The sequence below is a fragment of the Schistocerca cancellata genome, chromosome 5 (genome assembly GCF_023864275.1).
Source record: "Schistocerca cancellata isolate TAMUIC-IGC-003103 chromosome 5, iqSchCanc2.1, whole genome shotgun sequence".
Classification (NCBI taxonomy): domain Eukaryota; kingdom Metazoa; phylum Arthropoda; class Insecta; order Orthoptera; family Acrididae; genus Schistocerca; species Schistocerca cancellata.
The window spans coordinates 1180911-1235216 of record NC_064630.1 but is presented as its reverse complement, the minus strand read 5'-3'; the positions used below and the strand labels follow the sequence as shown (position 1 = coordinate 1235216).

At 43.7% G+C, this 54306-nt stretch overlaps 1 protein-coding gene across 1 annotated transcript; it reads left to right on the top strand.

The window, feature by feature from the left end:
* Nucleotides 1-9319: 9319 nt before the first annotated feature.
* LOC126188109 (cytochrome P450 9e2-like) lies at nt 9320-49073 on the top strand. The gene is made up of 8 exons (XM_049929575.1): nt 9320-9411; nt 17487-17880; nt 20555-20692; nt 22285-22493; nt 22591-22783; nt 29480-29701; nt 45225-45488; nt 46905-49073. Exons 2-8 carry the CDS (start codon nt 17496-17498, stop codon nt 47069-47071), a joined length of 1578 nt encoding a protein of 525 aa, XP_049785532.1. The 5' UTR covers nt 9320-9411; nt 17487-17495; the 3' UTR covers nt 47072-49073.
* Nucleotides 49074-54306: the final 5233 nt, after the last annotated feature.

Below are 54306 nucleotides of genomic sequence, written 5' to 3'. Positions count from 1 at the left end.
GGGAAGCTGTGGTACACAAAATGGAAACCACACATCGTCCGTGCAGTTCCGACATCAGCTAACAGTGTGTGTGTATGTGTGTGTGTGTGTGTGTGTGTGTGTGATGAAAGAATTTTTGTATAGTGTGTGCAGTGATTGGGAGTGAGAACAGTGTGGTAATAGCCTTTTACATTATTATTGGGTAACGTCTTTGTAAGAGAGTATTGAACACTACCGTGAAACTGAATGAGGTTGCACTGTTATAAACAGACTGGCCTTATATTCGGGAGGGTGGGGACTTTAGACTTCATTCAACCATTTAGTTTACATTTATGTACGTGGTGTCGCTAAATTAGTTCAGGAAAATGGCGGGATAGTTCCTGCTATAAGGCGACTGCCGACTGCCTGTCCCATTCTTGTCACACTAGACCTTCAAGTATATAAATGCCTATATGTACGAATAAGTTACTTTTGTTGGTTTTACAGACATGTCCAATACCCTTACAAAAGCGATCTACAGATGGACAAAACTACTACTAATATTAATACTACAACTACTGCACAGCCAGCAGTTCCAACTAAGCTCCTCTCGATTAGGAATCCAGTAACTTAATGTCTCGTTCCGTGTTACTTTCTACACATTTAAACTATTGTAATTACAACACAAGCATACAAGATAAAACTGTGTATGTTTAACTCCGAGAGCCTCATCGCAAATTTAATTTATTTAACGCGACTGAGTATTAAAGTACAAAGCAAGAATAACTACAGGCCAAACTGTTCAGCAAAAATGTTTTTAGCAGTATTAGAGACATTTTAAGGAGGTAACATGACGAATGGATAGAGAGGAAAATAGTATATATACGCCTGTAGCTTACAAGTGCCACCGCCTATAACGTACGTATTGTGGTGGCGCAGTGGTAACACAGTGGAATCGTATTTAGTTCAGTGATTCAGTTTTAGGTTTTCCGTGGGTTTTCTATTGCTACTTAACGCGAATGCCGGTATGATTCCTTTGAAAGGGTTGTGGCCGACTTCCTTCCCCAATCTGAGCATGTGGTCCTTCTATAATGACTTTGTTGGTGGCGGGCGTCAAAGCATAATCCTTCTTATGGTTGACTCTTAGACGGAATATTGCAGCAACCATCCACTTTCTACAGTGCTATTTATTTATTTAAACAGCGTCGTTACCGGTTTTGAACCGATAGGTTCGTCTTCAGACGGCTACTTCGCGGTTTACATTTCGTGTTTTGTGTCCCCACGTGACGAAGCTTCCTTTGGGGTGGTGATGCCCTACAACCAAAACAAGTCGTGAGACAACGTTTTTTTAATTGTAATTGTGCCTCACAACGATTTTAAGTGATGTAAACAAATTATTATTATTAACTGGAAGATGTTTCGGTTACTTACAATGAAGAATCCGCACAATTGGAACGTAATGGCGAGGATTCTTCAATGTAAGTAACCGATACATCTTCCAGTTAATAATATTAATTTGTTTACATCGCTTAAAATCGTCGTGAGGCACAATTACGAGTAAAAAGACGTTGTCTCACATCTCGTTTTGGTTGTAGGGCATCACCACCCAAAGGAAGTTTCGTCAAGCGGGGAAACAAAACACGAAATGTAACGTAAAACGTGAAGTAGCCGTTAAAGATAATATTTTTAACTGCTACGTTAGAAACTAAGTTACCCTCTTTTGGCTACTTGAGCGACTGAATTTTGAAGAAAACATAGAAGCAGGATTTTAGAGGTTATCCTTAGTTTTAGAACCTACTTTTCATTTATTTGCTGAAATATTGCCTCAACTAATTGCACTTCAGACTCATGTTAAATTATATAATTTCTTTTTGTGTTCGTGATCGATTGTGAATGTGTAACCAAATGCAGCTTTAGTGTCTATTTTGAAAGATATATTTCTGCATCTTCGTATTCTGCCATTGTGCTTAATTTATATTTTTTTATGTAGAAATGATAATAATTTATGGTTATTAGTAATTGTGGAGATGAAATGTGTTCAGATCTTCAGGGTCAAAGTCATTTTGGGAGATATTTTCAGTGTTTACTGTTGGGTTTTCAGAATTATCTCTCTCAGTCGTGTATCATAGCGTTAACTGAAATGTGAAATATAGGCGTAATGATTTGTGCAGTTTTACTGACTCAGGTCAGATGTTTGTATTTAACATAGTTCAGGCTGACAGTAAGCCGAGTTGAGATGCACTTTCGTTTGCAGTGGTCTTTTAGGATATGTAAACATATGAGTCATAGTCATGAAGTTGAAACTTCCTAGCAGATTAAAACTATATGTCAGACCAGGGCTCGCAGCTGGGAATTTTGCTCCGGTAATTCAGTGGGTAGAGTACTTGCTCGCAAAAGGCAAAGTTCAGCGGCTCGCGGTTCGGCCCGGCACACAGTTTAAATCTGATAGGAAGTTTCAAACCAGAGTGGAAATTCATTCTGGGAAAGTCCCCTAGCCTGTGGCTAACCATGTATCCGAAACATACTTTCTTCCAGGAATGCTAGTCCTGCAAGGTGTCCAGATTATCTTCTGTGCAGTGTGGAAGGTAGGAGATGAGGTGCTGATAGGAGTAAAGCTTTGACATCGGGCCGTGAGTCTTACTTTGGATAGCTCCATTGGTAGACCACGTGCTCGCATGACGGCGAAGGTCCCAGGTTCGGGTCCCGGTCAGGAGTACAGTTTCAATCACCCACTAAGTTCCAAATGAGCTCACACTGCGCTGCAGACTGAAAATTCATATTGGAGTCACAAATTACCAATTCTCACTTCGAAATAAAAGGACTGCAGGCATTTCCCTGAGTACAAAGGCAAAAGTAATTAACTAACTTTAGGTTTTCGAGATGATAACTGAAACTGTATGACTACTCCCTCGAAGCACACGATGTAACTGGTCTGACAGACCGTTGTGGGCTACCTATTTGACTTTTACTGTGGCCATATTTAACTAAATGTGCCTGCCTAAGTGTAGATGGTTACTGTTGTAAATTTTGCAACAGTCAGCGTGCAAAGATCTCTTGGATGTGTCTCCACTACAAAATTTAACGCACATGCAAAAAAAAAAAAAAAAAAAAAAAAAAAAAAAAAAAAAAAAAAAAATCATAAACAGTTTCTTGGAATTTATGGAGCCTCTACCGCCTAAAAAAAAAGAAATGACTTGTTAATCTGGTTCCATTGTATCAGAATCTTCGTACAAGAATAACTAGCGTCGACATTTGCCATGAATTTATGCCTCTTAATTGATAGATTTAGGCTACCATCCAAAACGTACGTCAGATGTCGGCCATGATCAAGCTGTGGTTGCAATTTTGACGTTGTTATAGTCTGCATTGTCTGGCACTGCAGGTAGAAATACAGAGTTGTCTGATGACGCCTTTTGAAAAGTTCAAACGTAAGCACCATTTTGCGTCACTATATGACATGCACACTCTTTTGTTCTATATCCAAAGCGATTCCCTGTCCTAACCCAGGCGCATATTGACCGGGAGAATAATGGCTGCCTGTATTTCTATGTAGAAGCCCTGTTGTTGTAGTTGTGGTCTTCAGACCAGAGACTGGTTTGATGCAGCTCTCCATGCTACTCTATCCTGTGCAAGCTGCTTCATCTCCCAGTATGTACTGCAGCCTACATCCTTCTGAATCTGATTAGTGTATTCATCTCTTGGTCTCCCTCTACGATTTTTACCCTCCATGCTGCCCTCCAATACTAAATTGGTGATCCCTTAATGCCTCAGAACATGTCCTGCCAACCGATTCCTTCTTCTAGTCAAGTTGTGCCACAAACTCCTCTTCTCCCCAATTATATTCAATACCTCCTCATTAGTTATCTGATCTACCCATCTAATCTTCAACATTCTCATGTAGCATCACATTTCGAAAACTTCTATTCTCTTCTTGTCCAAACTATTTATCATCCATGTTTCACTTCCATTCATGGCTACACTCCATAAAAATACTTTCAGAAACGACTTCCTGACGCTTAAACCTATACTCGATGTTAACAAAATTTCTCTAATTCAGAAAAGCTTTCCTTGTCATTGCCAGTCTACATTTTATATCCTCTCTACTTCGACCTGCCGGCTCGTGTGGCCGAGCGGTTGTAGGCGCTTCAGTCTGGAATTGCGCGACCGCTACGGTCGCAGATCCGAATCCTGCCTCGGGCATGGATGTGTGTGATGTCCTTAGGTTCAAGTAGGTCTAAGTTCTAGGGGACTGATGACCTCAGATGTTAAGTCCCATAGTGCTCATAGCGATTTGAATTTTACTTCGACCATTGTCAGTTATTTTGCTCCCCAAACAGCAAAACTCATTTACTACTTTAAGCGTCTCATTTTCTAATCTAATCACCCGACTTAATTCGACTACATTCCATTATCCTCGTCTTACTTTTCTTGATGTTCATCTTATATCCTCCTTTCAAGACACTATCCATTCCGTTCAACTGCTCTTCCAAGTCCTTTGCTTCCTCTGACAGAATTGCAATCTCACCTGCGAACCTCACAGTTTATATTTCTTCTTCATGGATTTTAATACCTACTCCGAATTTTTCTTTTATTTCCTTTACTGCTTGCTCAATATACAGATTGAATAACATCAGGGGTAGGCTACGACCCTGTATCACTCCCTTCCCAACCACTGCTTCCCTTTCATGCCCCTCGACTCTTATAACTGCCATCTGGTTTCTGTACAAATTGTAAATAGCCTTTCGCTCCCTGTATTTTACACCTGCCACCTTCAGAATTTGAAAGAGAGTATTCCAGTCAACATTGTCAAAAGCTTTCTCTAAGTCTACAAATGCTAGAAACGTAGGTTTGCCTTTTCTTAATCTAGCTTCTAAGATAAGTCGTTGGATCAGTATTGCCTCACGTGTTCCAGCATTTCCAGGGAATCAAAACTGATCTTCCCCGAGGTCGGCTTCTTCCAGTTTTTCCATTCGTATGTTAAGAATTCGCGTTAGTATTTTGCAGCCGTGACTTATTAAACTGATAGTTCGGTAATTGTCACATCTGTCAACACCTGCTTTCTTTGGGACTGGAATTATTATATTCTTCTTGAAGTCTGAGACGCCCTAATCACTCATTATTCCCATGACCCATACACGAAATATACGATGGTGGCAGCAGAGTGGTCGCACAGTCCTCTATAAACACAGCATCTCTATTTAGGATTTCGCGAGAACTGTCGTCTTCCTTCCAAGGATTTCCACCGCACTCGCATTACAAAGATCGACGGTTCAAATACGTGTCAGGCCACCGATATTTAGATTTTCCATGATTTCCCTAAAACTCTCAAGGCGAAGGCCAGGAAGGGTTCCTTTAAAAGGGCACCGCCAATTTCTTCCTCATTCTTGAAACATTCCGTGGGTGTATGTGATGTGCTAGTGTCTGTGTTTTTCGGAAGTGCGATGCAATGTTCGTTCAGACATGCATGCAGGGCACTATAGCGATTACAGCCGTTATGAAATTCAGAAAATGCATTCGCATTTGCGAATATGGAGAGCCATCAACTGTATAACAGAATGACGACAGTGAAAATTTCCACCCGACCGGGTCTCCATATATCATCAAGCATGTGTCTACAACCTGCACTTGTACATTCAAAATTTATGTATCTTTCCCTACAGGGAAGACATGTGTGCATGTCCGAGCGAACTTTGCACCGTACCTCTGCACAACATAGGCTCTGCAGTACCCTACTTGTTCACCGACACCGGGCTAGCGACTTTCAGTTACAATGTGTCCCCTGTACGGGAATATGCTCAGTTAACGTACGGCTACAGGTGCAAGACACGTGTTTCACGAAATATGGAAGTTTTGGACTGGTCGTAAGTCGTCCTCGGGTAGCCTTACGGCGCCCACTCGCGATAAGCCAGAATTCCGGGTTCGAGTTCCGGAACTGCACAAATTTTCATTCTTATCATCCCACTATACAGCTGATGGTTGTCTATAATCACCAATTCGAATACATGTCATGCATTCCGATCGTGTGCTCCCCCTCTAACGACTGCGATGACGATGGAACGTTGGACTCTTAACTTTCCTTCTTTCCAAGAAGTCCCATTTAAGTTCGATAACCATTTCTGTTACACTTTCAAACAGGCTGCTGCGGTGCGTATCTCAAGTCGTCCGATGTATGTTGTCGCACCTATCCGATAAGCTGGGACGATTCTCCACAGATGATCTTTATTTCCCAGAAACTCGTCTTAATAAATCTAAATACAGAGTTATCACATTCACTTAGTACCTAAACGATGTTCTGTGTTGAACACGTCTATTACTAGTTCGATACTATTGCTTTCTTCCTCTTTGGTACTGCACTCTCACGCAGTAATCACCCAACAGTTCGTAGAAACAATTTACAACCAACATCACTCATATATCAGTAATGTTATGAAGATTCAAACGAATAAGAGGGAATAAAACTCTAGAAATTCGTCGTGGAACTGATGTACGATGTTAACTTATGTAGTCTATGCAGAGTGTTTTATTTGCAATTTGTCTGCTTAATTAGGGTTGCCATATGGGACCTCGTCGGGACACTCTGAGATGGGTGTGCATAAAAGATGTAAAAGGTTTACGTAATATAATTACTTTCTGTTAGAACACAATTACACGGAACTTGTTGCAGCTGGAGCAGTTGGTACACCATATTTTTCGGCAGATTTCACCTTTTACAGCAAGTCGGTTTTCCCTTTTAAGTGTTTATAAAACTCCATGCAAGTCAGCTTGTAGTTATACTCGCGTTGTGCGATTCATTTCACAGTCCCTAGCAGCATTCGATTTATTTCATCAGTCCACTGGGCCGACATCAGCGAAAATACTCTTTCCACGTTGGCGACGAGTGCGGAAATAGGAAATGAATACTTGCACAATTTCAGCAGTCGGCATTTGAGTTCAGGATTTTGGTTTTGCTTAAGAAAGTAAATCGTCTTTCTTTTACGCAGTGTTTAGACTTCTGTTCTTCCGAGCCGCGATTAGTGTCCAAAAGGCTCTTCAGATACTTATATTCTGAAAACAATTTTCACCTAAAATCTTCACACCATTTTCAGTAAGGTTCATGATAGTGTTTTCAGTCATCACCCACTCTGCAGTTTCAGACAGCGCCATTCAATCAAATGCTTGATATGTTTTAAAAGAAATACAGTAATCAATCCTATGGTGTAAAAGCCATTGACTCTTCCTCAAATTTCGAAATCAAATAAATTATTTATTGGTTAAGGTTCTCATTCTTTAATTTGTTCAGATTCATTTTTGTTTGCATGCCAATAAAATCGGCAATTTTCCTTTCATTCAGACATCTCTGAGTGTCGACTAATATGTTTCGTATTTCAGTTATCGAAATTTCATTCTTCTCCACGCTTTTCATATATTTTTTCAAACATAGTTAAGTTTGACTGCAGGAACTTGAAGTTAATTTCACTGATCGCACCGCTGTACAAAATCTGAAATTATTTTACGTGACCTGCTTCGGGGTCAAAAATTGTTTTAATGGAATCCAAAGCTTAAGGTTTCTCTCAAGTGCGGGCATTTACGACAGTCATATTGTTTTTGAGTGAGATAGAAGAGTCTGTATTACCTCCACGTGTCTTGAAAATAGACCACTCTTTTGTGAAATCATCCGAAAAGTGACACTTTCTCTGTACATCCTCGAAAGCGACGATAAGTTTGTTAGACGGTAAACAGTCGTCAATAACAATTTAGTCATCGAAGTACACGTCACTATTCAGTTCCCGCCATATACACCCGCAGTAAACACTTCAGACATTACTCACTTGCACTCGTTGTTCGTATTACGTTTGGATATAATCGTGTTATCAGATCGCTATTGAAATGAGAACTGCCCGATCCTTCCTCGTGGCGCTGCTTAAATAGTCCCAAATGGAGAAGTATTTTCTAGAATCACGGCTCTGGATTTGGAAGGTGCTGGCATTGTCGATACGGCATACGCAGCATGTAAAGCCATCTGTGGGCGACCGTGTCAACATAAACTTGCTGACATAAATAAAAGTAACTGAGGCTGCATTCACATTTTACGCTAACAGGTGGTATTACTCCAGGACCTGAGCTAAGCTCGTAGCCGTATTTTGCAAAATCGGGACAAAATTGAGTTTGAAATTACAATGAAATCCAGACCAATTGCTGCTTACAGGCGTCGATAAATATCAACGGGGACAGCTGAAAATGGCTGCCCCGACCGGGACTCGAATCAGGGATATTCCGCTTACATGGCAGACGCTCTATCCGCCTTTTTTGTTATCTCATTTTGTTCTTTATAGCTCGTTGCATTTGTTCGGGGTGGACGTCCCATGACACCTACTCAGGTTCATCGTTCATCCGTTCACTCAGGTTTTTTTTTTTATTTTTTTTTTTTACACATAGCAGCTAAACCTTTGACCGAACGCCCTGAGCTACCGTGACGGCTACACTGAGCCATCGAGGACACAGAGGGTATTGAGACTGCAGGGGATTATCTCTGGCATGTCCGAAAGAACATATACCAAATGGTTCAAATGGCTCTGAGCACTATGCGACTTAACTGCTGAGGTCACCAGTCCCCTAGAACTTGGAACTACTTAAACCTAACTAACCTAAGGACATTACACACATCCATGCCTGAGGCAGGATTCGAACCTGCGACCGTAGCGGTCACTCGGCTCTAGACTGTAGCGCCTAGAACCGCGCGGCCACTCCGGCCGGCGAACACATTCCATTCGTGATGTTGCAGCACTCGAAGAATTAAATTACAATCAAATCCAGACCATTAGCTGCTTACAGGCGTTGATAAATATCAACGGGGGAAGTTGAAAATGTATGCCCCGACAGGGAATCGAACCCGGGATGTCCTCGACGGCTCAGTTGGATAGAGCATTTGCCATATAAGCAGGAGATCCCGGGATCGAGTCCCGGTCGGGGCACACATCTTAAACTGTCCCCGTTGATATTTATCGACGCTTGTAAGCAGCTAATGGTCTGGATTTGATTGTAATTTAATTCTTCGAGAGCTACAGGATCACCAATGGTATCTGTTCTTTCGGACATGTCCGAAAGAAGAGATGTATTCATTTCAATTGGGTCTTGTCGGGACAAGAAGATCCATAAACGGTGACCGTCCCGACGTGTCATGACGGATGGCAACCCTAAGCTAGGTGCGATAACAGGTCGGGACTTATGTATGGACGCCCACGCTGTTCCTTTGACACTTCACATCAACGTACAGCCCGCTGCACGCTGTGTGTTCCATGCTGCAAGTATGCGCTGCGCGCCGCTCTACGCGCGATTATAGCCGTCCTGTGACGTCACGCCCTCCCCTCTCCGAGGCCCCCACCCCACCCCACCAGGCGGCCGGCCGTAGGCGAGGCTCGATATATCAACAGACGCTGGAAACCGCACGTTGACTCTCGTGCAGTGATCGTGAAGGTGAGTGTTCATTTATATTCGATACTGCGCTGTTAGTATTCGCTATTATTTGTGTTGTAGTAACTCGTAGTTTAAAGTGTGAATTCTATGCTGTGAGTGTACTTCGTTGTCAAGGACGTAGAACTGTAAACACTTGACACTCTCTGCATTCTCTTGTAACATAGTTGGCTATTAGAAATAAGAACACAACAATTGAAACCAAGGATAGGAACAGTCCAAGATACGTTTACATCTTTATCTTGGCTTCAGCGTGTAACAGCATATTTTAAGATTTAACAACTAATCGCTAAACTCCAATGTCTATTTGCGGCATAAATTTTAATTTCTAAATCTCAAAGATACACTGCTGCGAAGCATTAGTTTAAAATGAATTTGCTTTAATAGCGCTACATACTGATTTCTTGTGGTACCTTTTCTGCCAGATGTTCATGTCTGACATCCTTCACCCTTGAGAGCAAGTACCACACACTTGTTAAAGGAGTATAATTCAGTCTTTCAAGCAGACTAGCACGTGAGATTACATTAATTTTTTTTCGAACATTACGGCTGTATCTCGTGCCATCAGTCGTTATCCCTACCTTCCTTTGATTTTGATCTTGCTATTTCTTTCCTAAACTGTTTACGCATTTTCGAACTTTTTTTCTCAGCTGCAGGACCGTGCTAGTTGAACCGTTATAAAGTTATCAGATTTACAGTCGCATAAAAATGTCTAAAAAGCATAACTTTTTAACGAATTTGCCTTCTTTTTCCAATGGTTTCAGAGAAACATAATGACAATTACAAGTTCGCGAGGTCATCACGTGCAGCAAGCCCAGTAATATTCGTTCTGTAAATAAAAACCGCCTTTTCTTGCTGCATTGTATTTTATTTCTCCCAGATGCGTTTCGCCTTTTACTTTAAGGCTCTTCCGTGTGACAGTTCTTCGCGTTTTTGGTTGCTATCTGCTTTTCCTCTCGTCTGGTCACACGCTGCAGGTCACATTGTAACTTCACTTATGAAACGTAATAACATTTTTATGTTCCTTATTTTTCCTTCACAATTTTCACATTGTTTGGCCTTATGGCTGCCAGTTCACTATACGAATGTGTCTCATCCTGAGCCCCGCCTCATCCAGAGACATTTACTGATCTCACAGTGGTTATATCTTTAAATCAAAGTTTTCCATCAAATGTGTGCAACTATTGACAGAAGACTAATAGGGACAAACAATAGGAAAATTGTGAAGAAAAAAATTCGGAAGTGCGACCTCCAGCATGTGACGAGATGAGAGGAAACGCAGATGTCAACCAAAAACGCGAAGAACCATCCCATTAAAGACGCCTTGAAGTAAAAGCCGAAACGCACCCGGGAGAAATACATTGCAAGAAAAGGCGGTTTTGATTTACAAGACAAATATAATGAGAAATATCCGGCTGTAATTGAAAGAACTCCATATTAATCGGATATTACATTTTACTGAGAGTGTAATTTAATGAACACATTTTTAAGCAGTTACTACTGCATTGACATACTGTACATTTGCTTTAGAAAATCGAATTTTTCAGAATTCGAACATCAAATAACACAAACGAATTATTGATAGGCATTTCTGATCTTACGTTTGTTGATGTTGTGTCTGTGTTCTCGCTGTCGAGCTCTGATCTCTGACATATTGTATCCTTTTTGTTGATAATAATTATAAAGACTTAACTGCGCCATCTTCAGCCCATTAAATTCCTAGTCTCTTCAATAGGAAGATTATTCAGTGTGGCTGTAGAAACTGTTACGTCGCCTCCAACTGCCCAACACTACAATAGCGAATATTCCAACAATGCAAACCGGCCACAGACTTCAACCCTAGAAACACCAACCACGGGCAAAAATGGCCCGTACATTTCCATTTTTTTAAAATGTCGTGGCAAATATCCTTCTATGTTTTTGGGTCTTTTTCTATTTGTCGGTTACCTTATAATACACTATGCTTTACGTTTCTATGGTTAAATTTTTATAATTGTTACAAAATAGGAATTTTACGCCCAAGGGCACATTTTGCCCGTCGTTGGTATTGCACGCGACTATAATTCTTATTATCTTCCCTACAACCACCAAGCATGGGCAAAATTTGCTCGTACGTTTTTCTTTCTTTTATTCAGTTAGCAACCTCGAACATGAGTTTTACAGTGGTTTGTTGAGCGTCTAATTGTTGAGTTTTACTTTCCTTGTTGATTTTACACTTGCCATTATTACTATTAGCAGTTTGTCACAGTAGAGCGACACCTTTATTGTAAAGTAGATTTTATAAGTTGAGTTATAGAGGCTTGAACGGCGCAGAAGTTCTTGCAGAAATGTTACTCGACGATGATTTATCAGATTTAAGTGATTCTGAGTCAGTTCATGCAGAAGTAGAATAGGATTCCAGTGAAGAAGAGGAGGACAATGAAGAATAAATAAACCATGCTGGTAACGCTCCAAATACATGTTACAAGTTCTGACAGAGTGTATCTTGCAGAAGCTCCAAGACATAGTAAAAGGGATTTTGGTAACATAGTCCGTGAACGTCAAGGATTAACCAGTGCTGGGAAAGTAACAAGCATATGTGAATCATTTAAAAAAATTTTCACTCCTGAATTAGTACGGTAAATACTTGACCATACAAATGAAGAAGCTGAAGGAGAAAACGTGTCTCCCGTTAGCGATTCTGAAATATATGCATTGATGGGAATGTTAATTCTAATGGGAGTTTTCCAGGACACCAACATTTCTTTATCTGATTTATGGTCAAATTTATTGGGAGAGCGATTTATAGAGGAGCTATGGGTAAGACAAGAGCATATCAGCTATTGAAAATTCTTCGCTTTGATGATAAAGGCACGAGGTGAGAAAGTCGTGTAGGGAGAAATTTGCGCCGCTGCGTGAAGTATTTGAAGTATTGAATGGAATATTCGCACAGTATTTCAGAAGTGGACCTGACTATACAATTGATGAAATGTTGCGTCTTTTCAGAGGTCGTTGTCCTTTCAAAGTTTTCCTCAAAGACAAACCTGGAAAATATGGAATATTATTCAGAATGCTTTGTAGTGCAACTGAACGATACAGAATAAAAATGGAAGTGTATGCTGGAAAAGACAATAGACCTGTCAGTGAACGAGGTCCTCTTGAGGTTGTGAAGAGACTGGTGGAACCAATAAAGAATACAGGCTACATTGTCACTACTGACCGCTTCTACACTTCTGTGGAGTTGGCGGACATTCTCTATCAAGACTACAAACTTACATAGGTTGGGACACTCAAATCAAACAGAAAACATGTACCGCAGGAACTTAAGGCGACAGCAGGCAGAGAACTGTATTCCTCCAAATTCGCATTCACAGACCCATCTTCTAAGAAGCCGCCAGTAACAACTGTCTCTTACATCACAAAGGAACAACCAAAGAAAAATCTGTTGATGTTGTCTACACAACATCGTAATGCAGGAGTAGAAGTTGGTACAGCAGAAACGAAAACACACATAAACCTGTACTATAATTCCACTAAGGGAGGAGTGGACGCCGTAGAGCAAATGGTTAGGACATAGTCTATAAAAAGGGGTACGAGAAGGTAGCCACTGTCAATGTTCTACAGCCTACTTGATATAGCTGCAGTTAACTCATACACACTGTTCAAGATGAATGCGCCTAAATGGAATGAAGGGAAACCAAATGCCAGAAAACTGTATCTCCATGAATTAGGCGACGAACTTTTGAAACCATACATACAAGAGCAAGCCATGGATTTGAAAGGACTCCAGTTGCCTATTACTTGCGTGATGGGAGAGATCCTAGGAAAGAAACTAGAGGTAAACAAAACTGCTGCAAATGAAGAACCAACTAGGAAAGCAAGGTGCTACTTATGCTTGAAGTATGCAAGTAACCAGAGAGCAAGAGACAACATCATAAAAACCAAGTTAACATGTGGACGCTATGGGCGCCATCTGTGTAAGACTCATTCATAATCAACCATTTTGTGTGCAGGAGGTAAATGTCATCTGTAAGTGAAAATATTCTCTCCAAGTGAAAAGTGTTTTCCGAGGGTTTTCAATGTACAATAACATGTATTTTAGCAAGTGTTTTCATTTCCGTTTTTGAAACTTTCTCTCGGTGACAAAGCTGTATTATTCAGTTAATAGATCAAAGAGTGCATAGAAACTTTAAACAGCCTTTGTATTCAATTACAGACCTTCTTATCTTGTTTACACAAACTTTCATTGACCAAGATTTGACCATTCTTGGTTGTTATATTCACCCTATGAGTGTTAAAAAATTAAGCTTTCAATTATGTTGTCGCTATTTCCTGTTAAACTAATATCTCAATGGAAACAGAATTACATAAAATAAATACATCTTACAACAAATTACAAGATTTACTACTTATTGTAACACAGTCAAAATTTGCCCTTGGTTGGTGCTTCGTGTAATCTAAAATACCTTGGTGTTTCTAGGGTTAGGAAGATTATTCAGTGTGGTCGTAAAATCTGTTATGTCGCCTCCAACTGCCCAACACTACAATAGCGAATATTCCAACAATGCAAACCAGCCACAGACTTCATACAGCACAGTCAGTGATTTTCATACAGAGCGTTACGTGGTGTTACCAACATAAAAACGTAAACAGCCCACTTACAACGTACATTCTTGGTTTCAAGTAGCCCCACTCAAATAATTCACAGATAGATAGATCTGACGAGCGGGGGGCTTCCTTCATTGGTTGGTCCCATCAGGACGAGGGGGAAGGAAATCGGCTGTGCACTTTCAAAGGAACCATCACGGCGTTTTCCTGAAGCGATTTAGGGAAATCACGGAAAATCTAAATGAGGACGGCCAGATGCGAATTTGAAACGTTGTCCTCCAGAATGCGAGTCAGATGAGACTAGGGGCAAAGGAACATCACCTTATCGTGAAATGGCATTTCCTGGGAACATTTGTCGAACCACTTCCATGGATGATCTCGTCATGAGAGCTGTTCCAGCATCTTGTTCGAACAACATTTCTATTATGTTCACTAGACCTCTTTCAAATTCTGGTCGAAGGAAGTTGCTTAACATTTCGACGTAACGCGCTTATGTCACGGTAACTGCGGTTCCTTCCTCCCGAAAAAAGTAGGGTCCAACAATCCCTCTGTTGGAGGTAACGCACAACTGTTGCTTTTGAGCTGTGGACAAGGTTTTGGTATAGTTCCTGTGAGCTCTCGGACACCCAGTACCGACAGTTCTGTACATTGACATACAACCATCCAGATGCAAATGAGCTTCATCAAACAAGAATACTGGGAAATCTACAATTCCTTAGAGTAGCTTCCATGCGTCCATTACGCCACAAAATCCTTTGCACTGTTCAAAATCCGTTTCACTTAACTGCTGGACAGTCGCTATTTTGTACATGACATCTGAGATCACCATTAAAGTTGTAATATTCAGCGATAGGGCCTATCGCCTAGCAGATCGTTTCGGACTAGCTAGAAATGCCGTTCTCAGTCTGTCTACGTTTTCCGGAATTTGAACTGAACAGGGAAGACCATGTGGTTTCTTTTTCATCGCAGAACCAGTACTTCTAAAGGCTGCAATCCATCAGAGTATAGTGAAACTGCATCTCGACATCCGACATAAAGCTTTCGACAGAAAAGACCTTGAACCGTGACCACATTGTTTCTAAATAATTGCTCGACCGCGATCTCACGATGCTCTACTCTCCAACGCTCCGTAGGGATTGAAGCTCCATTGTCTCAACTGTCTCTCAGCGGTCGATCAAGTTCAGTACCCCGCGGAGAACCCGCGGTTTAAGAAACGAGCGTTTCCTCTGCCCCACCCTGCAGAAGCTTTTGAGACGCCGTGCTACAGTAGAATGCAGAACGTTGTGTGAGCATTTCGAATAATTAAATGGTACTGAATCGAACTGGGACGAAAAGAAATTTCTACGACAACTTGAGCAATGGAAGGGTTCAGCTGGCAGGACACATCCTGAGGCATCACTGAATTCTTCGGTAATGAGTTAGTAAAAACTGTAGTGGACCACCAAGGTCTGACTACTGTAACCAGTTTCAAATCGATGCAGGCTGCAGTGGTTCTGCACAGATGGAAGATGGAAAAGAGTCCCTAGGGTGGAGATCATCGTCAAACCAGTCTCTGGACTGAAGACCACAGGACAAAAGTTTTTACGAAGAAATATGTACCAATACTGCAAAAATTAGGATTACAAGGCAAAAATAAAATTGATACTTTATTTTTGCATTTTTGTTGACTGTTGCGTTGTGATATTTAGCTTATCTTCAGGCGCCATAACGTGATACTGAGCTAGAAGCAGTTGTAAAACATGCATACAGTGAAGGTTCCACTTGTGATTGTGCAGTGGGGCAGGTAGTCTATTCGGCACGTGACGTGAGCGTCCGAGTATCTCTGCGCTGATGTTTTGCATTGCTGAGCACTGGCTCGTGGGTTGCAGCGTCGATCCCCGCTGACCTCGTCAAATTATCCTGTGGAAAAGAGGTTTAGATGGGGTGTGAATAGCACTGCCTGACAAAATGGAAGGTTGTTAGATGAAATAAGCAGCGGAACGTCTACCCAAGCCTTAACAGTTGGGAAAGGGGGGCGGGGAAAACAAATCTTACAGCAGCTGGGGGTCACTCTGCAAGTCCAAGTATTAGTTGCAGTCGCCATTTCGTCCTAGAATATACTTTTCTCAGCTCTTAGCGTCGTTTTCCTGTTTCAGAGTATTGTTCATTGGAAAAATATTCACATCCTTTGGCCCACACAATTAGTTTGATCTACTATCTGTCATGATGCCATTCCACACAGCCGGCCGGGATGGCCGAGCGGTTCTAGGCACTACAGTCTGGAACCGCGCGACCGCTACGGTCGCAGGTTCGAATCCTGCCTCGGGCATGGATGTGTGGGATGTCCTTAGGTTAGTTAGGTTTCAGTAGTTCTAAGCTCTAGGGGACTGATGACCTAAGATGTTAAGTCCCATAGTACTCAGAGCCATTTGAACCATTCCACACACACACACACACACACACACACACACACACACACACATTACACGGTTGATGGTTCCAATGGCTCTGAGCACTATGGGACTTAACATCTGTGGTCATCAGTCCCCTAGAACTTAGAACTACTTAAACCTAACTGACCTAAGGACATCACACACATCCATGCCCGAGGCAGGATTCGAACCTGCGACCGTAGCGGTCGCGCGGTTGCAGACTGTAGACTGTAGCGCCTAGAACCGCTCGGCCACTCCGGCCGGCTTACACGGTTGAGTCACATTAATGTGACCACCTGTCAAAAGCCTGAGTAACCACCTTTTGCAATGCGCACCTGTAGGAAGAGTTTTAGTGAGGTTCTGGGAGGTGCCAGACAAGGGAGTCATGCCGTAGACAGCTGCCCTGAGTGTCTCGGGTCGCTCAGTTTCCGCATTGCGACTGCACTGGTTTCCGCGTCCCCCTGACATGCTTTATATACCCTCCACTGCTACTTGTACAACTTCCCGCCTATGAGTGGTTATTGCACATTGACGTCGAACATAGGCGATGACGACATTAATGTGACTGGACTGGGTAAATATAAACAGTAAAGTGCAGAAGAATGTAGCATGTAAAACATATATATATTTCATTTCTGGGACTATAACGTAAATGTTTTAGTTGCATTCTGCATCTTACTTTCAGTCAGATTTTAGGGCGTCTTTAGCTCACTGGACTCACAGTTAGGGGGAGTGGCGTTCAAATCCCACCCCTGTCCATCCTGGATTAGGTTAGTCATTAAAGACAAATGCCAGAATGATTAGCTTGACGTGCCCAATTTCCTTCGCTGTTCAAGTCTTGCCAGATCTTCTACTGTTTCGTCTATAACCTGGTCGCCGACGCGGCAGCAAACCGCAGTATTTCTACTTTTTTCCTGAGGGCAGTCTCCTGTGGTATCTAACTTCCCAAAAATTCCAAAATAGCAGTGCCTTCGTCGTACTTCCAAGCAGTAGTATCTGACTGAAAAGAAGCGGCCTCTAAATGTACACAATCCTACAACAGTGCTCCTCGCTACGTTAAACGAAACACTACTTTCGCAGAGGGAAAGAATGGCTGTTGACTGGCGGACGCTGCTGTCGGGCCTAGTGGTGGGTGCGCTGTTGGTGCTGGCCGTGTGGTGGCGCCGCTACTCCACCAAGTTCGCCCGTCAAGGGGTGCCCTACGTGGCCCCGCTCCCCCTGGTGGGCAACATGCTGGACGTGGTGCTGGCCAGGAGGTCAATGCACGATGTCATCATCGAGCTCTACAACAAGTTCGAGCCTCACGCCTACGGTGGGGGCTACTCGTTCGCAGTGTCCATGGTCATGATCAGGGATCCGGAAATCATCCGCGCCGTTACAGTCAAGGATTTCGACCACTTTACTGATCATGCTGACTTTATAAACAGCGAGAAAGTCAACCCCATCCAACAGCGGATGCTCATCATATTGAAAGGTGAGATGATTCATCAGTTTATCTAACAACTACTCAGTTGTGTCTGTGTTGTAATTTGTCAGTAGTAGGTACGCTGAAGCAAAATTTGTGGGAATCATTTAATGGGACTGTTGCTGAAGCCTCTCCATCAACGTCGCAAAAATACAATGCGTGTTTATTTCTGATTGAAGAGGCAATAGATGTGTAATTGTATTATAACTTTTGTTTTCGTCAGTCCCATCTGGAAGAAAACAACTAAGATCAGAGCCGGCCGGAGTGGCCGAGAGGTTCTAGGTGCTACAGTCTGGAACCGCGCGACCGCTACGGTCGCAGGTTCGAATCCTGCCTCGGGCATGGATGCGTGTGATGTCCTTAGGTTAGTTAAGTTTAAGTAGTTCTAAGTTGTAGGGGACTGATGACCTCAGAAGTTAAGTCCCATAGTGCTCAGAGCCATTTGACCCATTTGAACTAATATCAGATAATTAAGATCCCAAAACGTCATCCCTGTGCTTTACATAACAACTTCTACTGTCACGTAATCGAAATTTTTGATGTAGAATGAATGAATGACCAGAAAATACCGCTTTTGTAGCTCATATGCTTGAAGAGTGAAACAGAGCTCAGACCTTTCACGAATGATGTTACATCACCTCGTGACGACCGATACCGAAGCGCGGTATATATCGGCTTCGTTGTAATGTAATCCCCAAAGTTGCGCACTCCAGTGAATTTCAGCCGATCAAACACTTTGCGAAGGTCCTTGGCTCATGATTGATGTTGGGAGTAAAGTATTTACTAAACCATTACATATAATGGAAAATGACCAGTTTGCTGTACTTTGTGGAGAATAATGCATTTTTGAAGGAAAAAACCTCAAAGCAAGTATCACTAACCTCTAGCACATGGCAAGATCGTAAGACATTTGCCAGTCAGAACGACATTTACCATGAAAATATGGTATCAATTAATACACCAATTAGTCATTATTTAGTCTGTGATAGTCAAGACAGTAAAGTGACGGGACCTACAAGTCACTAACGACTATTAAATTGTATTGCTTTCAGAACTGCTGGCAAAAAATGTTTACATAAGTAGATACTCATCATTAGTATGTTAAGAACAGGTTGTATGACGTTCTGTAGTTAACATCTCTCGACACGTTAGTCACTTGGAATTGAAGAAGCAGTATTATTCTTAAGAAACAACAAACAAGGAGCAAAAACATTACACGAAATTCTCAGTACTGTTGATTACTTCTGGCGTTTTTGGGCCTTCAGCCTCGGCAGCTCAACTTCACCTTCACCACGCATTAAGAGACAGTGTTGAAACACCTGACAGTCGCTGCTTACCTCCCATGCACTCTGCTGGGCGTCCACAAATACTCAGAAACATCACCTAAAGATGACGATCAATTCTTTCGTTGTAACGTTGCATAGTTTCAGCGACTCCTTTAGATGCAGCAGTCGAAAGCACAGCAACATTCATTTCGTCGGGAGAACTTTAAACAGTGAAACGAACGCACTGAATTACTATAATTAAATTAAGATTGGTTTTTATATTCAGTAAAGTATTGGAAATACTGCTGATTTGTTGGTACTTGACTTCCTCAGCTACTGTAGTCAAAAGCATTTACACTGTGTGCTTTCATAATATTCTTGTACTGTAAGCTTCAAACCCACCACTTTCATGTTGTATCATGCTAAATGCAAGAAATCCCTGTGCACAGGTCATTGCTCCCAATCAGTGTTATGGCCTGACTACTGCTTGGTAATGATATGAAAAGATTCGTCACATTTAAAAAATAGGATACCAAATTATAAGTGAATCTGGGAAGACAGACCAATACCTTTTTCATCATTAGTGATAGTATTATCGTATTTTCTTATCCCTTTCAACAATAAACGGCTATTCTATAGTAATAATGTGATAATTTTTTATGTTTTGCACTTATTGAATAACACTGAGATTTCTTACCCTCACTCTGCTCTGTTACATAGGCCAACTGCACTATGTATAAAATGGCAGGAAAGAAAAAATTGGAGGGAAATTGAAAATAATAGGGAAATTCCAAGCAATCAGGAGTTTCCGCACTCCTATGATGTATGAAATTAAAAAATCCAAGATGGACACTTATAATATTTGATGAAAATCTAAGATGGTGGACCAGGGAATGTTGGCACAGCTCTGTGAAGTCAGTATTCGAGATAGTTGATCTACAGTTACTGGAGCAGTCATGTAACGTCAGAATACAAGATGGCAGAACTTGGTACACTGGCGCAGCCTTTATGGTGGTTGTGGTCAGATTCTCAGCTAACTGGCGCAGCCAATATTGAGTTTTCTAATTTACCACTACTTTACACTTAGGACAAGTATCCTGCTTCTTTAGTGACATCATAGGAGTGGGGAAAAACAGTGACTAATTTGAATGTCCTAACAACTTTTCAATTTCCGGCCATTTTACCCATAGGATAAATGACGTGTGTCAGAGATGTCTGTAGGGGGGAAAATCTTGTTACTATGCTTGATGTCATTGATGGCATCATATGGAGAATGGGGATGTGGAGGGAAAGGGAGGAAATCTGGCAACAATGCAGACTTCACCAGCACTTTTACAGCTACACTACTTAGGAATTGTATGTATCTGCATTATGAATAAGAATAATAGTAAAAGAATTTTATTTACACCTCTCCTTAGGAAAAGAGTGGCATGATGTACGGACCACACTGAGCCCAGCATTCACTTCAATGAAGATGAAAAACATGTTCGTGTTGATGACTGAAATCGGACAGCAGATGGTCGACTATCTATGGAAAGAAACAGCTGTATACAAAGGTGAGCAATGGGCACTTCTATTTTGAAAACACTACCTTCATTTTCTGAACTTCGGTACATTTCGGCAACATTCTTTCGTTATCATACGTATTTTAGTCGAATATTGACAGTCTGAGGCTGATTACTCCATTTAGATTAAAATTAAGTATCAGATTGCCACCACTGCTGAATACAATTTTTGAACATTGCTTTCTACTTCTTTTCTATACAGTATTGCTAACGTGGTCGTAAATGGATCAGGATGTAAAGATAAAGCTTTCGAGAAGTTGTATCGAAAAGAAACAGCGGTTTCGTAACATGTTATATTCGAAGCGAGGTATTAAAAGGTGCGATGCGCTTTTTATGTTTATTCCAAAATTCCAAGAGAAAGTGTAGCGCCTATCTAAAACTTGTTACTTTTCTTTTAGGATTACCCCTTTTTCCGATAGTTGAAGCTGCCCTTCATTTACTTCCGCTATGAAGCATTCCTTCATCTCTATCTACCATTCTTTGTAAGTTTCTGGCATATTTCGTTTTGTTGTTCTCTAAAACCGTTCTCATGAATTGTCAGCTGCATTATCAGTAAGAAGTTCTTAAAAACTTCCCTTGGTCATGGCCCTGGCAATATTTCACCCTTCGCCCATCATTAAACATCGCAAGTTTTCAGTTACAGGAATGGAGAATACCTGTTGCAAAAGCCTAAATATTCTTCTTGATCCTTATTTCCATACATGTTTCACCATCCCAGTGCAAGCATCAGTGAATCTTAATTTCAGATCCGAAGTTTTGAAATTAGTTAAAACTGCAATATAAATAGTAATAACAGTAAGATTTAGTTTTCAGATAAAAGCATTACTGTTATTATTCAAATATGTATTCAGATACGAAGTAAAGATGCACTTGAACGTATCGAAACATGTTTAGGTAAAAGACCCAGAATAATTTTAGGGCAAAAACAGTCAGATATTGTTTCTAACACTGTTTTTGCAAGGACGTTTTGTAGAAATCTCCCGAAACAAAAGAATAATTACTGAATTTTTTACTTCTGTAGCACATGGAGGGGCACCTACTAACATTTGCAATTAAAATTATTGTAAAAAAGGCACGTAAACGTATTAACGGTCTTCATTGTCTGGCAGGAGAGGGTAGTTTATTTCCACTGTCATTTCTCAACAAGATTCAAATAGATCCAGAGGATAGTTGGCAGTGTCGACTTTGCCCAGGGCCCACACACATCGACAGATTAAGGCACATTACAGAGAAAGAGAAATTAGCCTCTTACAGAATATTCTTCTTCATTCATTTTAACATACCTGTCGACTACCTTAGAGAAACGTTCCGGGGAAATTTTGACTGGTTGTTGAATCATTTATTTAGCGTTAAGTAAGTATATAAATCGTATCTCCTGCTATATATTGGTATATATTACGTATCTCAAATGTCCCATTACAGTCACTCGTAAGTCTGAAGCAACATGCGTTACGTAAACTAGAAACAGATGCTACTGTTGGACACTGGAGAGATTCCGTTGCTGTACTCTCCCAGTCAAACCAAAACCTGAAATTTGAAGAGAACTGAGGACAAACATTTTCTTTTACATCGTTTTCTTCCAGCTTCTTCCAGTGAGGATGACGTTCTGACAGTGGAGGCGAAGGACTTTTTCACTCGCATTACCAACGACGTGATAGCGACGTCGGCATTTGGTGTCAAAGTGGACTCGCTGTCGGACCCAGAGAACCTGTTCTACTGCATGGGCCGGGAGCTGACCAACATCCGCGTGACCGCTGCTATTGGCTACATGCTGTTCCCGTGGCTCATGGTGGTGAGTACAGCACACGAAATTGAAGAGTTTTTCTAATTTCTCTGAATAATCGTAACCTCCGTTTTAACGATTGTTTTACTTTTCCTGTTCGCGACAGTTGCTGGGCATACCGTTCGTCAGTACGAAGGCGATAGAGTACTTTAAATCTGTCGTGTGGGAGACGATTGAGACGAGAGAGAAGCAGGGAATAGTTCGACCCGACATGCTCCACCTGCTGATGCAGGCACGACGCGGCGAACTGGCGGCGGACGAAGGAGAGAAGGACGGGACGGCTGGACACAAGGGCAGGCGTAAGACTGTTCACTGGTGACTTTTCATTTTTCGCATTAGTTACAAACGCAGTATTCTAAGGCATTGGCTGCAGTTCTTTACGATCATAATTAGCTTTGTCGTAAGAAGGTGAACTGGTTTAGGCAAAGTTTCCTATCAGAATCGAAATTACAGCAACAGATACAGTGTACCGCGGTAGGAACACCACCACTAACTGCACACTCACGTCTTTGAGGTACTATTCCCACATCCCCACGCGAGACGTTGCATCTTCTAAGTTCATGTTTCTTCTGACGACAGAGAGAGTTAAAATGAGTTTTTTTCTGAGTCGTCGTTCTTTCGACTGGTCTGATGCGGCCGGCAACGGATTCCTCACCTGCGCCAACCTATTCATCTCAGAGTAGCTGCTGCAATCCACGCCCCCAATTATTTGCTGCATGCAGTACACTCTCTTGCTTCCTCTACAGCTTTTACCCTCTACAGCTCCCCCTAGTACTATGGAAGCTACTTCCTGATGTCTCGGATGTCCTGTCGTTCTCTCCCTGCCGCTCTTCAGTGTTTTCCATGTAGTGCTCACCGATTCTGCGGAGAGGCTCCTCATTTCTTACCGTATCAATCCATCTAATTTTCAACTTTCGTCTGTAGGAGACGTCGCAATGAATAAATTTTCACTCTGCAGTGGAGTCTGCCCTGATATGAAAATTCCTGGCCGATTAAAACTGTGTGCCGGACCGAGACTCGAACTCGGGACCTTTGCCTTTCGCGGGCAACTGCTCCGCCGTCTGAGCTACCCAAGCCCGACTCACGACCCGACCTCACACGAAGGTACGAGAGGAGGTACTTGCGGAACTGAAGCTGTGAGCTCCGCCGCAGAGTGAAAATCTCATTACGTAATATTTAGCTGCTTGCTAACATTCTTGGCGTCGCAGTTGTGATGACTAGCAATGTGTCTCCACGCCACATACTTTGTCATTATTATTAGGGTCGCGGTTTTATCAGTTACCAGAATCGGTAAAAACGGAACCTTATAGGATTACTTTGTTGTCCCTCTGTAAGACTATTAAAACACGTTTTTCTCCGGAATGGTTAGACGTATCAAGTTGAAATCTGTGTTACGTATTAAAAACAGGACTCCCTCGACGATGTAAGAAATTTGGGCTCCTACTTCAATGAAATAGGAAGATACGGCCATATATGTCACATATTTTGATACCAACTCACTTCCCGCTGACCTAGAATCATGAAATTTGCCAAGAAGTATGGTTCCACAGTAAAAGTAAAGGGAAAAAAATCCAAAAATTATTAATTTGTAATTCAGTTATATGACACGAAATAAATATTGTCGTTTGTTATCCGTCTGCGTAACTGTCCGTTTGTTAAAACCCCTTTGTCTCCTAAAGGGTTGACATACCAAGTCGATATCTATGTCACCTACTACATTATATTAGATTAGTACTTGTTCCATAGATCATGAATACGACACTTCGTAATGATGTGGAACGTGTCAGGTTAATAAAAGGTGCCTTACAAGATAATACATTAGACAAAATATTACATGACACTCAATAATTTTTCTTTTTTTTTTTGGATGTTAGGAAATTACCCACTTACTATATCCAAAAATTCATCTAATGAATTGAAGAAGTTGCCATTAAGAAATTCTTTTATTTTCCTTTTAAATGCTATATGGCTATCTGTCAGACTTTTTATACTATTAGGTAAGTGGCCAAAGACTTTTGTGGCAGCATAAGTTACTCCCTTCTGAGCCAAAGTTAGATTTAACCTTGAGTAGTGAAGATCATCCTTTCTCCTAGTGTTGTAGCCATGTACATTGCTATTACTTTTGAATTCGTTCGGATTGTTAGTAACAAATGTCATAAGTGAATATATATATTGTGAGGCTACAGTGAAGATCTCTGTTTAAATAAGTGTCTGCAGGATGATCTCGGACGAGCTCCAGCAATTATTCTGATTACACGCTTTTGTGCAATGAACACTCTTTTACTCAATGATGAGTTACCCCAGAATATGATGCCATACCAAAGCAGAGAATGAAAATAGGCGTGGTAAGCTAATTTACTCAGATGTATATCGCCAAAATTTGCAATCACCCTAATAGTGTAAGTAGCTGAACTCAAACGTTTCAGTAGATCTTCAGTGTGTTTTTTCCAGGTCAACCCCTCATCAATGCACACACCTAGAAATTTTGAATATTCTACCTTAGCTACCGATTTCTGATCAAAGTCTATATTTATTAATGGTGTCATTCCATTTACTGTGTGGAACTGTATATACTGTGTTTTGTCAAAGATTAATGAGAGCCCACTTGCAGAAAACCACTTAATGATTTTCTGAAAAACATAGTTTACAATTTCATCAGTTAATTCTTGTCTGTCGGGTGTGATAGCTATACTTGTTTCATCGGCAAAAAGTACCAGCTTTGCGTCTTCGTGTATATAGAATGGCAAGTCATTAATATATATTAATAACAGCAGAGGACCCAAGACCGAACCTTACGGCACCCCATTCTTGATTGTTCCCCAGTTTGAGAAATCACCAGTTTTTTTGCATATTATGTGAACTACCTATTTCAACTTTCTGCTCTCTTCCAGTTACGTATGATTTAAACCATTTGAGCGCTGTCCCATTCATAGCACAGTACTTGAGCTTATCTAGAAGTATTCCATGATTTACAAAATCAAAAGCCTTTGAGAGATCACAGAAAATCGCAACGGGTGACTTCCGGTTACTCAGCGCATTTAATATTTCATTAGTGAAAGCGTATATAGCATTTTCCGTTGAAAAACCCTTCTGGAAACCAAACTGACATTTTGTTAAAACTTTATTTTTACAAAGGTGTGAAGCTACTCTACAATACATTACTTTTTCAAGAATTTTGGATAAGGCAGTCAGAAGAGAGATTGGGCGGCAGTTGTTGACATCAGACGTAACCCCTTTTTTATGCAGTGGTATAACAATGGCATACTTCAGTCTACATGGGAAAAAACCCTGCTTCAGAGAGCTATTACATATGTGGCTAAGAATCCCACTTATTTCTTGGGAACAAGCTTCTATTATCCTGCTGGAAATGCCATCAATCCCATGTGAGCTTTTATTTTTGGGAGAGTTTTTTGTCTTCCTAATTTCAGATGGAGAGGTGGGTGGAATTTCAGTTGTATCAAATGGTGTGGGTAAGGCCTCTTCCATCAACTGCCTTGCCGGCCGCGGTTGTCTAGCGGTTCTGGCGCTGCAGTCCGGAACCGCGGGACTGCTACGGTCGCAGGTTCGAATCCTGCCTCGGGCATGGGTGTGTGTGATGTCCTTAGGTTAGTTAGGTTTAAGTAGTTCTAAGTTCTAGGGGACTTATGACCTAAGGTGTTGAGTCCCATAGTGCTCAGAGCCATTTGAACCATTTGAACCATCAACTGCCTTGCTTCTTCTAATGAACATTTAGATCCTATTTTCTCTACAACATTTAAAAAATAATTATTCAAAATGTTTTCAACTTCCGGCTTGTTGTTTGTCAAGTTTCCATTCGCTTTGATGGTAATGCCGTCATCCTGTACTCTTGGTTGCCCTGTCTCCCTTGTAATAATATTCTAAATTGCTTTGATTTTGTTATCAGAAGTTTTAATCTCAGACATGATGCACATGCTTCTGGACTTTTTAATAACCTTTCTTAATGTAGCACAGTAGTTGTTATAATATTTGGCTGTTTCTGGGTCATTACTCTTTCTTGTTGTTAGATACAGTTCCCTTTTGTGGTTACAAGATATTTTTATTCCTTTAGTAAGCCAAGGTTTTTTGCATCGTTTCTTATAATTAGATTTAACTGCTTTCTTGGGGAAACAGTTTTCAAATTCTCTTATAAGTGTATCATGAAATAAGTTATATTTTAAATTAGTATCGGGTCCTTGTACACCTCATCCCAGTCTAACTGCTGAAGATTTTCTCTGAAATTTCTAATTTTTGAGTCATTGATTCAACACACAACTTTGGACTAAGGTCAATGGTCTCTTTGCGGAGTAAAACATTGAAGCTTCTAAGTGAATACAATCAAAATACACTGCTATTTGTGTGACAGATTTTGATATCGCGCTAGCGTCGATGTCGATAAAAGGAAAAAATCGTCGAAATTCTCGATTTCCGGGACGGATGAACTATATATACACAGGGTGGTCCATTGATCGTGACCGGGCCAAATATCTCACGAAATAAGCGTCAAACGAAAAAACTACAAAGAACGAAACTTGTCTAGCTTGAAGGGGGAAACCAGATGGCGCTATGGTTGGCCCGCTAGATGGCGCTGCCATAGGTCAAACGGATATAAACTGCGTTTTTTTTAAATAGGAACCCCCATTTTTTATTACATATTCGTGTAGTACGTAAAGAAATTTGGATGTTTTAGTTGGGCCACTCATTTCGCTTTGTGATAGATGCCGCTGTAATAGTCAAAAACATACGGCTCACAATTTTAGACGAACAGTCGGTAACGTAGGTTTTTTAAATTAAAATACAGAACGTAGGTACGTTTGAAAATTTTATTTCGGTTGTTCCAATGCGATACATGTACCTTTGTGAACTTATCATTTCTGAGAACGCATGCTGTTACAGCGTGATTACCTGTAAATACCACATTAATGCAACAAATGCTCAAAATGATGTCCGTCAACCTCAATGCATTTAGCAATACGTGTAACGACATTCCTCTCAACAGCAAGTAGTTCGCCTTCCGTAATGTTTGCAGATGCACAGGCGTTGTCGGTGGATCACGATAGCAAATATCCTTCAACTTTCCCCACAGAAAGAAATCAGGGACGTCAGATCCGGTGAACGTGCGGGCCATGGTATGGTGTTTCGACGACTAATCCACCTGTCATGAAATATGCTGTTCAGTACCGCTTCAACCGCACGTGAGCTATGTGCCGGACATCCATCATGTTGGACGTACATCGCCATTCTGTCATGCAGTGAAACATCTTGTAGTAACATCGGTAGAACATTACGTAGGAAATCAGCATACATTGCACCATTTAGACAGCCATCGATAAAATGGGGGCCAATTATCCTTCCTCTCATAATGCCGCACCATACATTAACCCGCCAAGGTCGTTGATGTTCCACTTGTCGCAGCCATCGTGGATTTTCCGTTGCCCAATAGTGCATATTATGCCGGTTTACGTTACCGCTGTTGGTAAATGACGCTTCGTCGCTAAATAGAATGCGTGCAAAAAATCTGTCATCGTCCCGTAGTTTCTCTTGTGCCCCGTGGTAGAATTGTACACGACGTTCAAAGCCGTCGCCATGCAATTCCTGGTGCATAGAAATATGGTACGGGTGCAATCGATTTTGCTGTAGCATTTTCAACACCGACGTATTTGAGATTCCCGATTCTCTACATCTACATGATTACTCTGCAATTCACATTTAAGTGCTTGGCAGAGGGTTCATCGAACCACAATCATACTATCTCTTTACCATTCCACTCCCGAACAGCGCGCGGGAAAAACGAACACCTAAACCTTTCTGTTCGAGCTCTGATTTCTCTTATTTTATTTTGATGATCATTCCTACCTATGTAGGTTGGGCTCAGCAAAATATTTTCGGATTCGGAAAAGAAAGTTGGTGACTGAAATTTCGTAAATAGATCTCGCCGCGACGAAAAACTTATTTGATTTAATGATTTCCATCCCAACTCGCGTATCATATCTGCCACACTCTCTCCCCTAAAACGTGATAATACAAAAGGAGCTGCCCTTTTTTGCACGCTTTCGATGTCCTTCGTGAATCCCACCTGGTAAGGATCCCACACCGCGCAGCTATATTCTAACAGAGGACGAACGAGTGTAGTGTAAGCTGTCTCTTTAGTGGACTTGTTGTATCTTCTAAGTGTCCTGCCAATGAAATGCAGTTTGTCTGCAACTGATGTGCGGATTAGCGGCGACAGCAGCTATAACACCTACTTGGGCATCATCATTTGTTGCAGGTCGTGGCTGACGTTTCACATGTGGCTGAACACTTCCTGTTTCCATAAATAACGTAACTATCCGGCGAACGGTCCGGACACTTGGATGATGTCGTCCAGGATGCCGAGCAGCATACATAGCACACCCCTGTTGGGTATTTTGATCACAGTAGGCATAAATCAACATGATATCGACCTTTTCCGCAATTGGTAAACGGTCTATTTCAACACGAGTAATGTAACGTGATACCGCGCACTTATACGTTTGCGACTGTTACAGCGCCATCTGTCACAAAGCGAAAAAAGTGGTCCAACTAAAACTTTCATATTTATTTAGGTACTACACGGATATGTAATAAAAATGGGGGTTCCTATTGAAGAAGACGGAGTTGATATCCGTCTGACCTATGGCAGCGCCATCTAGCGGGCCAACCATAGCGCCATCTGGTTTCCCCCTTCAAGCTAGAAGAGTTTCGTTCTTTGTATTTTTTTCGTTTGATGCTTATTTCGTGAGATACTTGGCCCGGTCAGTATCAGTGGACCACCCTGTATACATACAGTAGCTGTGTACGGGACGCTCGGTGCGCGAATTCTACTCGCACTTACCGGTTTTCTCCCCCTTTTACATTAGCGTTTTGCTGCCACACTCGGTACAACTAGGTAATCCAGATACCGGCAGAGCAGAAATTTCTGTTTTTTCACAATTTATGTGTTCTTTGGAATAGTGCTCACCTTCTCTGCATGATGGCAGGCCTCACCGATGAAGATGTGGCAGCCCAGGCGATGATATTCTTCTTCGCCGGCTTCGACACCGTGTCCACGGTGTTGACCTTCTGCAGCTACCTGCTGGCGGCTCACGAGGACGTCCAGAGGCGGCTGCAGCGCGAGGTGGACCAGCTGATGCAGAAGAGCGGGGGGCAGCCCAGCTACGAGCAGGTCATGGGCTGCCAGTACCTCGACATGGTACTTTCTGGTAAGCTGGAACCCTCCTCGCTGAAATGGGTATCGACTGTATTGTCGGGAGTACACTCTTTCACTGGCTGTTTTTATGTTGGTGCTGTGTCCTGTTCTGCGTACGTTACTGAAAGGAAGAAACATTGATTATGTTTATCCAAACTGTAATAACGGTTAAAGCAGCTACACAAGGGAGTCCCATACGATCAGTCTCCATTGTAGGGTTTGACAGTGATCCGCATGGATAGCCGGGTGTGTTAAAGCGCTACTTTCAGGACATGGGAGTGGGTCGGCTACGATTTAAACTCCTGAAATACATAGTCCTGCCCTACCGAACCCAAAGTAGTCCACTTAGAATAATATTAGATAAAACAATATCATATTAGCTTCAAAACACGTTAAACAAATTATCTCTGCCTCCAAGCAGAAAGCGAATGACACTCAAACCCCTGACATTTAAAACAAGCAACTAAAGTCACACTCATACAAGATTACTTCAAGAAAAGGCGTAAAACGATACATTAGAGTTACAACAATTAAACGTCTTTGATAGACGCAGGACGAGCTGACTGACTGACCATACATTGGTGCATCGATTGTGTGACACACAGTGCTTTCTGAAACAGACTAAACACTAAGATTGAGAAATAATATACAGTAAGCCTTAAGGTTTCAACGGTAAACCAGAATATTGACGCCATTAGACACCAATACGTATTACTACAGTCAAAATGGCACAACAAGTTTCGCAGCGGCGAACAACAAGATAAATTGTAGAAAGAGTTTGGTGATTGAGAATCTAACCGTAATCTGTCTCAGGTTCATCACACTTGCAACACGGAGAGCAGAAAATATCTCTCCAACGAATGACGTAAGTACAATGATTTCACCTCATAACGTCAGTTTAGGTCTGTGTCCAACAGTATCGGAAACGTAGATCACCGACGAAGATGCGGCAGTCCAGGCGATGATATTCTTCTTCGCCGGCTTCGACACCGTGCCTACGGTGCTGACTTTCTGCAGCTACCTGCTGGAAGCTCACGAAGGCTTCCCAACAATAAGTATCAGCTGACGACCACCAAACTTCTTCGCTACGCAGTCCGTCCTCAAACACGCTCAATGCAGCCAGCGCCGACTCGAGTGGACATTTTCATCGCGACAGTATTCGCCGCCAAGGTTGGCTCTCGTGTCCTCTGCCAGCCACACACTGTCGCTGCCCCCCACTCCACACGTTCGCTCGGTCGATCGTGCACGCCACCTCGCGACCCTGTCACGAGTCCGAAAGGGTACGATCTCTGGAGGAGGACCAATAGGATGACAGCCGACACGGATCGTCTTCAACGTATCTACATACTGTTTCAAAACTCCTGTACAGGGCTGTAGAGGTACAGTTTTGATAAGGAGCCCGCTTCAAGGTACCCATAAACTAAGAAAAGGGCCCTGTCGTCAGTGTCCCTTGTACTTATGACATCACTTATCAGTTTCGTCCGACATCAACAATGGTTACGAGAAACAGGTACGTTCGTAACTGGAAGGGTTTACTGTGGCACTGCATGAAAGCACCGCACTCTCCACTTTGAAGAGGACATCTTTCGTCATGTAGGAGGGAAACCAATGATGAGTACTTCACACATTGTCCATCATGGACATATGTCGTCATGAAAATTGACATTCGTGAAAAACTAAGTTTTCGTATAATGCAACACAAATTACACACACTATAGTCTTCCAGTGTTTGATAACGAGAGAATTTAGCCCCTTTCAACAAACTTTAAACAGTTTTGGTTTTAACTGTTTCTCTAACCTGTGGGTAATTAATCCCAAACTAATAAAACGAACATAATTAAGGTTTCCGCCTTCAACCGCAAAGGCGTTAGATGGTTAACGCCAAATATTTAAAACATTAAACCGTTAACAGAGAAATCAGTCTCTGAACCTGTTTCAGACATGGCAGTTCGGGTCTTTATAGAATCTGCTCCTGCTGGGCTGCCCTGGTGTCACCAGCGGCCTGCTGCAGAGGCCGCGCTGACCCGTGAGGCGGTGAATCTGGGAGGAGGAAAGCAGCAGAACCACGGGGCAAATGACGCGCACGAATCTGGTTCTGGTGGCGGCGCGGCAAACCGTCTGGACCTGCAATCTAGTACATGAGACAGGCAATGCGTTCCTGGATCACGCCTCCCTCCCAGCGCCCACGGTTGCCGTAAACCTTGAAAAGAACCAGATCGGTCGGCGCGAAACTAATACTCGCGTACCATTGGCGGCGCCAGACGCCGCATTGGGTGGAGCGAGGGTGGCAGCGTCCGATGGCGGCGGCCACGCAGAGGTGCCGCCGGTGATGGTCCGCCTCGTGGGTGGGAGCGACAGCAGGCGTGAGAGAGTTCCAGCGCCTGTTCCTGAGTGTGGCTGGTGAGAAGCTCCACCGTCGGTTGTTTGAAAGTGCGTACAAAGCGTTCTGCTTCTCCACTGAGTGGGCGTGAAACGGAGCGCTTGTTAGATGACCAATACCATTTCGTTCACAAAACTGTTCAAAATCAAAATGGCTCTAAGCACTATGGGACTTCATCTACATCTACATCTACATCTATACTCCGCGAGCCACCTTACGGTGTGTGGCGGAGGGTACTTATTGTACCACTATCTGATCCCCCCTTCCCTGTTCCATTCACGAATTGTGCGTGGGAAGAACGACTGCTTGTAAGTCTCCGTATTTGCTCTAATTTCTCGGATCTTTTCGTTGTGATCATTACGCGAGATATATGTGGGCGGTAGTAATATGTTGCCCATCTCTTCCCGGAATGTGCTCTCTCGTAATTTCGATAATAAACCTCTCCGTATTGCGTAACGCCTTTCTTGAAGTGTCCGCCACTGGAGCTTGTTCAGCATCTCCGTAACGCTCTCGCGCTGACTAAATGTCCCCATGACGAATCGCGCTGCTTTTCGCTGGATCATGTCTATCTCTTCTATTAATCCAACCTGGTAAGGGTCCCATACTGATGAGCAATACTCAAGAATCGGACGAACAAGCGTTTTGTAAGCTACTTCTTTCGTCGATGAGTCACATTTTCTTAGAATTCTTCCTATGAATCTCAACCTGGCGCCTGCTTTTCCCACTATTTGTTTTATGTGATCATTCCACTTCAGATCGCTCCGGATAGTAACTCCCAAGTATTTTACGGTCGTTACCGCTTCCAATGATTTACCACCTATGGCATAATCGTACTGGAATGGATTTCTGCCCCTATGTATGCGCATTATATTACATTTATCTACGTTTAGGGAAAGCTGCCAGCTGTCGCACCATGCATTAATCCTCTGCAGGTCTTCCTGGAGTACGTACGAGTCTTCTGATGTTGCTACTTTCTTGTAGACAACCGTGTCATCTGCAAATAGCCTCACGGAGCTACCGATGTTGTCAACTAAGTCATTTATGTATATTGTAAACAATAAAGGTCCTATCACGCTTCCTTGCGATACTCCCGAAATTACCTCTACATCTGCAGATTTTGAACCGTTAAGAATGACATGTTGAGTTCTTTCTTCTAGGAAATCCTGAATCCAATCACAAACCTGGTCCGATATTCCGTAAGCTCGTATTTTTTTCATTAAACGTAAGTGCGGAACCGTATCAAATGCCTTCCTGAAGTCCAGGAATACGGCATCAATCTGCTCGCCAGTGTCTACGGCACTGTGAATTTCTTGGGCAAATAGGGCGAGCTGAGTTTCACATGATCTCTGTTTGCGGAATCCATGTTGGTTATGATGAAGGAGATTTGTATTATCTAAGAACGTCATAATACGAGAACACAAAACATGTTCCATTATTCTACAACAGATTGACGTAAGCGAAATAGGCCTATAATTATTCGCATCTGATTTATGACCCTTCTTGAAAATGGGAACGACTTGCGCTTTCTTCCAGTCGCTAGGTACTTTACGTTCTTCCAGCGATCTACGATAAATTGCTGATAGAAAGGGGGCAAGTTCTTTAGCATAATCACTGTAGAATCTTAAGGGTATCTCGTCTGGTCCGGATGCTTTTCCGCTACTAAGTGATAGCAGTTGTTTTTCAATTCCGATATCGTTTATTTCAATATTTTCCATTTTGGCGTCCGTGCGACGGCTGAAGTCAGGGACCGTGTTACGATTTTCCGCAGTGAAACAGTTTCGGAACACTGAATTCAGTATTTCTGCCTTTCTTCGGTCGTCCTCTGTTTCGGTGCCATCGTGGTCAACGAGTGACTGAATAGGGGATTTAGATCCGCTTACCGATTTTACATATGACCAAAACTTTTTAGGGTTCTTGTTTAGATTGTTTGCCAATGTTTTATGTTCGAATTCGTTGAATGCTTCTCTCATTGCTCTCTTTACGCTCTTTTTCGCTTCGTTCAGCTTTTCCTTATCAGCTATGATTCGACTACTCTTAAACCTATGATGAAGCTTTCTTTGTTTCCGTAGTACCTTTCGTACATGATTGTTATACCACGGTGGATCTTTCCCCTCGCTTTGGACCTTAGTCGGTACGAACTTATCTAAGGCGTACTGGACGATGTTTCTGAATTTTTTCCATTTTTGTTCCACATCCTCTTCCTCAGAAATGAACGTTTGATGGTGGTCACTCAGATATTCTGCGATTTGTGCCCTATCACTCTTGTTAAGCAAATATATTTTCCTTCCTTTCTTGGCATTTCTTATTACACTTGTAGTCATTGATGCAACCACTGACTTCACATCTGAGGTCATCAGTCCCCTAGACTTAGACCTACTTAAACATAACTGACCTAAGGACATCACACACATCCATGCCCGAGGCAGGATTCGAACCCGCGACCGTAGCAGCAGCTTGGTTCCGGACTGAAGCGCCCAGAACCGCTAGGCCACAGCGGCCGGCACTGTTCAAAATCAAGTGAGGTGAACTGTGGTCCGTTGTCCAACACAAGTACTTCTGGCAAACCTTCTATGCAAAATATATAGGTCAACGATTGAATTGTGCTACGTGATGTGGTAGGAACCATAGGCACCGCAAATGGGAAACTGGTAAAAGAGTCTACCACTATGAGCCGACGTGTGCTCCAAAATGGTCCTGCAAAGTCATTGTACACTCGTTGCCACGGCGATTGAGTCTTACGCCAAGCTGCAAATGTCTGTGGCGGAGCGGATTGGTCTTCCGCGCATGCGGGACTCTGCGGTGTCATCTGTTCAGAATGGGCGTCCATGCCCTGCCAAGTTCGGAGCCGTCGCGTTAACTGTTTGTTGCGAACCACTCCCCGTGTCCTCGGTGGAACAATCGCAATACATCCTTTCGCAGCACATTGGGAATAAGTACACACGATGGTCCACTGTCCTTTTGAACTACAATCACACCATGTTGAACTGAAAGGTTATGCTGATGCGCAAAATTTCGACGCACAATTGACTTCTAGATAATCTTCAATGCACGACGCCAAGACGTGCGAATGTAATGCAACAAAATCTTGAGATCTGTGTCTGCTTCCACGGCCTGTGCAATTCTTCTGCAGTGCCAGGGAAAAGAGTCCAGCAATTCAGAGTCCTGCGCATCGATTTGGCAACAAGAGGCGGCAGATGCGTCGAAACCAGAGTGTGGGACAATCGGAAGGCGAGATAGGGTGTCTGCAATGCCATGCTTTGGCGTAGGTCTGTACACAATTTCATACTGATTCTGTGAAAGCAAGAAAGAGCCGGCCGCGGTGGTCTCGCGGTTAAGGCGCTCAGTCCGGAACCGCGCGACTGCTACGGTCGCAGGTTCGAATCCTGCCTCGGGCATGGATGTGTGTGATGTCCTTAGGTTAGTTAGGTTTAAGTAGTTCTAAGTTCTAGGGGACTGATGACCACAGATGTTCAGTCCTATAGTGCTCAGAGCCATTTTGAGCAAGAAAGCACTACGTTGCATTTATTGAGCACTGCGTATAGGAAACGGCTTTTATCGATGAAACAATGACTGAAAAAGGTTGTGATCTGTCACTAAAAGGCAGGCCGTTATGACCGAGCGGTTCTAGGTGCCTCAGTCTGGAACCGCGCGACCGCTACGGTCGTAGGTTGGAATCCTGCCTTGGGCATGGAGGTTTGTGACGTCTTTAGGTTACTTAGGTTTAAATAGTTCTACGTTCCAGGGGACTGATCACCTCAGAAGTTAAGTCCCATAGTGCTCAGAGCCATTTTTGTCACTAAAAATAACTTGTGACCACACAAATAGTGATGGAATTTGGTCACACCATAAACAATAGCGAGAGCCTCTTTTTCTGTTTGACAATAATTGCACTGAGTTAACAACTTTGAGGCAAAAGCAATGGGTCTGTCTTGTGCACCAACTCTGTGCGAAAGCACAGCGCTGATTCCGTAGGAAGAAGCGTCCACTTGCAAAACTGCTAGCTTGGCAGGTCGAATTGCACTAAACAACAGTCACTAAGCAAGGCATTTTTGAGTTTCTGAAATGCTTCTTGGCACTTTTTGGTCCACACTGAAGACACATTTTCCCGATGAAAGCGATGCAATGTGTCCGCGATCTGCGCAGCATTCGGTATGAACCGAATGTAGTATGTCATCTTGCCTAGTACTGACTGCAGTTCAGACACATTGCTGCGAGGAACAGAAGGGTCACGGATTGCAAGCAAGTGAGACTGTTTATCACATGTGTGTGCGTGTGTGAATTCCTATGGGACCAGACTGCTGAGTTCATCGTCCCTAGGCTTACACACTACTTAAACTAACTTATGCTAAGGACAACACACACACACCCGTGCCCGAGGGAGGACTCGAACCTCCGGCGGGAGGGGCCGCGCAGTCCGTGACATGGCGCCCCAGGCCGCGCGGCCACTCCGTGACGCTTTATCACATGATCCAAGCACTGAAGTTCAGAGTGAAAAATGTCATACTTTTCGAGACGACACTCGAAGAAGGGTCCGCAAATTCCCAGTGTGTTCCTCTGGCGTACTACCTGAGACGACAATATCGTCAAGGTAGTTTGAACAAAATGGCGTCCGCCCCGATAGCTGAGTGGTCAGCGCGACCGAATGCCGCGCCAAGGGGCCCGGGTTCGATTCCCGCCTGCGTCGGGGATTTTTCTCCGCTGACATACTGGGTGTTGTGTTGTCCTCGTCATCGCGTCGTGTTGTCGTCATCGTCGTCTCATCCACCGGGATGGCGACAGGAAGGGCATCCGGCCACACTTAAATTAACCTTGCCAGATCAGACGGTAACCATGCCGACCTTGCGAATGTGCGGGACACGGGCACAAGGGGAGAGAGAGAGAGAGAGAGAGAGAGAGAGAGAGAGAGAGAGAGAGAGTTTGAACAAAATGGCGCTTTTGCAGTCAGCTGTTGCAAATAACACTGAAAAATGGAGGGTGCGAAAGCACTGCCGAATGGCAAACGCAAACACCTGCACACTCCTAAGTGTGAATTTTCAACAAACACTATCTGTGATTCTTCATCAAATCGAATTTGCAAGTAGTCATCACGCAAATCTGTCTTATAAAAGTAACGCCTTCACCAAGCCTGTCCATGAGTACCTCAGGACGAGGTAGTGCATAAGTGTCAATTTGTTTCTAGGTAGACTGTATTCTTGAAGTCAACACAAATGCGAATGCGACTAGAAGGCTTAGGCAACCAAAGTAGAGGACTTGCCCATTGACTAGCTTGAATGGGAGCAGTTTCACCATAATCTTGCAATTCTTTCAATTCACTGACTACTTGTCTCTTAAAGCAATTGGAACGCGGATGGCCTGGAAAGACTTACGCTGTGGATTGTCATTCAATGTAGGATGCGCTACAATGTCATTAACTTTTCCCATTCCTTCTGAAAATATTTGAGGAAGTTCTTTAAGCAAGCTAGTTACTCTGTCTTTTGGAGTAAAAGCAGTCACTGAAAGTACAGTGTCTTGTATGCCAAGGCCAAACAAATCAAAGGTGTTGTGGACTGTCAAGGCAGCCAGTCCACAGTGACGGGTAGCCGATAGAAAGGCACGCGTACACACACGCCGACTGGCGTGATTTCTGGAACGGGATAATTAGTGAATGCGATAAAGAAAAGAACGTAGCTACTAGAACACTTAACTTTTATGCATCCTTTGGGTATACAGCAATCTTGATGATACAAGTGAGACTCATTAAGATACATGCAATGTTACAAATGGCGCCTTGCTAGGTCGTAGCCATTAACTTAGCTGAAGGCTATTCTAACTGTCTCTCGGCAAATGAGAGTAAGGCTTCGTCAGTATAGTCGCTAGCAAAGTCGTCGTACAACTGGGGCGAGTGCTAGTCCGCCTTTCTAGACCTGCCATGTGGTGGCGCTAGGTCTGCAAGTACTGACAGTGGCGACACGCGGGTCCGACCTGTACTAATGGACCGCGGCCGATTTAAGCTACCACCTAGCAAGTGTGGTGTCTGGCGGTGACACCACATTCCTCCCCCGCAAATCGGCGAACGGTCGTGTTATAAGGCTTCCGCCCGCCGTGAGGAGGGCCCCATGTTGACGTATGCGATGAGGTGGGGAGCCTAACAACAGGCGAGGCTGTGCCACCCGCACCCGGCCATTCGGTCCGAGGGGAGCTAGGAAACGCCTGGAAACCTACTCCAGGGTGCACGTCAACATGCGGCGTATGCGCCCGTAATGAGACAGGAGGGGCCGAAGGCTCGACCTCCATTGCGTCGGGGTATCCGACGCGCGATGACGCCATGTGGTCCGGAGCGGGCAAGAGGTCCAGGGCGGACGACAGCTGGTCACGGGAAGCGATCGCGGCGCGTGACCCAGGGAGGCGGATGTCGGCTGCAGCGAAGCATCCTCTGCGGGCTGCGCCAGCGGCGGCTGCGGCGGCGACGGCGGCTGCGCGACGCCATGAGGCAAAATGGAAGGCATCGTCGGTAACACCTGGGGATGAGGCGAGCCAGTAGATGGGTCCCCAGGGCGCTGACCGGACGGCTCCGTCGCTGAAAGCAGACGGGGAGCGGCAGAACCCAGGCGACGACAGAGGCGCAGCTGATTGAGATGCCGACGCACCTCACCAGAGGCCCCCAATACCAAATACATCGCGCGGCCGAGGCAGCGAAGAATGCGCCCTGCGAGCCAACGCCGTGAACCGCGATAGTTGCGATAGAATACCACGTCGCCAGGAGCAAAAGCAGGAGTCTGCCGCTGCACAGGAACCTGATGCGGCGGATGCAGCAAAGACATCAAGGTTCGATGAGGACGACCGTGAAGCAACTCAGCCGGCGAGCGACCATCGCGGGGCTGAGAGCGATACGAAGACAAAAAGAGCAACAACGCGTCCTCCCGAGAATGCGACTCTTTCAACTTCAACATCTGTGACTTGAAAGTCCGGACCAAACGTTCAGCGGCACCGTTTGACTGAGGCGAAAACGGCGCGGATGTCAGATGTTGAATACCATTGGCCTTGCAGAATGACTGAAATTCTGCGGACATGAATTGTGGGCCATTGTCGTAGCAACAAAACGCAAAACGGTAGCAAGGACAGGGTCAGCAGCTGTGGCAGTAGCTACGCGACGAAAATCAATCGGAAACGATTCGACCACGTCATCAGTTTCCGCATCAATGAACATGCAAACAAGTTCGGAAGAATCGAATGCTTTATCCTCAGCAACAGGCAAACGGGACAACGCATCTGCGTTTCCATGCTTAGCAGTGGACCGATACAGGATATCGTAGCGGTACTGCGATAGGAAAATAGACCAGCGAATGAATTTCTGCGCTGTACGAGGAGGTACAGGCTTGTTTGGATGAAAAAGCGATGTCAAAGGTTTGTGGTCTGTGATGATGGTAAAGTGACGACCATACAAGAAATCGTGAAACTTTGTAACACCAAACACGAGAGCCAAAGCTTCTTTCACTATCTGGGAATAATTTCTTTGCGCTGACGAGAGCAATTTGGACGCAAAGGCAATAGGGCGATCATGCGAACCATCTTTGTGCGCAAGCACAGCACCGATCCCGAAATCCGAGGCATCTACCATCAACAAAAGGGGTTTCTGGGGATCGAATGGCGTAAGGCAAGTATTTGAAAGCAACGCCGATTTCAATTGGCGAAAGGCGCGTTCGCATTCCGTCGACCAGACGAACGGAACACCTTTACGGCGTAAGCGATGAAGCGGAGCTGAAATGGAAGAGGCATGAGGAAGAAATTTATGATAATAGTCAATTTTTCCCAACACACTCTGTAGCTGCTTCACATTTTGCGGCGAAGGCAAGTCCTGTATGGCACGGAGGTGCTCTGGACTCGGATGTATGCCTTGGGCATTTATGACATGTCCCAAATATGGCAAGTCACGAGCAAAAAACGCACATTTGTCCTTCCTCAAGCGAAGACCATTCTGTCGCAAGACCTGAAATAATGTTCGGAGATTTTGTAAATGTTCCGCTTCTGTCTTTCCGGAGATCACTATATCGTCCAGATAGTTTGCTGCAGTAGGGACCGATGCACAAATAGTTTGAAAACATTGCTGAAACAATGCAGGGGCGGAGGCACACCCGAATGGCAGTCTTTTGAATCGGTACAATCCAAGATGCGTGTTAACCACCAATACGCGCTGGGATTCGTCGTCCACCGGTATTTGCAAGTACGCATCTGCTAGGTCCAACTTTGAAAAATATTTTCCCGGGCACAGTTTGTCAAAAAGATCTTCCGGGCGGGGCAAAGGAAAAGTAGCAGTCACTAGTTGTGGATTCACTGTTGCTTTGAAGTCCACGCAAAGTCTCAATTTTCCGGAAGGTTTTTGCAAAATTACTAAGGGTGAGGCCCAGAGAGAAGCCTGCACACGTTCAATTACACCTTGAGATTCTAAATCGTTTAATGTTCTTGCGACCTCATCACGCAATGCGTGGGGAACATTGCGCGCTCTGAAAAATTTCGGTTGCGCGTTGACTTTTAGTTCCAAATGTGCTTCATAGTTCTTAGCGCAACCAAGGCCCGGTGCAAAAATGTCTGCAAATTCCTCACATAGACGAGAAACACTGGCTGAAGGCACAGTCTGGTTCACTGATAGGACCTGATTCACTATTGACAAGTTAAACAATTGAAATAAATCTAAACCAAACAAGTTCACTGCAGCAGAAGAACGAAGAACGTAAAATGACACAAGTTTTGTTTGTCCCTTATATGTTGCAAGAAGGCTGCACTGTCCTAACACAGGGAGATGCTGTCCTGAATAACTAGTGAGCTGAACTTTTGCGGCACGCAACGGCGGTGCGCCCAGTTGTTTGTACGTAGCGTGATTGAGCAATGAAACTGCAGCTCCAGTATCGAGCTGGAATGGTATCACTTGTCCGGCAAAGTCCAAATCTACAAAAAGTTTATTGTCATGCTGACGACAAGAGCGACTGTTTTGTGCAACTTGAACAGACACTGGGACAGAATCACGTGCGACGTGACGGGATTGCCGTCGACGTCGACGCACACGTTTTGTGGGACAAACACAGTCACAGTTAGAGAGAGGAACACTGGGCGCAGTGGCATTAACTACATGAATGTCCATGGGCGAAGGTTCCCGAGCCTGAGTGTCCTTGGTTTGAGTCCGGCGCGAAGCAAAGGGCCTGGAATGGGTGGTAGTGTCCGATCTAAGCTTTTTCTGGCAAACACTTTGAACATGTCCCTTCTTATTACAGAAAAAGCAAATAGCTTGGCGTGACGGGCAATTCTCACGCGAATGTCTAGTGGCACACCGCGGGCATGATTTCAGCACTGCATTCGCTTGCTTTCGCGGGACACGTAGTGGTGCGGACGGGCGCGAAGGCTGTTTACAGTTCCTATCAGCGCGCCCGGCGGGCCGGTTAATGCGACACACAGCTGGCGAAGTTGCAAATGATTCCTGAGCAAAGTCAAGTGTGTCTTGCCTATCCAGTATGTCTATCACTTGTTGAAGGGAGGGATTGACGAGTTTCAAAATCTGTTCCCTTATGCGAACATCAGAAACGTTCTGTGCTATGGCATCACGCACCATTGTATCTGAATAAGGAAGGCCACAGTCACATTCAAATGCGCAATCCCTAGTAAGGCCTTGCAAAGTTGCAACCCACTCCCGATTAGTTTGACCGGCCGTACGTTTTGTACGAAAGAACGTATACCTTTTTGCAACTACATTGACTGTTTCTTTGAAATAGGCATCTAAAGCCGACACAATTTCTTCGTAGGACAGAGTTGCTACGTCGCGTCGGGGAAACAATTTCACTATCACACGGTACGTTTGCACGCCGACACAAGACAATAAGTGAGGCTGCCGCTCGTTACCTTGAATTCTGTAGGCGGCGAGATGAAATCCAAACTGGCGGGACCACTCGGTCCACGTTTCCTGATTGTGGTCAAACTGGCGAAACTGCGGTGCAACTGCATGTTGTGGCTGCGGTAGCGATGAAGCGGCGGCGGCCGCATAGTTTTGCAGCGCACGTTGACCCTGGACGAGCTGTCCAAGGGCATCCAATAACGCCTGCGTCTGCTGATTCTGCAAGCGATAAAATTCGGACAGTACATCTGGAGAATGTGGCGAAGCCATGTCACAAGCAAATTAATACAATACGAACGCTAAAGTCTCTTTTAAGACTCGTCGCCAATGTTGTGGACTGTCAAGGCAGCCAGTCCACAGTGACGGGTAGCCGATAGAAAGGCACGCGTACACACACGCCGACTGGCGTGATTTCTGGAACGGTATAATTAGTGAATGCGATAAAGAAAAGAACGTAGCTACTAGAACACTTAACTTTTATGCATCCTTTGGTATACAGCAATCTTGATGATACAAGTGAGACTCATTAAGATACATGCAATGTTACAAATGGCGCCTTGCTAGGTCGTAGCCATTAACTTAGCTGAAGGCTATTCTAACTGTCTCTCGGCAAATGAGAGTAAGGCTTCGTCAGTATAGTCGCTAGCAAAGTCGTCGTACAACTGGGCGAGTGCTAGTCCGCCTTTCTAGACCTGCCATGTGGTGGCGCTAGGTCTGCAAGTACTGACAGTGGCGACACGCGGGTCCGACCTGTACTAATGGACCGCGGCCGATTTAAGCTACCACCTAGCAAGTGTGGTGTCTGGCGGTGACACCACAAAAGGCATCTAAACAGAACGTGTTCCCACTGTCTCTTGATTTCAACACAGTAAAAGTCACCATCCTACTGTGAGATTTGTAAGTACCAGGCAAACTACCCTGTCCAAGCACTGGAATTTTCTGTCCGTTGTAAACATTGCAGTGCTTGCTAGATTTCGAAAGGTGTGGTGAGCCTTACTGTTTGTTCGAGGCACGATTAAGCAAAGTTACTGAAGCACCTGTTTCTAGCTGAAAGGTCACACGACGGCCAGCAATTCGTAATGAGACAAACACTTTGTTAGAACGTCGTTGCACAGCAATAGGACGAGGAGGAGGCACAACCTTAGTCTTAGTTTTGTCAGAACCTGTTGTAGGTTTTGAAAACACAGTGTTGACTGCAAGGTGCACGAGCAAGTTTTTTCTGGGAGCCGTAAAATTGGCGTTTTTGTGCGGTTACAAACAAATTGCTTGGACATGGCCGGTTTCTCCACACTTGTAACATGTTGCGTTACGTAATGCACGATCCTGTCTTTTATGGCGAACAAGGGAAGGATTTCACTAAGTTCACAGGCCCGTCTACATGTCTGGCGGCTGTGTGCGCGCTCGTTGCTGTGGCTGCTTGGGGCGGTCGCGAACGAGGGCCGACTCGAACCGACAAATGGCGACAAATGGGGGCCTCGTCAGACTTATCGGCCGGAATGGCACCCGAATCCTATTGCGATAAGATTTGCAATACTTGGGGAAGTGATGGATCAGAGTATTTTAAGATCTGTTCCCGTATTCTGCTATCTGGGACACTGAATGTTATTGCATCACGCATCATTATACCACCGTAAAAGTTGCCACAACTACACTTAAAATTTACACTTCCTAGTCATGCTCGAGGGGACTGATGACCATAGATGTTAAGTCCCATAGTACTCAGAGCCATTTGAATAAATTCATAAAGTTTACAAGATACATACACTTTGTGATCAAAAGTACCCGGACACAACCATAAACATACGTTTTTCATACTAGGTGCATTGTGCCGCCACCCACTGCCAGGTACTCCATATCAGCAGCCTCAGTAGTCATTAGACATCGTGAGACAGCACAGTGGGGCGCTCCGTGGAACTCACGGACTTCGAACGTGGTCAGGTGACTGGGAGTCACTTGTGTCATAGCCTTGTACCAGTTATTTCCACACTCCTAAACATCCCTAGGTTCACTGTTTCCGATGTGACAGGGAAGTGGAAACATGAAGGGACACGTACAGCACAAAAGCGTACAGGCCGACCTCGTCTGTTGACTGACTAAGACCGCAGACATTTGAAGAGGGACGTAATGTGTAATAGGCAGACATCCATCCAGACCATTACACCAACCTGCATCAGCATCTACTGCAAGTACTACGACAGTTAGGGGGAATGTGAGAAAACTTGGATTTCATGGTCGAGCGGCTGCTCATAAGCTACGCATCACGCCGGTAAATGCCAAACGACGCCTCGCTTGGTGTAAGGAGCGTAAACATTGGACGACTGAATTGTGGAAAAATGTTGTGTGGAGTGACGAATCACGGTACACAATGTGGCGATCCGATGTCAAGGTGTGGGTATGACAAATGTCCGGTGAACGTCATCTGCCAGCGTGTGTTGTGCCAACATTAAAATTCGGAGGCGGTGGCGTTACGGTGTTGTCGTGTTTTTCATGGAGGGGGCTTGCACCCCTTGTTGTTTTGCGTGGAACTATCACACCAGAGGTCTACATTGGTGTATTAAGCACCTTCTACCTTCCCACTGTTGAAGAGAAATTCGGGGATGGCGATTGCATCTCTCATGCCGATCGAGCACCTGTTCATAATGCACGACCTGTGGCGGAGTGCTTACACGACAATAACATCCCTCTACTGGACTGGTCTGCACAGAGTTCTCACCTGAATGTTATAACACCTTTGGGATGTTCTGCAAAGCCGACTTCGTGCCAGGTGTCACCGACCGACATCCATACCTCCCCTGAGTGCAGCACTCCGTGAAGAATGGGCAGCCATTCCCCAAGAAACTTTCCAGCACCTGACTGAACGTATGCCTGCGACAGTGGAAGGTGTGATCAAGGTTAAGAGTGGGCCTACAACATACTGAATTCCATTACCGATGAAGGACGCAACGAACTTGTAAGTCATTTCCAGCCATGTGTCCGGATACTTTTGATCACAAAGTGTATATATTTGTCACTATTTGAAAATGTTTATCTCACTGACATCCAATCCCAGACGTCTGTCCTCCACGACCGACGTCAGTGACAGGTTGGTACTGTGCTATGCTCCTAGTGAGTGTGTGTCTACATCCAAGTCCTGCGCTAGCCACAGTATTAAGCATTCATATATATCCGAAGATCTGAATACTAGCCGCTACAGTAAGAGACCCATAGTGAACAAACACAAATATATCAGCTAGTGTCCTATCAGTATTTTTTCGTTTCAGATCACTAACTGCCAGTGTGACCACTCACTGTTCACAGAGACCCTGCGCATGTACCCGCCGCTCTCTGCTCTGGACCGGCAGTGTGTGCGGCCCTACCGACTGCCGGCGACTGAGACCTGCCCGGGGATCGACCTCCGACCTGGTGACGTCATATGGCTACCCATCCGCGCCATCCATTTCGACCCGAAATACTACACGGAACCGGAGCGTTTCGACCCGGAACGCTTCAGCCCAGAGAACAAACACCTCATCAAACCTTTCACGTACTGCCCATTTGGATCTGGACCTCGCATCTGCATTGGTAAGTATTTATCCCCATTTTCTCGTGTTATGTCGCTTTTCTGTTCTGTTATTTTGACAAGAAGGAACTCCGTTGTTCATTATATTCACAACTACAGTGGTGCGCATAATTTAAAGACAAAAGTAACTTCCGCTTGATGTGTCAGTTCCAATTAACATAGCAATCGCGCCGTACTCACCGCGACTCGTGATGGGCCTCTGGATATTACAAAGGGCGGGACGTGGGTGTGTGACCACCACGGGCGGGAGTGCATGCTCTACAACACCCTCCCACGCTGACCACAAGCTTGATGGGGAGTTCTCGTGGTGGGGCGCTGAACTCCACCACCAGCGGGGTTGGCATCCTCTGGATGGTCGCTGGTGCACGTGGACGTGCTGAAATACGTCTCGCCAATGCATCAAACACGTGCTCGATGGGATTCAGGCCGGTGGAGTAGGCAGACCAGTCCATTCGCTGGATACCCTCTCATTGCAAGAACTCCTCCACACGCTGTTGTCGCACACTGTCATCCATAAAAATGAAGTCATGGCCGAACGAACCCCTCTCACAACGGAAATAATAGAAATTAGGACAGTGTGAATGACGTTGACCTGTGAGTGTAACATTTCAAAGATCTGGAGGTCGGTGCGCCCATGTAACTTTGTACTTTCCCACACTACAGCCCTTGTACGACCGAAAAGATCATGACCGGCAATGAATGGCGTACGCTGATATCCTCAAGTGACGAGAGAGACAACGCGTAATGCACCCAGGAATTTCTTCAAAAAAGAGCACCTATAAGAAATAGGCACATCACCAGCATGAATCGATAAACCTTTTCCCGTTTGTTCCGCATTTGAAAGTCTTGGTTCAACCATCTCTCTCCAGCTATCCTTGTAGTTCAACAGCGTCTTTGGAATTCTATTTTCGCAAAATTGTGTTAGACGTTACTGTTTTTCGTTCCAGTATTTCATTATCTCCTCAATCAGACCGAATATTTTTAGTACTTGTCTAACGTCTTCATTTCTATTTCAACCTTTTGATGTATATTTCGGCACTCTTCTAAGGAATGGGATCATTATGCTGTTGAAAAAATCCTGTTGTGTTGCTGTTCAGTATTCACAGTTACAACTACACATGGATGCTAACAGCTTCGATGATGAGGACCATAAAGCAAATCCATCGATGCAGTAGCATACAATTTTGTGTCTTCCAGTAAAATAAAACTTCCCACAGATTCTTTAAGAAGATTTTTCATCTCACATTCAAGCCCACTTTACTTTACCAGTTACATCATTTCGTCAAGCAAATTCGAAATTAGTTCAAGAACCGTTCTTTTTCTGTCGGTGGACCTTCAAATGCGACAAAGAGAAAAAGAACTGCAGAGAAAAGAGTAAACTGATGGTGGCATTTCTTATGGAAGTTCTGTTGTTCCAGGCCAGAGGTTCGCGACGATGGAGATGAAGGTGCTGCTGGTGTACTTCCTCTCCCGCTTCAGTTTCCAGTTGGTCTCCAAGACACCGGTGCCCCTCGAGATCAAACCTGACAGTATCTTCCTCGCTATCAAGGGCGGTTCCTGGCTTGGAGTTCGACGCAGATCCTGAACTGTTTCTACAGAGCTGGAGGAACTACCAAGAAGAGATGTGCCAACTTCGAGAAGTTGTGGTGCAACTGAAAGACAAATTTGTCCTGGAAGTCAATAACCAAAATGCATCATGATGTACTACAGCGAAGATGAAATTAAGCGCTTCCGCTCCTTCGTACTTTGAGTATGAATTAATGAGTATTACAGCCTTAAATAACACCACACAGTGTTTCCGAAAATGTTTAGATGTGTCTAATTCTAGAATGTTCGTGCTGCTCCACTGCCTTTAATGGCACTCTACACGTCCTCTACAAATGGAAATCCACTGAGAAATGAAGCAAATACTTCTTTAGAAGCGCTTGAAATTTGTGACCTGTTTAGTGGTGGCACTTACGGATATCATGAGGATGGATAGGTTTTTCGCAGACACAGAAAGCAGTAGGAGGCACGGGATGCACGAGATTCGTAGGGTGATACTGAATACCGAACTACGCATATTTAACAGCGAAGTCACTATAGCTTATTTTCCTTCACGCACAACTATCGAGCAATTTAAAGGCTGTAGTCTTGATGTCCTGCAACATCTTGGTACATTAGCCAAGAGGATGGTGGTATTCTCTCTAAGATGATTGTTATCTTGTGTACAATTTTGTTGGTTCAGGTGAGATACTGTAAAGTATTTGATTAATAGCTTACCCGTATGTTAACCGTGACTGTAAGCAGCCAGTTACATTTTACCGCTCATTATCTTTGGCGTAATAGTCGCAGAAATGGCTTTCTCGTCTTTTTCTATGATACACGTCAAGTAGGTGTTCTAGGAGTTTTAACATTTTTCTTCTTGAGGATCCGTTAGGGGATACAGTATAGTGTTAGACGCTGGTTATAAAGCTGCGCTTCCGCTTTGACCTAAAACAAAAGCTGATGTAGTCAAGGAGACTTCTCGCTTGACGTAGGCACCACGAGAAAAACATGTGATGGTTCAAAAGAAAGTATTAAGATGAAGTTCCTGCTTCTGGTCGACAAAAAGAAACACTGCTGTGTCATGCTACGTGGAGAAATACGCTGCGCCATTTAATTACGGAAACCAGTCCTCGCCACTGTGTCCCGCCCTATAAATAGCGATTTGTTTCGTTATGTTATCGCGTCTTACTTTAACAGTGGAGACAAATGCCACACACAAAACACAGGACAAGGCATCGCAGCAAGGCTAAAATAGAAACCAGGACGTTGGCTTTGGGCAGCATCCTTGCAAGCTCTTTTACGGAGAAGAAAATAGTGCAGTGTCGCATTACGTAGTCGGTTCTTTATATTCAACTTCGGTAATGAATTAAAATTTACAGCATGTGTATTTCATTACCATATTAAAATAACGCAATAATTATGAAGTCTGCATTCAATTATCGCTCCAAGTAAATCATTCACACCAGATTATATGTTGCTAATTCTTCACATTGCCTTCAACGTGACATTTGCGTCTCTTCATATAGTTCCTGTAATGTAAGGCCCCAGAACTGCTTGAAAATGTTACCTTGCTTATGGAAATAACAATGTTACTTTAGATAGTTAAGAACACGTTATATTGGAATTTTTTCAGGTGTAAATAAACTTGTGCAGTAGTTCAATTACACTCACTAAAACGTTTTCGAGAACAGTTAATTATTGTTGCCTCAAAGAGGGAAAGAGGATGTTGTTGTGCATCTGTTCTGCTGGTTGTTTACTGCAGAACATGATCTCCGATACATCGATTGTGATGTTACTTTCAGATCTCTTGAATGTATCTACTTGCTTTAAGTGCTTTGTTGAAAGCAAAACATACTAATGAGTTAAATCAGTGTTCACATACATTTCAACAGACTCATCCTGCAAGTCACCAGTAAGTGAGGATAATTAACACTATTTGCCTGTAAGTGGAACTTTTGCAACCTATGAACAGTCATCTTTTTTCTGTGATTTAAAGATATACTGATGAATTATTTGTTGTACACTATATTTTTAATAAAATGTTTTTGTAATTTGTTGAACACCGATCTTTTGAACATCCCTTTACTATCCGTTTCAGTTCTACAATATCTTTGCCCTGGAAAGATTACTTCTCCAAGGCTTGATATTAAGATTTCCACCATATTATGGAGCTCCGTTTTTCATAACTCAGTGGGAGCAGAACATGTTCTTTCTATACTGAATTCTGGAAGCATTACTTTCAAGATGAAGATGTTTCTGTATCAACTTTCTGATTCGCAGAAGGGAATTCGTCGTATTCTGTTGTGGACCCCAGCATATCGCTGTGAGAAAGTACGCAGCTGTAGCCAGGACCTAGGAATGAATAATAAGTAATACGCATACTGTGAAAACTGCTGTGGGATTGCAACACTCGTCATCGCCTAATAAGCTGGAGAATTGAATCCAAGCACTTTCAGACAGATGAGTGTCCAAGTGCGAAGCGTCTGCCTTTATTGTAGACGCTTTAAATTCCGGAGACAGATATTTGTTCTTAACTGTATCCAGGTATGGTAAGTGTATGGAGCTGAATGCGTGACACAGTCGTACATTACCCCCAAATAAACTACCATATAGTTGTTATATATGCAATTTATTCATTACATTTTTGGTTAACAACAACGCTTTATAGTCTAAAGGTTGCATAGCACTTCTGCCAACCTGTTGCTCATTCAGATACCTATTTACATCAAGGACATTTATCTGAAATCTTATTTTCGTTTCAATATCTTAAAAGTGAAAAAATCGGATATTTAAAGGTGACCAGAAAATTAAGACCATCATAAGGAAGAGAAAGAACAGTCTACTAACATACTATTTATACTTTCCGTGTAGCTTGCCGGAGTGAAAGAAGAGACGTACAACAAGATTTGAAGACCACAGTACGTTACTGGGTAAGATCCAACTGGAGGTCGTTATCTTTCCTTTCACTTATTGGGGAAGTTACATTTTAAAGTGGACTTCGGGACACGGCGTATCTTGTCATTATTCACATATGTAAGTTGCAACCGTAAGTGAAAGAAGCGATAAGCGACAGCAAAGAAATCCCATGACTTGCTGAGGTTTGAACAGAGGACCACTGGATTGTTTACCATCGTCTGCAAAAGTCGAATAAAAATTCTCCAAACACTAAAGAGTGTGCTGTTATGCATTTTGTGGTAGGGGAGGAGGGGCGAGGGGAGAAAGCGCCACTCACTTTGCCGTAGACACGTTACAGTTGGCTTAGTCTTGCAGGTGAAAATCTCATCTCGTCAAGAGACCGAAATGGACGTCGTTCCATGACGAATACGACACATGGCTTTGCAGAGGCTGGCTGTGGAGACATCGACAAGGAGGGAGTCACTGAATAAATGAGGAACTTCCGGCCCAGGAGTGACCCACCTCCGTACAGATGGAGGGTAAATGTTGTATTGAGATGTACAGGGGGTTAAGAAAAATATGGGAACACCAAGAGCACAAATAACAGTGCCTAGTAAGGTGTAGGAAAACTGTTGCCATTTAGAATAGCCTCCCGTGGTCTCGGATTGGATGAAACAGGCCATGAATGTTTTTCTCTCTCAAGTATCCCAGAAACGTTTAATGATCTGGTAACTGAAGGGGCCAGAGGCTCATCCCCGTGTTCACAAAACTGGTCCTGGACGATCAGAACTTTGTGAACAGCTACCTTGTCGTCTTGTAACAAAAGTCACCATTAGACAAAAACCATGTACCATGGGATGCAACCGTTGCGTAATGCTTGACAGTATTGCGACCTTGTTGACGAGCCACGGGGCTAATCGAATACCACGATGTGATTGCCTGAATCATCACCGAACCCCTACCATGCTTTACTCCTCCGACATAAACTCGATCACAAAGTGGAACTGTTTAATACAGGACTCATCCAACCAAATGACGTTCATCTATTGTTCCATTGTGAAAGACGTATACATTGCTAGCGATGGGCGAGGCATGACAGAATCTCTGACCAGAGAGTAGTTACTACTCTCTGGCAATGTATACGTCTTTCAATTGTCCAGGTTTAATAACTTCAGTACTAAGTTTTCCTGTCATGGGCATTTTCACGACCGATGTGTGGTTTTGCGATTCCAGCTCGTCGTGCAATTCTCAGCTCATCGAGCTCCCTTCGTGTCGTGTTGATGCTGACAGGGTTCGCGAGTATGACATTCAGTTATGAAGTGACTTTTGCTACAATCGTTCTCTTTATTTATCGCCTCAATCCTCTTCAGTAACCGTCTGTCGTGATGACGCTACACACTGCACCGTACTGTATATTATTCTCTTGATCGTTATCCAAGATTTATCTTCTTTTCTTCTTTGTGGACTCTTTGGTGACCAACACTGCTGTATACTCTGCTTCATCAAAGTGAACCTTGACCATCCGTTCAAGTTGTCTGATGCAGTTCGCTCCAGAATTAATTCCCATATGCTGTAGCACTTTCACCTTACCAATGTTGCCATCACTAAAGGCAATAACAGCATTACTGACCACCCACATTTGTGTCTTCATTCCAAGAAAAGCTTTTTTGGTAAGCGAGTCCATATAAGATTATTGAACGACTAATTGGGATTTTGAGTGTGACCATGTAGGCACTTCTTCAGTAATTCAGGATTTGCCAGCTGTCTGTAAATAGGTTTTCTCATATCCATGAATGCCGCTGGGATGGAATGTTTATGGCTGTACGAACTGTTTGAGTGCTGGCATTGCGGTAATTGCACTATGAATCAGGTCCAGGAGGGCAAACGTGCTGTACTGGTTTTTCATCAGTTGACAGTCTGTGGAACAAGGTTGCCCTTACTGCCTGCTTCAGTTTCAACAAATCCTCAGTATTATTTCTAATGGCCATCCCATAATACAGCTGTGGTTGATCAATCATTTTGTCTGTTAGCCTGCCACTTACGGTTTTACAATCAGAAAGTTTCTTGTCTCTCAAACTTTGTTTCAACTTCCTCAGCCTGGTGCCCATCCTCTTCTGGACATGACCTTCATAACAAAGCAATCCACAGCCTTTTATATAAAAAATTACCGGTTTTATTAGATGTTGAAGTAATGCACATAACAATTTTAACATTTTCAACCGTTGTAAACTATATTTAAAAAAATAAAATAAAATACTTCCCGTGTGAGTTTATAAGTGATATGTATATCATTTTATTCAGAAAACTGCAAACTTTATTATGAGATAAAAATCCGAAAATAAGAAAAAAATTTCCGTTCTAACTCCCCTTAAAGGGGCTCGTTGTGGGCGACCATTTGACCTGCTAGTCGAGTAGCGCAACATCCAGATTTGTGGGACATTCGAGTGTGACGGCGGCGACCCGATGTCGGACTGGCTGGGGACGTGAGGGCCAGGCGTGCTCGTCGTCCACAGCGTCTCCCCACTGCAACAGGGGACAGCCGTACAGTGCGCCAGCCACATCGAAACTCCTCCGTATCTGCACCTGCCATCCCAGAACAAGTAGTGGACTCCCTGCGACATTCTGTATCAAACTCCACCACTCTTCAGAGACTAACTACAGCCGAACTGTGGAATTTCCGACCCGTCCTTAGGCTGCCGTTAACACCACAACGAAATCGGCTGCGTTTGGAGTGCTACCGACTGTGGGAAGCGTGGCTGCTAATAAAGGACGTCCCACTGTATTCAGCGGCGCATCGCGCACTGCCCAGAACACACATCAACGACGAATATGGAGCGCGAGCTGCGAAGAGGTCCCTTTCCTGAAACGTTTCAGAGATCCACAGCGGTGTTACTCCCGGCGTCACGGTGTGAGGGCCCATCGGCCGTGACTCCAGGTCACGGATGGCAGTGGCAGTGGCTGAGGCAACTGTGACGGCGCAGTGGTACGTCACGGATATTCTGCGACCTCACGTGTTACCTCTAATGTGGAAGTGTCGTGGTACCACCTTTAAATAGGAGAATGCTCATCTAAAACTTGCACGTGTATCGGTGTACCGTCTGTACGATGTTGAAGTACGCCTGTGGCTAATAAGATGCCTAGATCTGTCCCGGATAGTGCATATACGGAGCCAGGCCGGAAGTCAACTACCACTCCATTACCAGTACCCATGTTATCATGGAACAGTTACAGCAGCCGTGGAGCAGCTGGATACGACGGCCTTACGACACCCTCCCCCACCGAATCGGTGTTGCATCAAGGCCAAAGATGGAACAACATAATACTGACAAATGTGCTTATACTGCCAAGTTCTTTGTACACATGACCCGATAGTGTAATCACTGAAGTAACACAGCATAGCCTCTCCAACCGTGAAGTTTCGACTTCGTCTCCTGCTCCCATTCTGGGTGCTTCACTATTATTGTCAACCAGTGTATTCTGATTGATGATTGAAAAACTAAATAAACACTTCAACACCATCACGAGAATAAGAACACACAACTGAAACAGGTGAACCATTTGTGCTTTTGGGCTGCACAGTTGAAAGGTCTCTATACAAGCCATTTCACAATGTTTCACTCAAGTTAAGTTCATATTCTGTACGTTTAACACCTCAAGCTTTCGAGTGCATCTGGTAAATCACAACGGGATAAAGAGTGAGCAGCTGAGTATGTCCTTATCAGCCGCAGTCTCACACATTTATTCTCAGTCATGTCTGTAACGTATCTACTTTATATGTACAAGCATTAAGAATCTGTGTTCCTCTTACTTTACACACCTTTTTATTGATGACTTAATGTTGTATTCCTGTGTTTCTTTACCATTCCTGCCCTCTTTGAACGACAAAGTGAGTTCAGGAAACATTTTATGTCCCATGCCGCCAATCTTAAATTATCGAATTTTGTCACCCATTATCTTGGAAAGTTTTTAAGACACCAACTTACAATTTTCCATAATTATTGAATGCACCTTTCTAGATACACTGAACTAGAATTATTACTAAATTGTCTTGTCGGATATGTTATCTCTTTTTTCAAACACTTAATTTTTGACAGAATTTTGTAAATAAATGAACATAAATACAAAACAACTCACGGTATTTTAATAATTCTAATTCCATACGTATTGAATCTCACACTTGGCATACTGTGAAAATTTCATGTCTCTACCATCAGTACTTTTTTAGAAAACAGTTCATTAATTGGAAAAAATGTAGTTCAGGGATATTGAGCTTTAAAACTTTTTAATTACAAATTCTTATACAGACTTACATTTCTGCGTCTTTTATGCACTAGAATGACCCTAGCCCATACTCTGTGTCTTCTTCAGGGTCACAACTGCCCTGTGCTTGCCTCCTCC

Coding starts and splice junctions, on each gene's coding strand:
- LOC126188109 (XM_049929575.1), top strand. CDS start 17,496: ATGGCTGTTGACTGGCGGACGCTGCTGTCGGGCCTAGTGGTGGGTGCG. Junction 22,494..22,590: donor TGTTCCCGTGGCTCATGGTG/GTGAGTACAGCA, acceptor TGTTCGCGACAG/TTGCTGGGCATACCGTTCGT. Junction 45,489..46,904: donor TGGACCTCGCATCTGCATTG/GTAAGTATTTAT, acceptor CTGTTGTTCCAG/GCCAGAGGTTCGCGACGATG.